The sequence below is a fragment of the Mytilus californianus genome, unplaced genomic scaffold (genome assembly GCF_021869535.1).
Source record: "Mytilus californianus isolate M0D057914Y unplaced genomic scaffold, xbMytCali1.0.p SCAF_4, whole genome shotgun sequence".
Lineage (NCBI taxonomy): Eukaryota > Metazoa > Mollusca > Bivalvia > Mytilida > Mytilidae > Mytilus > Mytilus californianus.
This window is the reverse complement of record NW_026262690.1, coordinates 19,829,089-19,901,177: the sequence shown is the minus strand read 5'-3', so window position 1 is coordinate 19,901,177 and position 72,089 is coordinate 19,829,089. Positions and strand designations below refer to the sequence as shown.

The 72,089-nt window shown below is 33.7% G+C and overlaps 2 protein-coding genes and 1 long non-coding RNA gene across 3 annotated transcripts in view; 1 reads left to right on the top strand and 2 right to left on the bottom strand.

The window, feature by feature from the left end:
* LOC127737636 (uncharacterized) overlaps positions 1–1,062 on the top strand; it is a 19,300-nt gene extending 18,238 nt beyond the window's left edge. Inside the window, exon 3 of the long non-coding RNA XR_007999726.1 lies at positions 775–1,062. This is a non-coding gene — a long non-coding RNA (uncharacterized LOC127737636). The remainder of the gene's footprint in view (positions 1–774) is intronic.
* A 14,612-nt stretch (positions 1,063–15,674) lies between these two features.
* On the bottom strand, positions 15,675–20,739 carry LOC127737635 (uncharacterized). The gene is made up of 4 exons (XM_052248489.1): positions 20,553–20,739; positions 18,636–18,753; positions 17,042–17,062; positions 15,675–16,787 (listed from the first exon to the last, which is right to left on the bottom strand). Exons 1-4 carry the CDS (start codon positions 20,614–20,616, stop codon positions 16,637–16,639), a joined length of 354 nt encoding a protein of 117 aa, XP_052104449.1. The 5' UTR covers positions 20,617–20,739; the 3' UTR covers positions 15,675–16,636.
* Positions 20,740–33,753: 13,014 nt separating this feature from the next.
* Positions 33,754–59,117, bottom strand: LOC127737634 (uncharacterized GMC-type oxidoreductase Mb1310-like). Its single transcript, XM_052248488.1, has 12 exons — positions 59,014–59,117; positions 55,740–55,874; positions 48,675–48,880; positions 47,417–47,606; positions 46,363–46,491; positions 44,416–44,537; positions 43,118–43,285; positions 41,400–41,550; positions 40,901–41,058; positions 39,591–39,765; positions 35,118–35,343; positions 33,754–34,230 (listed from the first exon to the last, which is right to left on the bottom strand). The coding sequence occupies exons 2-12, from the start codon at positions 55,858–55,860 to the stop codon at positions 33,975–33,977; spliced, it is 1,902 nt and encodes a 633-aa protein (XP_052104448.1). The 5' UTR covers positions 55,861–55,874; positions 59,014–59,117; the 3' UTR covers positions 33,754–33,974.
* Between the last annotated feature and the right edge of the window lie 12,972 nt (positions 59,118–72,089).

The following is a 72,089-nucleotide window of genomic DNA, read 5'->3' as shown; positions in this document are numbered from 1 at the left end:
ACCTGATTTTCTTTGAAAACAAAATGGTATAAGTGTACATATCCTTATTTCTGTGTTTAATGTATAATTATTGTATTCAATCAATTTTACTTTTTAGATCTACTACTAAAGTGTTTGAAACTCCTACATACATTGAAAATAAGCAAATGTAGCTCGTATTTTGACGTTTTATGTAGTACAAATACCGTTGCAAACTCCCCCGTTTTCAATCAATTCAATGCAGGAAATGGTATCATGTTCAAATTTATATAACATAATTACAAACTGTCTAAACACTTATTTAAAAAATCGGCCACCTACGTTTAAGAGATTTAATCGGTTTCTTAAAAAACGATCACTACGAACAAAGTGCGAATCGGACACACAATTGATTTCTTTAAACTGCGATATCGTGTTCCTTTTTTTCTGTGTCTTACAATCATCGTCGTTGATAAGCGAAGGTTTGTATCATATTCCTATACTTGCAAAAATATAAGTTTTTTAAACAAAAAACTTGCAAATCAACGCCGACACTTGAAAATTATAAAAACCGTTGTAGCCCCCTAGTTCATGAAGCAAGTTCTCGATTTGCACTTTGCACACAGGATGAGGTTTAGGTTGTCTAAGGAACAATCTGGCTTGCACATCAACACTTGGTCAAACATCTACTTCAGATGAACGATTTACTCCTAAATTAAGTTATTATAATACAATTATTTTACTTTTGGTCCTCGTATTGCGGCATGATCTATCAAGCTTTAGAAGCATTATTTTATTTTTTCATTTTCATTGTAGTTGAAAATGGTGTTAGGAAGAATGAGAGCAACGCCAGAGGTCAATTTTTATATCCAAAGACGAGGATATCAATCATTTTGTGAAAAAAGAAATACATTAAAGCACCAAAAACAACACTTACAACGAACATTGTCAACCAAATTGGTGCTAAAGGAGACAACCGAAAACATAAGAAAAATGGCTGTGAAATTAGTATTGACGCTGACAGTGTTAAAATTAATTTGAAAGTTTTTCTTTTAAGAAACCGTCTTAATATTAGAGCTTTCTTACAATTTGACGAAAGGTACGTACGCTTGACAAATCATACGTAAGACCCGTTTGCGGGATCCTTAATTTTGACTATTGAATTATTTTTATGTAATATTTATCAAGGCTTTTATGGGACTTAGATGGCGTTTCGCCTCACAGTTTGCACATCGCGGACCATTACTCTACAACATATGCCAAACTTGAATTTTCATGCGACATCGGAATTTTGTGACGTACGATGTGAAGTAGACAACTCAACGAAATTAGCTTAACATTGACTCGTCAGAAGAAAACAATTTTCTCAACCACACCCCTCCCCCACCCCGTCCCCCCAAAAAGCAAAAATAATGATAAAAAAAATTACTTATTTGCATTATTTATCCTAAAAAAAAATACCAATGCAAATATGAAATCCCACCGCCAATAAAATAATACAAAGGCGCTTTCTAAATTGTGAATTTTAAAACCCTCCAAAAATAGTAAAATTGAAAAAATGACATCCAAATTGTATTACGGGACTCTCTTAATCATTCAGATGTTCAAATGTGTAATAAATGTAAATAAACAAAACCAGATCCATAATTAGTTGATCTATTGATCTATAATTAGAGCCCAAAGTTTGCATTGATGTAAGTGATCATCAATTTCTATTTGTTGGTTAGTTATTGTCTCAGCTGTGTGTGTGTGTGTTACATTGTAATTATTCCCCTGGATCTCCAATATTTATTGTTTCCATATTATTTTCCATTCATTGCAGTTTCTTTGGCTGGCAAATTTCGATGATTCACGTTGACAATTTGTCCATGGCATACCCATTAATAAATTAAATAGTTAAAAAATAATTGTGAATTTTGTCTTTAATAAAGAGTATCATACTGCAAGAATTGCATTAGAATGGTAATGGTTTTAACATTTGAAAAAAAGTATGCTTGAAAAATTCCCGCGCAAAATGTTTGAAATCGTGGTTAACATAAGCAACGTATTTAACGTACGTGTACTTTAGAGATCTCATAAACATGTTTAACCCCGCCGCATTTTTGCGCCTGTCCCAAGTCAGGAGCCTCTAGCCTTTGTCAGTCTTGTATTATTTTTATTCTTAGTTTCTTGTGTACAATTTGGAGTTTAGTATGGCGTTCATTATCACTGAACTAGTATATATATTTGTTTAGGGGCCAGCTGAAGGACGCCTCCGGGTGCGGGAATCTCTCGCTGCATTGAAGACCTGTTGGTGACCTTCTGCTGTTGTCTGTTTTATGGTCGGGTTGTTGTCTCTATGACACATTCCCCATTTCCATTCTCAATTTTATTTAAACTATTTTTCTTTATTTTATGATGTTAGATGCGTAATTTAAGTGCGATTTACTTACATTTTTAAAGATTAATTTAATTCAGAAAAAAATGCCAGTTTTATCAGGTTAAAACAGTCTCTCGGTGTTATCATGGAAATGAAATACATGCTCCCTTTACGTTCGTTCGTACCTTTCGTCAAAATGTAAGAGAGCTCTAATGAGCGACGCAATTATTGTATTGGAAGGTGACCTTAATTCTCATTTGTTTTTTGGTTGTAATTTATTTTTTCAAAATGAAGAAACAAATTGTGTGAATTGAAGGATGTTTTTCAATCCTTGAACTATTATTTACTTGTAAGAATCAATAATATGCCACCTTCAGCTGTCCATTATTGTTAAGAAAGTAGAGAGTTATTCTTTAAAATATTGGACAGTTAAAGTTAACATAATGATCACTGAAATAAAGAACGGGTATAACAATATAATGACGCCACAACATTAATGTTTTAAGCAAAAACAGTATGATAAATTCAATAATGTTTTGATTTACAAATGTACCAATTAATTTTTGGAAAATAATATTGAAAAATAATCCCTAAATTATACGATAGCTATCGTTTAACATAATGTCAAAGCATCTTACACTATATAAGTATGAATCTCGCGGACAACCTGATTAGTATAACAAAACAGTTAGACCATGATATTGAATGGATTACTACAATGAATTTTATAGTAAAAAAACCAAATCAAGGAGCAGAGGAGAAAAAAACAAAGCCCCCAAAGGGATATTTTCATGTTGTGGCATAGATAGTTTCTCTAATAGTTTTTCGTGTGAAAATATGAGAATGCTGTGTTTATAGATGTTTGGTATCTATTTTTATCGGGCATAACTACTCATATTAAAATTAAACAATAAAATACATAACTAAACAGATAAAATGTATCAGTCAAAGGATAACTTCCGGTTAAAGGGATTTACTATTTCTTCCTCATTGGTGTACGGATGGCTTGTATTACCTTTTAGTCATTTGATTTATTATATATGTTGAATTATCTACATAATTATAAACACATTCGCTAATAACCTACTAGAACTGCTATCAATTGGTTCTTCAACGTTTGATGATACTGTATTGATATTAAAATCCTATTGAAATTCAGCAAGACAAGATGTTTTTCTTTTCAGTTTCTTTTTTGAATATAAAAATATATATATATCTGCTTTACTTTAGATGTTGTACTATTTGAATTGCATTTATTCATTGAAAGATGAGACTTTTAAAATCACATGTACATTTCATATTAAAAAAAAACACCAAAACAAAATAAAAACAAATGTTGAAAATTTTGTTTCCTTTATTATTTTATATATTGGTCTCGTTAACACTAATACTATATAGCATGTAAATTTGAGTAAGTACTTGTTTGCTATCTTAATTCTATAATTTGAGCTTTACTAGATAATCATATCAAAAGCTTCCATTATATGTTTCAATAAAGAATTATTGAATCAGATTTTCTAATTTTACCTATATTGTTTAGGAAAAAGAAGAAAAAATAAAAAAATAAAAATAGCACACAGAAATTTAGATTTTTGGCAATAACATATATCTTAATTAAAGCATTCAAGCATGTTTTTGGAGGTGATGGTTTTCTATTGTAGTATTTATATATATGCACAAATTATTATGAAAATATACTTGTGGGAATAAGCAAAGACGAATCCCCTTAAAAAAAACAAAAACAGAAACATACAACAATATTATATATGATATGTGGTGATGTGGATAATGCAAATGATACAAAGTAAGATTAAATACGTAAAAACTGAGATGTTTCATTAAATTCATTGGAAGGATGGTCATGTGATCTGATATGTTATGCTATATCCATAATGTGTGCTCAATATCTTCAACAGCTCCTTACAAAAAATACATTTATCGGTTTGTTTTATATTACTTTTGAAATTTAAAAAAAAACGTTGTGTCCGAGTTTTGCAGTTTTTATAGTTTAAATTACGCATTTAAAACATATCGTGCAATTTTTCTCAATAAAAATTTGTATTAAATTTTAAGGACCATTTGCCTTCTTAATTTAGAATAGTAATATTTTTTTATCAAATATCATACATATCTATTTATCCTTTGATTGATAACAAATATTTTTATTCTACTTGGAATAAGAGGTCTTTGAGTTCTATACAGATAGTCTATAGAGATATCAGGAACCTAGGTTAATAAAACGTCATATACTGCTATGTTTCTGTATCGACTACTAGCTTATTCAATTTTGAGTTGGTTTTTCTAAGTAGTGTTTTGTGGACTTGTTTTCTGTTTAAAGTGTTTCGTTTTTGTGTGCCATGGAGTTGTCAGTTTTACTACGACTTATGAGTTTTGAATGTCCCCTAGCATATCTTTCCCTGTTGGTATCTTTCTGGTCTCTTTTTTTTTCCCACTTTGTGTGTGTTTGAGATGTTCTTCGATTATTCATAACCTTTATTATCAATGTTCAATCACGTATTAAATTTTTAGATTTAAACGATGATTTCAAATCAATAAACAATATTGAATTATATTACAGCAGTTTATCAATATTAAAATTTCGTAGCTCGATTATCTGAGACAACATGGGGCCAAATGACATACATATATAAAGTAAGAAATATTTTATTTGGCAAATGTACAAAATTGTACGGCCACGGCTTGACAAAAAATGGGAATGCCGGGAAACATAATTGTCAAGTCCCTAGTATATATAATTAAACCTTATTGTCCATTCCTTTTTCCTTATTTCAAAATTATTGTCCATTCCTTATTCCTTATTTCCGCATTATTCCTATTCCTTATTTCCACATTATTGTTATTCCTTATAATGTCATTTCCTTATATCAACATAATATCCTTATTAACATAATTGCTTCCAAATATATCGGATGCTGGCCCTGGGAAACAGTCGCTCAGCGGATACATAATTCCATTATAAGAAGCATAATATATTTGTAGATGTTGTGTCGCTATTTTCGCCAATGGTCTAATTCAGTGGCTATGCCGAGGGTAATTGGACACTGAGTTCGACCACCGCCACAAATGCGGTAGCGACACAACACACTCGCCGTGACCGTACTTTTAAATGACTATATTTAGTAAATCAGCCTGTAAATGAAATAAGAAAAAAACAATTGCCCAAATCAGATAAGTGAACGCCGTCAGATGTGAACAATCCGGGATTATTATATGATATTTCAGGGTATTTCATGTAATCCCTCCCTATTGTATACATAGTCAAGCTGCAAATTTGTTCATTCTTGTGGCTACTATATTCATTGCTTGTTGGTTTTTACCTTATCTCCAATTATAACGCGGAAGAATCTGAGACCATACAATTTTTGTTTGTGGCAGCATTTCGTGCATTTTCAAAATATCAGACTTAAAGGTTTCTCTAAAATCAAAGAGTGATATACACCCTATACTATTACCACCACAATGGATAACTAAAATTTTAGGAGGAGATTCAATTTTGAGGAGAAATTTCATTCTTGGTACAAGCTCCCCCCATTTCATGCCACCTTTTCCTTGCCACCATACGCTGTAATTTTTTCTATGTAGTCCTAAGCTACAGCTATCGTATAATTGTTTAGCTTCTATAAACGCATTTTTCACAATCAAAGACCAAACAACACAAAACGACTTGAAGATTCATCTAGTAAGGATGGATTTGTAAAAATATTTAATTGAATATTTAAAAAAAATCGTGTACATTTGTATCAAATCAATGTGAAAGTTTTTTTTTTAGAGAAAAACAATATCAACTGTTATAATACTTTGAACTCATTAACGAATGTACCCCTTAAATGCATTTGACTTCCAGCGACCTAGTCTCTTTGTCTCTTCCTCAGAGGTGCCTTTTTCAAAGTGTCTTGAAGCAGTACCGATGCGGAAAGAATGTGTTCGAAATGAAACTTTACTTAGAACCCATGAAAACTGGTACCTTATCACTGGAATTCCTCCAAAGTGACAGAATAAGGGTCCTTATCCTTCGGTCATTGCATTAAGTAATTTTTTAACCAATACATTGAACAATCTTTTAGTTTAGTTTCTATTCTTTCTGTACCATGACCATATTGATCCGTTTTTGAGAATGGGATAACAATTTTAGCACTTTCAACGTGATCTCTCTTTGACTGCGTAACGTTCTCAATTGCTATTACTTGGCGCGCCTGCCACTTTTTACTGCGTACTATCTCATCTATCCCTAAAAAACCCATGATAAGCCAACGAAAAAGCAAATGAAAACAAATCTGCTTCAAATTTTGAAGAACAAACATTTGGTAATTAATCAATGATGCGTACTAATAGTTCCTTTGTAATTTGCAACCTTGTATCTGTAGATTTGTTTATATGTTTTAAACTCTCAAGCATATTTTGAACCAAAAAGTATTTTGAAAACCCAGAATGTGCCATTGACTTACAACAGATAACAGTTAACTGTCCTATAAGCCCTGTTGTTGAGTGACATATAAGCAATAAATGTAGTCACATGCGATAAAACTGCATGGTAGCCAAATGATATCATAATTATACAATTTATGGAACGCTTCGAAAGCCAATAAACCTGCACAATATGTCTCTTTAGTGGTCACTGATATTGATGAATCCACTAGTTTGTTAATTTCAACATCAATATCAGCCTTAGAAAATTTAGGGGTACTGTTGTTGGTAATGGATCTGCTGCTGGATCTATGCATCTGAATCTTTCCCACTGTTTACGAGAGACTGCATCTGCTATGTAGTTGAGCCGTCCTTCGATAAAGCATGCTTTAAATTGCATATTATACACCATTGTTTGCTATACAAGCGGTCGAACCAACTGCATAACTCGTTTCGATTTTGAAGACTTTTTATTCAAAATAGCAACCAAAGAACAGTTATCTGTGTGAAACATAATTTGGTCTCTCAATTCGATTGTAAATAAATATATGGCCAATAGTATTGGTACAAGTTCTAAAAAAGTGATATCTTTCATTATTTCTGTTTCGTGCAAGTCAACGGGCCATTTAAAATATGCTCATTGTCCAGAAAAGTATACTCCACATTCAAGTTTAGAATATCCTGTACTTTCAGTGTACAAATTTAAATGTTCATTTGTCAACAAGATATTTTTACCAAATTTACAACTTCCATTAAATAAATCTAGAAATGGTAACCACATATGTATATCCTCTTTCATGCTAACGGAAACTCGAATAAAATGTTCTGGTTTAACTACTCCACAAATTACGTCACAAAAGCGCCTATTGAAAGCTTTCACTGCAGGAGTTGCTCTTGCGCAGAAATTCAATAAACCAACTAGTGATTGTAGCGCTTTTAACCATTTTACTTTTTTAAAATGAAGAACAATTTTTTCCTTGTTTCTCTCAACTTTTGAAGCGGAATTCTTATAACCATTTTTTTTAGCAATTTCTAAACCCAGAAAATTTATTTTACTTCATGGTCATCCAGGTAATGCTCCACGGATTCCTGTCCCGATCTTAACTTTACCAACCATTCAACAAAAGTAGCAAATTTCTCAAACAAATTACCAGCGGCCGCTCAGCCCATTTGCAACACTTTTTGGAAAAAGTAATTATCATCAAATTTAAAACCAAATAAATCAAAATCATCGGGATGTAATGGTATCAATCTAAATGACGAGGACACGTCCATTCGTTCCATCAGCGATTTTGGCCCTATTTCACGTATAGTATTAAGAACCTTGTCAAAAAAAGTGCACTGTACCGAACAATTTTGAGGGTCAATAAAAGTATTTACACTTTTACCAAATGGATATGACAAGTGATGAATGAGACGCCATCCAGACGGTCTTTTTGGAACCAGACACATTGGAGATAATCGTAGATTTTCAAATGGTCTGTATGAAAATAGACCCGCAATTCGGTCCGACTCTAACTCTCTTAAAAGTTTAATTTCAATTTCTTTTTTGTTTTGAAATGCTGAAATTAAATTATGACAATTCGTAGGCAGCCTTAGTCCATCATAACCCACTTTAAAACCATAAATAAAACCATCAGATAAAATCTGTTTTTCCATCTGATTAGGATAATTTGTAACCAATTTTAATAAAACTTCGACTTTAATCGGAGTTTTTGACAGCCTATGTGTTTTGGATAAAGGGTATCTGTCTACCTGCATCTGTTCCACTTCCGGTTTGTCTGAAATTTGATCTTTTGAAGGGATGAAAATTACAATTTCGTGATCCAGCAACATTTTGAGGGACCCTACAATTTATGGCAGAATGGGGACCACTGCATCTCAAACATTTGTGAAGGTATCGACATTGTGGTAACATACATGTACCTTTGTTATTGAACTCGTAACATTTCCTGTTAGTGTTAACCATATATACACCAGGACTAGGTTATTTGACTACACTGAATAAATATATAGCAGCCAAAGTTCTTGGTCAACTGTAGCCCATGACATAGCTGGGTTTCTAGCTTTCTTTAGACGAAACTGTTGATCATAGTACTTCCAACCTAGTCCGATTGAACGACTTGCTCCCAACTTAACCGAATACATATATTTTAAAATATTTTGTGTATCTTCTAAATGCACACTAACACAAATACTTGTGTAAATAAGGAAATCATCTATCCATGTGTTAATATCAGTAATCTTTTTACTTGGTTTAGTTTGGATTACCAGCTGGCCATTTGTATCTAAATTTAAAGAATTTTGATTGCTCTGTGCTTGAATTTGTAAAATACCTAAATCAACATATTCACCATTACTTATTTTGTCATGTGTTTGTTGTGATACATTTAAACCCAGATTATCATTAACACTAATTACTGGCAAAACATTAGAACTTTGTTTTATACCTATATTCCATTGTTGCCTTTCATTGACTGAATCAGGAGATGTAACAGTAGCTACATGTAACAGTAGCTGGAGAGTTAATTAGTGCATTAACAGTCTATATAACTTCATTCCTAATTTCTGGAGTAATCTGAGATGAAACAGGCGTAGTAGGCTGTCCGACGACAATATTAGAACTGCTTCCCGTCTGTGGTGGTACGTCCCTCTGCTGTACTCTTTGGTAAATGACCTCGTCGGAATGATGACTAACACTAACAGATGCTGGCTTGCTGGGCTGTGCTGAAGACCGTAATCTTTTCTTCGCTGCATAAGGACTTTTAGAGGACCTCTGTGACATACGAACCGTTTTCCCCATTTCTGTAGAATGTTTTGTTTTTCAAACTGAAAAATACTACAATAATATTTGTGAAATGACCCTTGAAAAGTTATATTTTTAAAATTACCATTCATGCATGTTCAAAACTCGCATCATTTAAGTGTGGTGTGACTTCTTTATAAACTTCATAGATTTATTCATTATTGATTTAAATTAAATTGCTTGCCACGTTGATAATGAAAATATTTTTTACAAAGATAGTTTTCAAATCACAGACGACCATGCGACACGTGTCTTTAAAAACCATGTGCGTTTCCTTTTCATCCCAAAAATATACGTTTGTTAAAATTCCTACTTTCTGGGAACGAAATTCATTAATTCTGCTGAATTAAATCAACAAATTAAAAACTTCATTGAAATATCTCAGTAGTTCTCGTTAATCTTATCAGAATCATGACCACGTGCTTTTTCTATCTTCCAAACTTTCCAAATCTTTTCAATAAAATTTCGATTTTTCGAAAGTCATTTCATTCAATATACCAAATTAAACAAATAAAATTCAGTATTCTTCCAAATTTTTATCTTTCGAATATGTTTTGAAACAATATTTGTTAATTCATACGGGAACCCAATTTTTTACGTCTTCTTCTCTCTGCTGCAGCGTGGAAAAGAAAGAATAACGTCACAGTAATCAATGTTAAAATAATCAACGTCACTCATAAATACTTTAATTCCACCAAAGGCAAAAGCGGGATAACTCCCAAAAATTAAGCCCACTTTCCTCGGATAACCGGATTTATTCTTCATAGGAATAAATCTTATTAAGAAGAGACAAATCAAGGCATCAAGAACAATCTAAGGGAATTGCATGAACTAAAAGGGAGCAAGACCTGGACAGGGAAAGCGTCTCCTGCTATGCAAGCATCATCCGCAATGTGAATTCACACTCAGTCAAAATGTCACAATCTGAAATAGGACAAAACCAGTCAGGGAGGTAGCTAGGAATCCAATATACTGTAGGCACAATTTGCGGCAGGTGGTCTGGTGGTCGCTCAAGGTCCCAAGCAGGGTCCAGGGCAGAGCCCTGGAAGGGGGTTCAGGGGGGCGAAGCGAAGTTACTGAAAGCTAGCTGATTGGTTAATTGATTGCCAAACGTCCAGTGGCAAATAGTTCATGTATGTTCAGGACAAAAACAGATTTACAATAAATACAACAGTTAGGTCCTGTAATAGGGGTCGTCCAGGATGAAGGTCTGGAAATTTAGAAATTCAATTGGAAAATGAGGGTTTATTGGATATATAGGGACAGAAATTTTGTCTTTCAGCAGACTAACAACGGACCCCTCAATGAGTTGTTGCAAGTGTTCTTAACGTGCAGAGAGCGTGGCGTTCTCTCTACACTATAGGCATCAGATTTAACGTCCCCATTCTGACCAGACTTGACTGCGTATTTATACATCCCGCACAGCCAAACCGACGACCCACTTTGGCACAAGGGTTTTCATGACTTCAGAAGATTTTAGCTTAACAAAAGATTAAATATAATAATTCAAATATTTGAAAGGTTTACAAATTATATACATCACGCACTTATAAATTTACTGTTTTCACTTGCACTTCATTGCCAATAAAAATGTATGTCCTTTCTCAGGGAAACAACTTGCACAGAGCGATCTGAATTTTACAGCATCAAGTATGTAAAAAGACAAATAAACTATTCATCTATGGACAAATCTTTGTGTTATCAGACTAATTTTCTGAACATTTGTCAATAAACTATGAACTTAAAACTTTCTTTTTCAAGATACTTTGTTTCGATTTTTAACCTTGAATTAAGAATTCAATATTATATCTCGATTCTTAAATTTCAAAATTAAGACATTGAATAGAAAATGTTATTTACGTCGTCAAAGGTAATAAAATAAACATAGATGTTCAAAAATAATTTTCCGATTCATTTAAACTGCTGTTTTGGTACAGTGGGAAGAAAAATACCAATTCAGTACAAAATCTCATGAGGGAGTTTAACGTTATTGGTCAGCTGCTGTATGGCGATTTCCACATTGATATTTCCTTATCATGACTACTGACATTGTTTCATCATATTGTCTTATTTTGTTTTGACTGATTTGGTTCATCAAGATTTGAAATAAGTTACGAGTTTGATTTCTATAATAATGATTAATTAGTGATGTAAATTCCATTGAATTATGGATGTTATTACAACGATCTAAAATATCTCGTTGATAATATATATCAAATTATACCACCTTTCAAGGAATTGGTGGTATCAGAGTCTCTTATTTTATACCTTACCAGTTATACATAACGTCGACCAGGTTGGGAAATATATGAGTTAAACATATCAATTTTTTGTTTCAGGTCAAAAAATCTTGCAAGTGCAAGATTAACCAATATATTCCAAACTTTTGTACAAACCTTTTGTTTTTAAATTGCAGCTATATAAAAATCTGCAATATTATCCAGGAAAGCGGTGAAACAAGAATAAATATAATTTACATCCTTAAAACAGGGACGAAAGATATCAAGACATTCAAACTCATGAGTTGTAAATAAACAGACAACGCAATGAAATAATTATTTCGGAAGGATCATCTAATTTTTGAAAAACATAAAACAGCAAGTTTTCCAAATACACTACAAGTCTTTTTCTGTTATTATTGATGTATGCACTAGTAGAGTATGACTTTTACCATACAATGTTAAGTACTTAAATATTAAACTTTTCGGTCAAAACTCATTTGAACATTTCGAAGAGTTTTAAGGTCATAATTAACTGAAATGACGTCGTAGGGAATCGTTTAATTGTAGCATTTGTGGCATTGACCCGTTATTTTAAAAATGGTTGGTATATATTGATAAAACTGCTGAAGGAATAAGTCTCTCGGTGTCAATATTTTGGTTTCATATTTTTAAGGTCACTTACTTTTTTTTTATGTATTAGTTTTTATTCTTCAAAATTAGGTTTTGAGGAATATATTAATATATTTTAGCTCATCTGGTCATACTAATACGAGCTCGTATTATCACGTGGCGTCATTCATTCGTAATTTTGTTTAAAGATATTTTCAATGAACCGTTCAACTTATGCATACACAACTTTACATGATTGATTCTTATGGTATGTAGATTAAAGTTGTTTACTTTAATTCCGATCTCTCTAAATAATAAATGATTCAATGATATCTTGACAATCTAAACAGTTATAGATGCAGAAATGGTGACTGGTCAAACCATTTCAGAAAGTTGATATTCACCGTGTAGAGCTCTACATGCGACATTAGACACGGGTTAGCGACTTTGAAGCGAAGAAGAAAATATCACGTAAGTAAAATAACCAAATCTCTTTTATGAGAATTGTTAGCACCAAATAATTTATTGCACAGAAGGTACCGAAACATAATATATTTCCAGCAGGCAGAAAAAGACGCCCCCAGTGCTTTGTTTTCTAAAACACACATCCTCAGTTTTTCCGTATCGCAGATTTTGAGACTTCAAATGCAAGTTTCAGTGAAATACTACTTTTCAGCGACCTATTTCCGCTTCCGGTGCTCAACAACAGCAACAATAATAATAATAATAATAATAATAATAATATCTTTATTTAGAGAGAGTAACTCATTTTGATTACACCAATTTTCAATAAGGCTCTCTTAATACAATAATAATTACATTAAAATAAGCAATACATATTCAATAATAATGATAAAAAAAGATGTAAATCAATTTAAACACAATAAACAATTATTATATATGGCATTACAGTACAAATATCATGGTAATATAAAAAGTACATAGATTTGTAGTTATGTTTAAATTCTAATACTGTGTATGATTTTTTAATTGAATCAGGAAGAGCATTCCATACTTTTGGTCCATTGTACGAGAAACTAGACTTATACAACTCTGTATTTGGTTTTGGAATTATAAAATTATCTGAGGACGAAAATCTCGTATTGTATTTTTAGTTTGCAGAAGCTGATAAAATAAGACTGAACATATATTCTGGAGCTAAGCCATGTTTTGCCTTATACATTAGTAATGATTTATGATAATTTATTCTTTGTGTAATCGGCACAATGTTACATTCGTGAAATAATTCGCTTGAAGGTTTGGTGTAATCATGTTCGTCTAAAATTATTCTTGCTGCCCTCTTTTGCAGTTTAATCAACTATCTAATAGAAAGTTATAACAGTTTCCCCATATTGAACAACAATAATCTAAGTGAGGTTAAACGTAAGCGTTATAGAACATTTGTCAAGCTTTGTGATTTAAATATTTCTTTATCCTTTTTAGTAAAGCTAAAGAAGAGTTAACCCTTTTTATGATATAATCAATATGAGAAGACCAAGATAGAGATGCATCAAAAAAGTCAGAATTGAAAGATGTTTTGTGGAACACTTTGCAGACCCATTTATATAACAATGTATGTAAGGACTGAAATTGTCGGTGGGGAATATGCTCGGGGGTCTCTTCCTATATATTGAAAATATGTGAATAGGTGGGGAAAACTATCAAAAATATATGATAAGTTCAACAACGTTCCCATTACTTGTTATAAGAAAAGACCTGTATTTTTTTGTTAATTCTTCTTCGTCTGTCATCTTTCTTGGTGTTCCCGGCTGTATTTTTATCCACAAATGTTCCCTCTTTTGATACTTGGTATTCCAATTTTCCAATACACCACACGAAACCCAACCAATATATGAAAAGGTATACATTTTAAAAATCTAAATTATATGAAAAGGGTGGTGTAACAGAATTCCCTCTCAATTAAATATTGAAGTGCCCCCTCCACCCCACCCCGACACGAGGTAATATGTTGAAATTCAAAATAAATTGCCAACTCCTAACTCATTTCTCAACAATATCAAAATAAATTGCCAACTCCTAACTCATTTCTCAACAATAAATAAAATGTGCTTTACAAAAAAATATTGTTTTCTTCTTTGTCACCGGGGTCAACATCATATTTGTTATTTGAAAAGTTTCAGCCTGAAGCCGCAATAAATTAGTTAAAGTTGGTGCACATGTTCTGTAATATAATGAGAACGTCGACATGAGTCTTAGCGTTAATGCATAATATAAATATTACATATTGTGTATCATTCTTCTTTTTTCATTGGTTTTTACGATCACGTGATTCAAAGGGTATTTCAAGTACCTGAAGCCTTGTTTCTATTTTCAAGTATATGAACGCTATGTTTCTATATATATATATATATATATTTATTGACGGTCAATATTAGAAATCTTGCAAAATACAATGTAAAATACACAGAGAGAGCATTGAAGTCCATTTCTATGATACACTATTTCCATATGTAATATATAAATTAAGGACTTTCACTCAGTCAATACGTTATATGTCGACCTGTTAAATCATATTGAGACTCGGACTTCGTCCTCGGTCAATTTAATCTGATCAGCTTCATTTATAACGTATCGACCTAGTCCAAAGTGTCCATAATTGATAAATATATAACAGCGAGGAAAATCATGACTTTTTTGCATAATGCATCTTTCCGTTGTTAGGCTTTTATTGTGTTGGTCTGTTCTCTATGTTGATGGCGATCGGTTACCTGAAGATGACCACCTGCTATTTTTTGTATTTTTTTTTGTAATGTTTGTGTGATTTTTATCATATTATGTCTCCTTGTTTTATTTAAGAAAAATTAACTTAATAAGTGTCTTTTTTATGATATTGCAAACAGTTTATATAATTTTTTAAACGTCATGATATGAATGAAAGATACGATAGGAATAAAAATATATTCCATGTATGAATTCAAGCTAAACCTGATTTAAGTTTTACACAATTAACTTAAAGCATGTTATTAGATATGCAAGATTGAATGTTACATTACATCCTGTTATTAAAGTACATTTTATTATATATTTTACATATTAGTTAAATATTTACTTCCCTGTTTAGCTGCTTTAAAAAGTACGATAAGCTCAGTGAGACTTTATTATATAGCTATTTGTAAAATGTTTTTTTTTGTCAAAAATTAAGTCCTTTCATGAATTTCATTATGACGTAGACATTTTCCTTCTTACTTTCCTTGTCAATTTTAATACAATAGGCAAAAAAAGATCTATCACAAAACGATACACAAAAAAATCAAGAAAAATCGAGAAATACATATTCGTAGGATTTCATTTATTGCTGTAATGGTAAAACAAAGCGTCAATGAACAGGAGAAAGTAAATAAAAAAAGAACACTTTCCCTATATTAAAAATGATACACCAATCACTTTACAAATGAAAATTTTTGAGAAACAATAGACATGAGGAAAAATAGTATGTTCTTCTTATAACTGTACATATATAGGTGTGCAAACGAGTTTAAAGTTAATGTTTGAATATCGTTTCCTGTCAGTTAGTTTAAATTATAAGTTAATACTTCTACGAAGGAAGAGATTTTTGATTTTCGTTCAATAGCTCAAAGTTCTAATAAGATATATTGATATTTTCCAACGACATTTGTGAATTTGCTCATATTTTACCAAATACATGGTGATAAAGACGGCAAGAGACATTTAAGTCCTATAAACAAGTTGTTTTTGTGTTGTTTTTTGTTGTTGTTTATATTGTTTTTCGTTGATAAAGAGAGATATGTCAATCAATTATAATACTATAGTACATCGGCTTCATTTAACTTGATAAAAGTCTTTACCGTTCTAAACCAATCAAATCTCTTTAATTTACATTTGAAGTTTATGTTTTCAGTTAAAACTATTATTTAGTATAAATGCGTATATAACAATTAGTTTCAAATTAGACAAGTTTGTTGCTACGTGTTCCATCAAAGTTTAGTTATGATAAAAATTTAATTACGTTCATAGACTTTTTATTGAATTAGAAAATCGACTTCAAGTAGAGGTTTCTCAAAGGAATATATTAGTAAAACATCTCACATATATATACAATATTACTCATCGTTGAATATTCACATTTCAGATAACATGATTAAAAACTGATTTTTTCTTTCAAAATTGTGATAGAACAAACTTTTTTTGGAGGCAAAGGGATTTTTGTCAAAAAGTTTTGGCAACCATTGCTTGCCCATTGTTCTATCATTTGTTCTACCATCTACCGTTGATTTATTATGAGCGCACTTCCTGGTTAGCAAACCGTTCTTCGTCATCGCGTCTTGGTACTGCTCTACTATAGCGATTCATTCTTACACAGCAGCCGACAATTGCCATCAAGAAGGATAGACCACCAACTACAGTGAGAATGGTGTGCCATGTTTGCCTGAAATATATTTTAAAAATAACTTAGTAAAACACACAGATATAAAAGTACGTTATTCGATATAAAATTGCTGTTTATCCAGAAAAATTCAGTTAACTGCATATGTTTAAAGTTAAAAGACGTATATTTATGACAGAATGCTAAAAGCTAGATGTTTGTTGTTATTTTCTGAGTCTGAAATATTTTATTCTATTCGTTTTCGTTTTCTAAGACACAAATTATTTATCGTTTGTAACCAAAAAAAATGTACCTACCAACCAGATGTCTTACTAGTTCTGAAAATATAAACGGTTTGATTTGTTAAATCAATACTATATATATAAGTAATAAAGTGTAAGGATGGTACACAAAAAGTGTTCATACTCCATGCTTGAAAGAATATTTCAATTGAATGTTTGAAGAAAAGGACAAGATAGTCATATATTGAGTAGTATAGTAAAAATTTTTTTTTTGCCTTTTTGAGCCCAGTTAGTGCTTTGTTGCAATAATAAACATAAACATACATCTAAATTAAACACGCTTTTGGTCTAACAAACATGAAGCATCCATCCATTAAATATGTATCATCTCTCCCCAGCCCAATAAGGGCAAATGTTTTGTAAGTTTTGGTTTTTTAAATATTTTGGCCTTGATCATCACTGGAGAGACATTTATTGTCGAAATGCGCATCTGATGCAGTAAAATTGGTACAGTTAATGTTATAACAATGCAAGAAATGGGTCTTTAATAGAAATATCTTAAACAAAACAGATCATAAGTCATTTAGTTTCAATCAATTTATGTTTTGGAGTTATAATCTCAAAAATAAATTTTCGATCTTGCCGGTAGGTTTGTTTTTGTGTTACATAATTTGAACAGAACACTATATATGGTCATTATATAACATGAAAAACGTCAAGTTTATATCATATATAGTTTTGGAGCTCAACACATTGGGATATCAAGAAACAAAACAATATTACCTTTACAAACACTGACATATAATGTATGGAACTCCTCAATGTTTGGTACTTTCCGCATGGTAAATGATGATTATTTAATCACAAGAGAATGTTCTAGTCAATAACGCAGGCAAGTTCGAAAACAAAGTTGCGGAAAAGAAGTAGATTTCGAAAAAATGTATCACCCAAAGAACTACGTGGAACATTCTGCAAATAGTTGTTAGGAAAGAGCTTGTTCAGATAATTGTTTGCCGAATTTTTAATTATCCGTATGAGCAAAAATTGCATTTTGTTAATTTCAGTGTAGCAAGCTTCTAATGCATTCTTCTTTTTAAAGAATGAAAATAAAATAACAATTTGAAAATATGCAAATAGTGGTTTTGAAATAATACTGTTCAAACGTGGTACTAGATATAAAATGTCCATCCTTTACTGCTTTCTATAATATATGATATGAAGATAAATAATAACCTTGAAATATAAACAAGTTTATTGTTATGTGAAACTCTCATTCTCTTGAACTCTATAATGCAGTAAAATCTATTTTAGGAGTCCAGTAAAGAACATTGACTTGAGGTTCATCTGAAATGTTTTAATCTGGTTGTTCAAGGGGGCATCTACCCATTAATACCACATGAAACATTTTTGTAAAGAATTTTTTTTTTCGAATGCTAAACACATTAGCATAGCTATGAAATTTACTCATCTTTGTTTAAATTGTCAAGTTTTCTGTAACTACCAGACCTGTTTTGAATTGACCAGTAAAAATGACTCCAAAGAGAGGCGAAAGTAACCAAAGGGAAATTAAAACTCATAAGTCAAAAACAAACTGACAACACAAAATACGAAAGACTGAACAACACAAATCCAACAAAAAATCTAAACGCTTCAAATGAAATTCACTTACTCTTCACATTCAGAAGAATCCTTTTCGCCATAAATACATTCCCATATACCATTCTTTTTACAACAGGATCCCATATCACAAACATATTCACTGGCAGCATCTTCGTCGCAAATTTCACCTACAATTTGAAAGATTAAAACATGTACACCGATTTTTTTGTCAAATATTTCCTTTACATTGATGTTTCAAATGTTTTTGATATTTTGATTTGCCGACGACAATCGTAAGTCATTCCAAAATTTTATTTTTATCTTATATCTACGACTGCACGTGCGCGAATTGAATTCGGTTTCGTAAATTTGAGAAATAGTGATAACGAATTTTATCTGTTTTCACCAATAACACGAATTATAACAATCTGTCATAACAAATGTATTCCGTGACCAGAAACTACAATCAACGGTGACGATTTATTGCTCAGAATCGTTTTCACAACTTGTCTTTAAACCAAACAGAGTGGTTATCAAGTCCATCGCCTGGTCATGCATGATAAACTTCTTATTTGACAAAAATACGCGTTGCATCAAAAATTGCAATAAAAGTATTCTTCAAAAGCATAAATGTTATTGAAAAGTAGAAAATTCTCAATTTTAAAATTTTGACATTGAGAGTCAATTGAAATATTAATATCAATGTATGATAGCTGATTTTCAGGATAAATAATGCGATTCAAATGTTCATTTTGCACCAGGATGTGAATTTGATCAAGGATGATAATTCAGGATCTCCGTAAAACATAATTTGAATTTCAGATAAACAAAATAATAAATCGTTAAAACGAATTAAATTCGTTAATATGAACTTTGTATTTCGTTATTAAGATTGAATTCGTGTTCACGAAACTAAGAAATTAGTTCTTACAAATTTCATTTGTTATCATGAAATTGAGAAATCGTTATCACGAATTTTAGAATGCTTCACAATGGTCTCCGAAGTCACGAATTATATATTTATATTTTGTATCTTAAATCAGAGTCTCCAGGGGGATGAAAGCCCATTTAGGACCTGCCAAAAATATATAATTTAAATTCAAGATTACGAATATAAAAAGTCGGATTAAAATCGTTATTGTATGGTTCATGACAAAAAAATTAAGCATTAGTTACCACGATTTTAATGCGAAATAAAGGAACAAATTCGTTATCACAAATTTTAATTGTAAGTGATAACGATTTTTTTAGATTCGTAATCTCAAATAAAGATCATATATGTGGAAGGTCACTGGTACTTTTCCATTCATATATATAGAGAATATTTGAATGAGTATTTATCGAATTATCTATCAACATGATATGGAAATGTTTGGACGTGAAATAAAAACAGACAGGTTTTGGCAAACAAAAACAAAAAAGAGACACGTTCGTTACAGAAAAACTGGATATGTCTTCGGCGGCTGTTGATGAAAAAAATATTACATTTGAGAGTGTTACACAAAACCTCCAACACAATTCAAAAAGAGAAACGCCGATGACCTGAAGTGTTGACTCATTGATTGATATGAAAATAAGGAGATGTGGTATGATAGCAAATGAAACAACAATCCATAAAGACCTAAGGTCAAAGGTGTGAAAAATTATATGTGATCTTACTGCCTTCAACAACGGGCAAATCTCAAATCGTAACAATTCTCATGATGTTATGTCTTAGCCAATTTCGGCAAAAGTTAAACTCGTCTTTAGACATTGTATTCAATTCTAACAATTTGCCTGTAAAAGGGTCTTCTTAATTGTGTTATAGTCTTAAAAAAGCATTTGCATAGATGAGCTTAGAATTAAAGAATCAAATTTGGCCAATCAACATAAATAGTTTTAAACGCAGCATTTAAGATAACGCAAAACATTTTGATTGATATATTGAATGATATAATAAAGCTCGGGTATTAATAATTAGAAACAGTCATATTGATGATTTACATACCATTTATGAAATAGAAAGTAAATGCAACAAATAAAACAACAAAAGTAATTCCGGAAGTCATCATTTCAGGTTAATACAACCTTACACTCCTTTAAATATGTGAATCAAGATCAAGACAGGAAAACTGTGATTTAATATTAATCTAGAAACTTTAAGGAAGTCTTGAACACACCAGTGCATACACCAATCATTATAGAAAAGCCAAGTGTTATGCTATTTACCTGTTAAATAATTTTAAAAATCTATTTTTGGTAACGTATTTAAGCTGTTCGCTAGGTAATATATCTTTTTACACAAAATAATTTAGTACTAATGACTTTTCCAGCTACATTTATGCATTTAAACACCTGACATATTGACAAAATATTTGACTAAGAATTTAAGAAATTTCAGAATTCATTTTCAAAAAATAATTCTGAAAATGTTGGAACCTTCAATTTCAATGTTGTAATAGATGATTTGATGTTGGTGTCCGAATAGCTGTTCTTTTTTACTGTACACACGAATGCAACTTATCAACAATACGTAACTTATTTCTTTTGGGCATACAAAAGTTGATTTCACACATTTTTTACGAGTAACAAAATTATTTTCTGGGTTCTCAGTTTTTGATGGGGTTCATGTTGCTCAGTCTTTAGTTTTCTATGTTGTGTTTTGTGTACTATCAATTGTCTGTTTGTCTTTTTTTTTAGCCATGGCGTTGTCAGTTTATTTTCGACTTTTGAGTTTGAATGTCCCTTTGGTATCTTTTGCCTCTTTTTTTTCTCAGGAGGCCCTGGGTAAAACGGGTAACTAGGCAATTATTTTATCGGGAGAACGAATCATTTGTTGATCAATTTAAAAGTTCATTTTGTATACATGTTTTGTGTTCAAATGTTTTTTTTTCAATCAAAGTAAGCACACTATAAGGCTAGGATAGCTGTGTTAAACATGCCGATACATGAATAAATTAAAACGAAGGTATACTCGAGTTACATTCGTTTAACATGGGCTTGGCCAGGGCTCAACATGTCACGCATAGAGAGGTATTTTGAAGTAACGCAGTATTCTTCGAATTATGCCTCGAGCTCTTGTCAATGATTCAATTACATAGCAACGATCCCTATGCTACGCCAATTTTATTAATTTGTGTTGTGTTTATATTAAATTGTTGATATACTACATGTTAACTTAATAGAAGTCTTGATATTTGCATGTAATAAATATATTGCCGAATGTAATTTGATCACTGTCTTTATATAAGATGTCTTGTAGTTTATCTTAATTTGGTAACTCCATCAGTCATTCGGTAGGTACAGCCGATGTTTAATGCTGTATCCTAGTCTATTATCAGCTGAAGAGAGGTCATCGCTCGTTTAATTCTTTCTTTATACAAACACGGCACATAAAATTGTTTTTTTTCATCAACAATCAAAACCGGGCTTCAGAGTTATTGTGAATCTACATACTCTATGAATTGTGTGAATCCGATGTAGATACTACAAATCCCGAAGATCTGGTACATAAAACCCAAATTTCTTTCATCTTGCAATAGTATAAAAACATTGGACTTTAATTGCCTTTACACAAGTATTATTCATTCCAAAACTAAAGACAGATTGAAGGAATTGGTCCAATTATGTTTCATAAAAAAGAATGCCCTACGTAGATACAAATATCTTGTTTTAGGGAAGGATAAATCATACTTTGAAAAAAACCATAATCTAATGCAAATAATAAATTCTCTAAAACTGACAGTCTTCTTGCCGACGTGTTCCTTTTTTATACTTGTTTAAGGCCTTATTAGGAAGAATGCTGTGTTTACCATGAAGATTGAAATAAAGGATATCGATTTGAGACAAAACAAATCCGGGTTACAAACTAAAACCAATGGGAAACACATCAACTATAAGAGGAAAACAAAGAAACAACTCTGCTTCATATATTGAGTTTCATCTAAAAATTGTCAATGAGGGTCGGTTGAGAACAAATATTTACGACAAAAGTGATGCTTTCATCTTTAAAACGTGAACTTTCCATTTCTCTGTAGCAACATTCAAACAGCGCCTGCATATGTAGTATATTTGTCCCAGCTGATACGATATTCCAGAATTTGCATTTCCTATCACAATTTCCTTTATAGAGAGCTGCTGTTAACAAGTAAGCTTTAAACTAAGGGTTCCAAGGAAAAAAGTTGAAGTCATTACTTCGGCATTTGTACGACCACCATCACAAGTTGATTGACCAGTAAGGAAGTTTCACAGATGACGATGGTTATGTTCTAATTGTCTTCACCACACCCCCGTCCACTTTTCCCCGAATATGACTTATCTCTGAATTTGAAGTTACATGAGCAACACGACGGGTGCCATTGTATTGTTAGTTGATTGTCTTCGATTTATGAATATGAATATTCCTGTTGTTTCTTGTGCTTCTTTTCACTAGTACCGATATGACACTTTTTATCGTTTGGTTGTTATGTCTATGGTTTATATCATAAATCTTGTTGTTAGAAAACAACAAAAATTAGCATGCAGCTATGAATTGGAATTTTGAGTCATACAGAAAAAAAGTTATTTTTTTCTAGATTCAGTATCGTAACTATTTAACATGAAAACAACTTTACCCCGGTCCTCATCTGACTCCTTAAATTGTAATAAGTGGGCCAAATGGGCTTCTTGTTCACAAGAACTTGGGATTGGACTTCTCCTTTTTTTGTGTTTTATCAAATTATCGTGAGTATTTTAATTTACATTATGTGTAATTCTTCTTATTCACACAATTTTATATTAACGTTAAGCATACTTTATATGCGCTGTCCTATTTTAGCACTAACTAGTATTTGCTGTTATCGTTTGCTCGTATAGATAAAACAAGAACACATTGAATAAGTGTAAATAAGTTTAAATTTACAATTTACAATTTCAACAGTACAATTATCAACTAAAAAGATTTGTCAGCCATTATCAAATTAACTTAATTTATTAACCTACTAAAGTTTCTGGTGGTTAATTTTGAGAAGAATTAGAACGTTGGTTTATCTAGTTTGAATTCTTTCCATTTTTTCATTTGTAGCCTCTTTTAATTTGCTATACAGGTTGGGGTTTACTCAATGTTGAATGTCTAGAGTAAACTGTAGTTGTTAGATTGACATAAATTGGTCTCTGAGGGATAGGTCTCATCGGCAATCATACACACATCTCTTTATTTTTATATCAAATAAGTAAGGTGGGATTAAGTGCCAGAATATAGTTATACATCCGCTTTAGATTGTATCCTGGTTACTCATAAGATGGTCTGGTAAACACCGACTTATAATGTCATCTTGCGGAGTTTATTTGGATCATATCTATACAACATCTAAAAAAAAAAAAAAACAATTTAAAATCGTGTGTTTCATACACCTTTTTATCTTAAATTTTAAGTCGGTTGGTCTGTTTTATCTATAACATATACTATAACCAAGAATTGTCTTTGAATCAATTTATCATGAAATTTTTTATATTAAGGTAGATTAACTGTATACCGCCATTTTGGATTGCAAAATAGCAGTTCGCTATATGTCTAGTTCTTTGCTTAAATCTTCATTTTGAGGCAGATTGGCAATCAATGGGTTAGATTAGACTGTTTATTGGAACAAAACCAAAAGTGATTTGTTGCATTATCACAGACTGATTTATCAAATACCAAATATTTGTGTTTGTTAGAATCAAATTGTCAAATTAACCATTTAAGGGGAGATAACTCAAATAGTAACATTTTTATAAAGGAATGATAGCGAAATTTTTGCTTGTAGCAAGAAAACAAGTTCGGTGACACCATTTTTTATTTTTATTTTCTTAAAGCATATTTTAAAACCTATCTTCTCATATTTTATTTTAAGAGAGGCGAAAGATACCAGAGGGACATTCAAACTCACAAGTCAAAAACAAACTGAAAAAATAACTTTTTTTTTCTGTATGACTCAAAACTGACAAAATTCTATCTCATAGATTTCGTTTTATTCACAAAAATTTGTTTTTTCATGAACAATCTAAGGAAATTTGGGCAATTTTGCACGACTTGTAGCTTAAAAAATAGCACGGTGACCCATACTTTTTATTATATTTTTGAAAAAAGCATGGAAAATCTAAATTCTTGCAAGTATAAGAATTCTCTATCTGAGGAAATATATACCAATGATCCACATTAAGCATGTTAAGATGACTTTGAAATAAAAATGAAAATATTAATATTGTTCACATTGTAAATGACAAATTCGCAGTGTTAATTTTTATAATGCAAATCAAGTATACAATACAGTAAAGAATCATCCAATTGTGCATCTTTGGTTGAAATTTCAAAGGAAAATAGAACAGACCTATGATTATTCAGGATTTATTTTCCTCTTTGGTAAGTGTCGTGTATTTGTTGAGTTTCAAAGTGGATTGCCAAATCCGAATTCATTTATCAAGCAGTTTAGTACGTAATGTGATTTACACACAATATCGATCTTATTTTTGGCTTTATCTGCGGGAACAATAACATATTTGTTACGGGGGTAAGAACGTTGCTTAGCAACATTTGTGTTTTTAAAGAACGATGTAGCATAAGTGTTCAGAAATATACAAACAAACATTTCAATGTCAAACAGGACGCAAATACTGAGCTGTACAACCAGCAAGGGAAACCGAAATTATGCATCATATTTTTCAAAGAAATACAAATACACAATCTGGAAAAAATAATGACATATACATGCACATGTGTACATAATGCACATGTTTATGTCTTTGTGTTATTTATAAGTCTCTTATTTACAGAAATCAAAAGCAATGATCCTTGTGTTAACGTTTGCATGCATATGATTTTCGATATCTTAAAACATATATCCGTATACAACCTGTTAATACTTTTCTTTAAAACATACATGAAGTATGAGCTATTAAACAAGTAGGATGGAAACACAGTTTCATTTGCAAAAAATGTCAATTCAAGCACTAAATTTGTTTTTCTTCAGAATAATGTATCTGATAAGTCACACCTACTGACGTATAAAAAGTTTAAAAACATATTGATCGAATATCTCTAAGGATATGTGATTCGCTAGAACTTGATCACATATACATTTGTATCTACTCAGTTTGCTTGCCAATGCTTTTGTGTTTAGCTTTTCATAGGTCAAAAACAGCATACTGCTCAGGGCATACAGCATGGTACTAAAAATACATCCTAGAAATCCCCAATTTTACATTGTTCATGCAATAGTTGTTGATTAATAATATAACAATTGTAGCCTTTGGTTGAGATCAATACGATGTTATATCGACATAGAGAAGCATATCGACCTTGGACTTCGTCCTCAGTCAATATGCTTCTCTTAGGTCGATGTAACTTCATATCGACCTCATACAAAGGCTATAATTCTATAATATTGCGTCTAGACGTTAATGTTAATTTGTTTAGTCAACCATGTTCTTCGGAAAATGACTGTACTAAGTCAGGCATATGACAGTTGTTTTCCATTCGTTCTGTTTGTTGATACATTCGAACGTCTGGTTTTGTCAGTTTTTTATGGACTTCCACTTTTTGAATTTACCTTTGAGATCGGTATTTTAGTTTTAACATTATTTGATAAGATAAAAACAATATTAGTCTCACTTTTCTTTCTGCTCTCAAGCTCGTAAAAATAAATCTATGTACGAATATTTTATGCATATCATTGCTTCCGCGCCAATATTTCTGCATAAACTGAATAATTTAGCAAAGAGGGACGAAAGATACCAGAGGGACAGTCAAACTCATAGATCGAAAACAAACTGACAACGCCATGGCCAAAAATAAAAAGACAAACAGACAAATAATAGTACAGATGGCACAACATAGAAAACTAAAGACTAAGCAACACGAACCCCACCAAAAACTGGGGGTGATCTCAGGTGCTCCAGAAGGGTAAGCAGATCCTGCTCCACATGTGGCACCCTTCGTGTTGCTTATGTTATTACAAATCCAGTAAATAGTCTAATTCGGTAGGTCACATTCGTAAAAAGGGAAGGGTTAGCAAAAGTATAATTGAATTTAGGATATGTTGAATTGAATTTAGGATATCTTAAATTAAATTTAAGAAATCTTAAATAAGAATTTTGGATATTCAAAATAGTGATGATCGATACATGTTCTAAATCAGTTAAACTGGTGTCTTAGCAAAGGGGGATTAAAATATACCAAATAAAGTAAACTAACTCATTTGGAAATTGTATCGATATGAAATAGTTGCTTATTATATTACTAGAATAATCGTAATTTACACGGTACTGTTGCTCCAATTTGACTGTTTTGGTTCATACAGATTTCAAATTAGGTACGAGTTTGATTTAATACATATCTAATAAACATTACATTTTTGCTTTCGAGCGTCATTGATGAGTCTTTTTTAGACAAAACGCGCGTCTGGCGTACATAGTTGTTATCCTCGTATCTATACTTAGTTCATTTACAATCATATGCACAGTAAAACACAAACCAGCTATGTGGACTCCAACGACATTAAAGCAGCTTTCATAACATTAGATTTGAAGTCAAAAACATTTTTGGGTACTTTTTTCAAAAATAAATTGTGAAAATTCTTAACAAAATCAATATTTTGTAAATCAGTCAGGTGTTTGTAAGCAAATTTAAAGTTATTTTGGTTAAATGATATCATAGCCTTCAACTCAACTATGTTACAAAAATACATATGTAACAGGAACATTGTAATCCTCGTGTCTTTTCTGTAATGATTGGTGTGTGCACTGGTGTGTTCAAGACTTCCTTGAAGTTCAGAAAAACTACCGAAGAAATTTAAATAATAAAATAAAGATTCTCCTATTACGATCTTCAGAAAAAAGGAGTCTTTGGTTACATTAAATAAAAATAGTGACTTCGGGATTTATTCGTTGCATTGACCTTCCATTACATAAATAGTATGTAAATCAACAATAATAGATTTACTTACATTGATACTTGATATTGACCTTTTGTTTTGTTGTTTACATTACTTCATTCCATATACAGAGATAGTCTCTTTAGTAAAATCGATCGTAGAGGTTTTGCGTAATCTTAAATGTTGCGTTGGACAGTCTATTTATGATAATGAGTTTGATGTTGTTCTTTGATCTGAAGCACATTGATAAATCTGTCAGAAGAACGGCACCATGACTATACAATATAAGTGGCGGATCCAGGCGAGAGGGGGGGGGGGGAGTTGGTGGATTAAGGGGGTTGGAACCCCCCTTTTTTAACCCTTGGTTTACACTTTTATATACGTTTTATACGTTGTCGTAATGACTTCTACAACGTCTGAACACACTATATAGAGTATTTCAATTTTTTGATGGGATCTTGGCAACAGGCAATGCCATAGGTTGACCAACTCGCATATATATATATATGTTTAAACCGATACTCTATTTATTTAGAAATAGGATTCCATAATACAGATTTCAAATATTTTTATCCGGAATATATTCGTCTGACAACGTGTGTACTATGCTTGGCAAAGGTAAACTCGTTTTTTCTTATTTTTTCTATTTCTGTTTCTGCTGAAATGAATGAAATATAAAGTAAACAACTTGTAATTCTCAATTCTTTTATATTTGGTAACTGTCACCATGGTCACTTAATTTTCTTGATATATTGTAACTGATTACAGAAAATAATTGCTGCTGCAAGTTGCTCTCCATTCTGCAAACCACAAGCATCTATATATTCGACAGCGATCGACTTGTGATTGGTTGTTACTCTAAATTAGGCAGGGTCCACTGGCAAATGATCTCAGCATTTGCAATCATTTACAATATAATCTAAGTACAAAAATACCGTATTCGTGTTTCAACAATAAATTTACATCATACCGGTAACTATTTTTTATCCGCATGCAAGCAATTCATTTGTATTCAATAATTTAATCGATGGATGCCGCTTACGGAATCCGCCATTAATGAATATATAATGAGTGAGGTAATGGCCGAGTAACCCCCCCCTAATCCCGAACAAAACTCCTTGAAATTGCTTGAACATCACCGCGTGAAAACTATAAGGATTTAACACATTTTCTATAGAGATTATTGATGTGTTAAACTTAAGTTTGTGAGTTAATCGCTCCAGTTTACAAATCAATAACCTCTAGAAAAAATGTGTTTAATCTTATCATAACAATTTAAAACGTTGAGCACACTATATGACAAGTAACAACAATATCCCAGGAATTTTAGAATTTGATAAAATAATTTGTTTTTTAAAATCAAATGAATAAATACATAAAGTGATAGATAAAAAGAAAATTTAAAAATAAATATCAATAAATAACTTAAATAAATAAATGAAATAATAATGGTAAAAGAAACAAATAAATATCAATATGAATGAAAATGATAAATAAAACTGTCAGCATCTGTTCAAGGTTAGATCTGTCCAAAACTGTTCTAGATTCAAACTGTCCTACACTGTTGTTTACATATGCTACAATCACTTAAATCGATTCAGAAGAAACTAATCAAGATAACAAACAATTACTGTGGGAATTTGAAGACCTCCAGAAGAAGCGATACCGGGTGTGTCTCCTTCTTTGCATGCATCACACGCCATACTTATCCAAACTCAGTCAAAATGTCACAATCGGGATTTCGAAAAGAACACAATCGGTACAGATCAGACGACTTCATCGGTATTAAACAGCTTCTTGCAATAACTTTTCTTAAAGTGTCAGGAGAATTGTTCCAGAGACTGTTCAAACACAGTTTTACTAGGATTTCTTTAATATTGAAAGGAAGGTAAGAACTGATCTCACCAAGGACCATGTTTAGAAAATTAAAGAACTACACATTTTTACATTTAACCATATAACTATAAAGTTAAACATCCTTTTATATCTGTATTTTTTTACTTAGTCATTTTAAACAAATAATTTCAGGCAAACATGGCACGTCATTTTTGGCGTAGTTGGTGATGTATTTTTCTTGGTTACAATTGGCTTCTGCTATGTACGATAGTCCCGTTATTAGCTTCCTCTTCCAGCAGGATCGAGAAGTGAAGACGAAGAACGTTTTGCCAACCAAGAGTTGCGCTCATAACAAGCCAACTGTAGATTTTACAGGCAATGATGGGCTAATCTTCGGACCAAAATTTTTCATAATCCTTCTGACAAATTTTGTAACCTCCTCGCAAAAGTGTGTTCCACCTCCATTTCAAAATACTGTCATTTATACATTGTTATTTGATATCTAGGTATTTCTAACGATTACGTAACATTGCATATATAGAAAAGAGATTCTTCAGTAATGTATTGTGTTTATAAACTTTTTCTTGAACTCGACCATGTAGTTCCGAATTGTCTTCTAACTGATCTTTACCTTAGATTGCGAAAAAGTCTAAATGAGTGATTTACTTTTAATTACCTGTCAGCAAATTACAGAGAACTGACAGTATAAAAGAAGAAACCTTAGAATTGTTGTTCATAATGTGTATATACTTTACTACAGCAGGAAAAGAAGAAGTTGACCGGACTATACTATTGCAATTCATTCAATTCTCATAAAAAACATAAAATTTTCAGAACTGCCCCTGCTTTTTCACCGTGCATTCGTTAAAATAAACAAAACAATCGTCGGAAAATGTCTATATACTTGTAAGAGTTTGAGAAATAGGAAGAAAACTAAGGATCTGTCCTTTTTGCAGCTGTTCTAATCTATAATTCAAACGAAATGCCATAGGTAGATCTTCGAATTCGTCAAATGCATAATTTTGTATATTTTTACCTGCAAGAAGTTTTAAATACATGTCTGTAAGTCATCACAACGAAGAAATGACTCTTTCAATGTTCGGTCTTCCTGACTATAAACACCTTATCTAATATTAAAGCATAAAATGTAATCTTACGAAAAAAATTTATATCTATTCTAGCTATTTCATACTTTGTTTTGTAATATGAAACCACATTTTGCATTTGTATTACGTGACAAAGTTAGAAAACTGCATTGTAATATACAGAAAATAAAGCCTCATAGTTAAAATAAACAATGACTTAATCTTGTTTTCAAAAGCAGCTTAACAAGTAAGTGATTATTCTACTAATACATTCGTAATTTGATATGTAAAATCGTTTAAAAAACTGTAAATGTCGTAGCAGAATGTATTGTTACTATAGCTATCATTATCAAATATTAAAAGATAATAACAGAAAACTATGTAAGGTTTATAAAATTGAATTTATATATGTTTTTGTTAAAATGTCCTGTACCAAGTCAGGAAAATGGCCATTGTTATATTATAGTTCGTTTCTGTGTGTGTTACATGTTGTGTTTTTGTTGTGTCGTTGTTCTCCTCTTATTTTTGATGCGTTTCCCTCAGTTTTAGTTTGTAACCCGGATTTGTTTTTATCTCTATCGATTTATGAGTTTCGAACAGCGGTATACTACTGTTGTCTTTATTTATATAAATGTTGACCCTCATCGCATTGTTTAGGGATGTTATTATACAATGAAACTTATACCAATTTTGTAATATTATTTGTTAAAACCACTTATTTAATAGATTGTTCTTTAATAAAACAAGAAGATGTAACAAAATTACAAATCACACACCATTTCACAAAGGAAACAAACATGCGCAGGTGAATAGCTTGGGGTAAACCAGTCACCCTAAAAAAACTGATATATTACACAAAACTTGAAAAAACTTCTTTGACAGAGTTATTTTAAACAATATTGATTCAAATAAAACCATCACATAACGGTACGATACAATTAAATAGATATCTATGAACCAGCAAAGTTGCTTTTACAACCTTTTCTCCTAGGATACAAATTATGCAGGTATTGTTATTATTTGCATACTCTGCAACACATATATAAATACTAGAATTGATTTCGTGGCGGGTGATACATGCATAGCAGGAGATGCCTACCCTGTCAACGCATACGTTCTTGTTCCTTTTGGTGTTCTTTCATTTCCCTCAGTTTTTGTTTGCTACCTCGATTTATTTCTTTTTAATCGATTTACAAGATATGAACACTGGAAATCTACTGTTGCCTAAACAATAGATACACAACAATAGTAAGCTGTAAGAGGCCTACATCAAAAACAAACTAGAGGCTCTAACGAGGCTATGTTGCTCACCTAGGTTTATATGCATCTTCAGTAATGGACACTCTCCATCATTGTGGACAGGACATGACAACAACTGTTTTTGAGTTGATCTTGTATTGTTGATATTTTTTTTTACTCAGTTTGCCATTGTCTGCTTTAGTTTTTTTCACTAACCACAAAAAGGGCAAAAAAATCATTTGAGGGCAATCACTTCTTCATGAATCTTCAAACGATTTTGGCAAAGTTTGAATTATTTGTAGACTTGTCTTGTTGCTCATTTTTGTTATTTCAAGTGTCTATCTATCGTTTATAGCTTTCAAGATAAAAGGCAAAACTTAAAATATTGGTAAATATCTTCATTAAAGAGCAAGAACTCTAGATCTAATAAGGAGTCGACCAACGATTTCTGTCATGTTGACTTATTTGTAAATCTTTACTTGATGATTATTGTTTCTGTTTAAAGTGTCTATCTATCAATTATAATTTTCAAAACAATAGACAAAAACAGTAGAAATTCGTAAAAATCTCCAAATAGTAATAACTCCAATAAGTAGTAAACTGGTGAAATCGGGCATTATACTTATTTATAGATATCGTCTTGTTGATACTTTTGCTTTCAAAAGTTTCAGTCTATCTATAATAGTTTGTAAGATAGAACGCAAAAATTCAAAGAATTGGTTAAAATCGTCATTAAAGGGTAATAACTCCAATAAGGAGTCGTCTGGCGATTTCAGTTGTTTACATTTTTTGTAGATATTATCTTGCTGATCATTTTTGCAATCATAGTTTCTTTCTGTTAATTATACTTTTATATGCTATATGCTTTTGTTCCTTGTTGGTGACAAATACTAAGAAATTGAATTTTCAATGCTGCAGATTTGTTTACTTCAATTCTTAAATGGTTTGTTTTGCTGGATGCGTACGAGTATTAAAGTTCAATCTCTCTCAACCACCAATGGTTTAAAAGAGAGGCGAAAGATATAAAAGGGACATTCAAACTCATAAGTCGAAAACAACCTGACAACGCCATGACAAAAAAAGAAAAAACCCAAAAGACAAACAAATAGTACACAAAACTCAACTTAAAACTAAAGACTTGAGAACACGAACCTTACCAAATAAAGGCAACAGTAGTATACCGCTGTTCAATAGTCATAAATCGATATAACTGAAACAAATTCGGGTCACAAACCAAAACCGAGAGAAACGCATCAACTATAAGAGGAAAACAACGGAACAACATAAACACTGAACTGCTACTAAAACAAACGCCAACATAAATACCGGGATTGATAGGTGCTCCGGAAGGGTAAGTAGATATAAGTTATGGAAAGAGTAGTTCAATAATTTTGAAATCTCTAAGATCGGTACTTTTGATTTTATGTTAGTTGTATTTTTTGTGTTCAATTTTGATCTGATGAGTCAAGTCAATTTAAACTGCTTTTTTAAAGTGTGTTTTTATGCTCTGATGTACACCACTGTTCGAGCTCGGGTAACATTAAAAGGGGAGGGGCATCACCAAACTGTTTAACCCCGCAAAATTCAATATATGTGTCTGTGTAGTCTATTTTAGTGGTTGTCTTTAATATTTGTTTTTCGTTTATAGTTTCGTCATTAATCAGGCCATTGGTTTTTTTTCAGTAGTTTGAACTGTTTCAAATTGTGTAATGTAGGGGCATTTTATATCTCAATGGAATGTTTTGTAAATAATTCAGTGTTTTGAGTGTTGCAAAAAATGAAGGGATGGAAGTGAGTAAAATGATGGTTGGCGTGCTACGAATTCTTGATCAACATACAACTTTATGTTAGTACCAACACGAAGTCAGGAACATGTATGTTGATCGGCAAGGGGTCCAACGAATGTCGTTCGAAAGAACAGACATTGTTGTGTTTAAAAACTTGAAGTTGAACACATTTGTTTTACATTTTCTTCAAAAAACATTACTGTGTGACTATGCTTCTCTTTCTTAATGCTTTTCATCAAACAAGAATTTACTTAACATAGTAACTGTTTGTTATATATAAATCATATTGGTTAAGTTATATTTACAAAATTCATCAATCTGACTACTAACGGATCATTTATATGTTTTATGGAACAAGGAATATACACTAAGCAATTTTAAATTTGATTACGTCAGGTTAGATAATTAAAAATACAATTTAAAACTCTTTAAAACCATTATTTCATTCGAGACAAAACCAGCAAGCAAACATTAAAAAGCCAATTCACTTGTAAGTCCTTGTCTAAATACACTGTTTTTGTCATTTACCTGAATAATTTGAATGCGGATTTTAAATTATAAAATTTATTTGTTTTTTTCTAATTATTACGTCTTATCATATCAAATTCGTTGACAATAGCTTTTGTATTAACTGGGATGACCATGCAGATATATTGGAATTTTCAATGTCTTCAAGTTGAGTGAAAAACTTAGCATTTAGTTTGTGTCTTATGTTCAACACCGTATCTTTTCCCCTGATCATATCTGCAGCTTTCTCGGCTATCATAATTGTTGGGGTATTGGTATCTCCAGATATCAAATGTCTCATCACAGATGCATCAACAACTCGTAAACCATCTATACCTTTAACCCTTAAATAAGTAAACAAAAATAATTATAATGACACACTGGTAAAATTATAGTAGATGTTCTGAAAGATGAAGGTCTTATAAATTGTATAATCCTTTTGACATAATATTAGCTAAATGTGTATTCTCTCATCAGAACGAAATACGTGTAATTCACTGCCATTCTTGGTTTTAATGTTTTTTAATGAACTACCATATCGCAGCCCTGCTACTTAATATGTACAATAAATAAAGTATTATGAAAAATTAAACCTTACCTTCCTCAGAATCATGATTTTAAAGATATATTATCAAACCTTTTTGGTGTTTAAGTAATGCAATAACGTCCAGAGTGAATTATTTCATTAATCTGACGTCATTTAGTGCTTTTAAGGAATTGCCACCGGCAGACTTTGATTTGACGGCGTCAAGGCGGCAAACTATCAAAAGCAGTACTGTTTTTTCTTAATTTGATATCTTCGATAAATTGTATTACGTCAAATGTTTATTACTATAAATATCAGAAATCAATGAGTAGTACAATAATGAAAATTCTTATTTTTTGATTTTCGAGGGCTAAAAATATCCTACAATAATTCTTGTTTCTAAAATAGCGCCATGAAGAGTTATCAGATCATCTTCAAATTCGAATGAAGGTTTATATCCATCAATACCTCGAATAAGTTCAATAATAAAAAACTTTCTTCCATGAGGGACATATTTTTAGGGAGATAATTAAATCACATATTATTGATGCCAGGACAGCGAATGATGGTGACGGTGCTTATGAAGATGAAACGCGCGTCTGACGATCAAAATTATAAGCTTGGTATTTTTAATGAATTGTTCCCATACATTCATACAAAATTCATTTTTCTAAAGGTCAAAATCACACGTACAAAGCACGTTACCTCAGTAATGGATCCACTACCGATGATTGATCATTTATGTCACCCATTCTGCAAGTTCCCACTGGGTGAAATGCCGTTGTAGCAAATGAGCGAATATAACACGCCCAATATGAGTCGCTGTCGAATGGTATGTCATCGCAAAGTCCAGGATAATCCCGTCTTATCAACTTTGCCCCGATACTTTGCATAGGTTCAGTTAGCACAAGAGTCTGTATTAATCTGACACCTGCATAAAAAAATTGGTATCATTACACAGAAAACTGAATACTTTTAAGGACCTAACCTTTTCTCCTGTGATCTTGCTTAGTTTCAAATTTTTTATATTAATACAAAAAGGCAGCGTGTATTAAAGGGTAGCTGAATAATTAAAGGCAACAGTAGTATACGGCTGTTCAATAGTCATATTTCGATTAAGCAAAATCAAATTCTGGTGACAAACTAAAACCGAGGGAAACACATCAGTTAGAAGAGGAAAACAACGGAAGAACAGAAACACTGAACTACAACAAAAGCAAACGCAAACATACATAGAAATGGACTGTCTGATAACAACTGCCATATTCCTGACTTGGTACAGGACATTTTAAGAAAAAATGGTGGGTTAAACCAGGTTTTGTGGCTAGCCAAACCTCCCGCTTATATGGCAATGTTAAAAATACCGCTACAATGACAACACTACGTGACAGGAATACAGTACAAACAAAAGTAAAAAATACCGAACTCCAAGGAAAATTCAAAACGGAAAGTTCCTTATCAAATAGCAAAATTAAAAGCTCAAACACATCAAACGAATGGGAAACAAGTGTCATATTCCTGACTTGGTACAGGCATTTCCTTATGTAGAAAATGGTGGATTAAACCTGGTTTTATAGCTAGCGAATACTCTCACTTATATGACGCTCGGATAAAATTCCATTATATTGACAACAATGTGTGAACACAACAAACAGACATAGTAGGTAAAAATATAAAAAAATAGGGGTACAGCAGTCAACATTGTGTTGTAATCCTAATCATTATAAAAACAAACAAATATGTCAATAAAGAAAAACAAAATGGCATATGGACAAAGCACATAAGCAAAAATGAGAGAAAAATACAAAAAATGACGATAGCACAAAAACACAATGACAGGAGGTATAAGTACCGAGCCATGCCAAGAGAATATTACCAAAAATGGACTAAACAGTAAATAATTTACAAAGACAAATTAAAGAACACTATAACACGTAATTAAGATGATAAACAACGTCAGTACCTAGAATCTATACTTCAAGACCATCGTGTATTATTTGTGAAGTTGATACGGAATATTTATCAACAAGGTCTTGGTATCTTCCGATGAACTTTTTAGAAAAAGGACGAGACGTTCTTTAACATAACCCTGGTTCATCAACTTTCTGCTCAGACACTGGAGACGTTTTATGAACGCTGAGTAGCAGCTGCAAGCTCTGGTATACCGAATGAGTTGGGAAATGTATATCCCATATGCAGGTGAAGTTGAGATATTGCTACTAAAGTGGGGGAAATTGATAATTTCAACAATAAAATCGTCTCGTTTGTCATAGATTCTGGTCTTAAAATGACCGCTTATGTCAAATTCGAGGTATAAGTCTAAAAATGAGGCGGAGGAAGCCGTGTCTGTTGTTTCTTTAATATATAGATCTGGAGGATATATTAATGGAACCCAATCAGAAAAGTTTGGATTGTTAATGGAAAGAACATCATAAATATATCTGAATGGGAAAAATGATCTGGCTTCTTTGATCTTCTTGTTTTTGACAAGTGTCTGAAGGAACTCCTACTCATATGAAAATAAGAAGAGGTCGGCAAGGAGAGACGCATAGTTTGTTCCTATAGGAATGCCGACAATTTGTTGAAAAAGTCTACCTCCAAATTCAACAAATACTTGTTAATAAGAAACTCCACCATACTGATCACTTGTTCCTCTGTGTAGCATGTTTTACCTTTTTGGTCACTATTAACAAAATATGCCGTATGGTATCCCAAAGAAACAAATTTATAGCGTATGCTAACATTTTTATATTGAAAAGCATTGTGGATTATTTCTTTTAGACGATTTTTCAATTTCAAATAGGGAACACTCAGCACAGAGAAATACATGAATGAATAATATAAAAGTACATTACATCATGTTAACCGCAGAATAACAACAGACACCTTCCATGAATTTACGACAGCACACCTGGACACCACAAACGAAATATAAACTGCGCGTCACATGAATGGATCAATGACACAAAAAGTGACGTATTTTTTTGTGACATTTATATTATCACAGATAAATTTCTAAAAATAAAATAGATTTGTTTTATTTCTAGACACGTACAAGAATATTAAATTGGGATTGAGTTTGTTATGGTGTTCGTTTATGTATTTTCTAACCAAGACAAGAATATTAAAATGAAACTGTGTTTGAAATGTTGTACATGTACCACAAGTAACTCGACTATACTGACAAATAAGACAAATGTGAAATGTACCGAAAATACAGAATTCAAACCACAAACGAAATAAACAGACAACAACTCAGCACAAAATGACCCACCGGACCCACACGTAAGAAAGTAACAACAAAATGCCCGAAAGCGGGATATATAAATACCGAACCACGTCGTCTCCAACAGCGAAAATAAAACATAACAAATATCTAACAGGACTTACAAAAGAAACATCTTAACTAAATACATGAATGTTTGATATATAAAATATAAATATCGAGACACGTCGTATAGCAATGCGAATTCAAACTCGGCAAAACAGTCATATTCGGGAATTGGTCACGTTCGGTACTAAGCAGACCAGACGACGTAGATGGTTAACCACAATCTATGACGTGGTAAAACTGTCGTTAGATAGTTTAGACACAGACACATCGTATAGATCAACCAATTCGTGATGGTGTCCATAAAATTTAAGGAGTGTCATTTTTAATCTTTCCTCCTCATAAATCTGTTGGAGCAGTTTCTGCGTAAGGAGAAGACTCCTGTATATAAAGTCCGTATAGTGTGAACATGCACGAACATAACTTATCAATTGAGATATGTAAACACCATACGACGGGTCAGAGGGTATGTTACTGCTGAGAAATGGGAAAATTGATAATTGGGAAGTTGAAATAGATTTTAGTCTGAAGTCGTCCATCTGTGTCAATAGTGAGGAAAAGATCAAGGTATGAAGCCGTCCCTCTAGTATCAGTAGTATCTTTAATTTCAAGTTCACTGGGATATATGAGATGCAAGTACTGACTGAAATATGGGTTATTCAGTGATAGGACATCATCAATATATCTGAAAGTAAAATTAAAGAATTTCGCAAGGTGGTTTTTCTTTTTGTCTTTTAGACGGTTCTGAATGAATTCTGCTTCATACGAGTACAAAAACAAATCGGCCAGTAGGGGTGCACAATTAGTACCCATTGGAATACCGACTGTCTGATGAAATATCAATCCTCCAAACTCAACAAATATATTGTCAATCCAAAAGTCCAGCATTTTGATAATATCATCTTCAGTGTATTTTCTGAGAGAATCAGTGTGGTTCTTCACAAAAAAAGAATTATTATAACCCAAAACAAGAAATGAAATTTATATCTACGATAAACAAATATAGAAAAAGCTCTGTTTAATGAGATGGTGAAGTAAATCTTTCAATTGAGCATGGGGAATAATTGTGACATACCATTCGACAGCAAAATAAATGAGAAATGATAAGGTTTTGTCTTGTTTGATGTTATATTGTAATATAAAAAAATATGTTCATGTAAACATTTTAGTAAATAATACTATGTATTAATATTTCATCTGCTGTTTAAAACATGAAAAAAAAGATACCTGAAAGGGAAATAATTAGTCGAAGGAGAACCAGCTCAATGGCAAGAATAATAAGAACGAAACTCGAGATTGTATTGTATTGTCTTGAAAATAATCTATATATGTTAACACACATTTCTATAAGATAATAAACATAAATAGACAAAATTCCTCCTTCTGTTGCTCGTTAAATATGGAGGCAATATACTACCACTGTATCAAGTGAAGTGTGGTATTTCTCCACTCCAGACAGTTAAATTTTCAAATTTTAAATATCTAAAATTTGGCTGTCGAAAATGGAGAAATAAGGTATTGTACGATAATCGGAGGTGGTATCTGTTTTTTTAATGATTTTGAGACGATATGTAGACAACCATGTTCACTGATCTCCATAAAGATGTGTTCTATATACATATAACGTCATGGGGCATGGTCGGTTTTTCCAAGACGTCACAATAGAATTTTCAGAGGACAGCAAATTCATAGTTAAATTTTGGCCAATTGGCCTCACGTTGGTTGTAATCAAGCGATCGGGAAAAGTATAAATCGAGTAACAATTAGAGAAACAATATTTATAGAACAACCAAAAATCTCCCAATTTTAGTTTACAGGACGAATAATATACGAAACAATACATTTACCTCTGATAAAACCAGCTATATCATCGGGATGTGAAAGGTACTTCGGGTCAATCAATGGATATTCAAATGGATCTGTGCTGTTCAGCCGTATCGTTCCTCTACTATTTGGATGTAAATAACTTGGCATAATACTAATCCCTTCTGATGTAGCATTCGAAACCATGTGATCAAGCACCTAGTAGCAGTAGCATACAAAATATTACAACGACATACACTTTGCTTCTAACTTTAGAAGATAGAGGATTTTGATGGTTTATTGTGTCTTTTGGTTACTGATATACCTGTTTCATCAATACGAGGACTTAGTGTTTAAGAACTCTCTCATTTGTAATATCACTAAAAAATTGAATAAGTCATTCATTTTTTTTTTATTTGAACTTTCTCCTGATTAAAATGATTTGTTCTGGAGTGATTTTAGGCCATTATGTGAAAGAATGGTTCAGTTATGTGCAGACCATGTTAACTCCGTCACATGTTACGTTACAATTCCAAAGCCATGTAGTTTTGTATATTTATAAATTTGGTGTTTATCACAGATGATTGAAAGTTTCTATTGATTAAAATTAAACTCTGCAGACTCGGTCAATATGAGCTGTACATGCTGTATGGAAACTTAATGTGTTCGTATAAGTTACGACTGATAAATGAATTTCCTAATCCCAGGTATATGTCTTTGCCTTTTTTTCCTTACACAAACGTCCAAGTGCTGTTGATCTGTGTGTGTGTTTTTTTTTAATTCAATTATTCATTCAACTATTTTTAATTTTTATTTTTATTCTCGTTTAAACACAATCAGTTTCATATCTTTTAATCAGAATTTTATTGCTACTTTTTAAGTTGATATTGTTTTTGATAAATGGGAGATAATCCAATATTAAACCATGTTCCATCGTTATATACAAATGTGTCCGGATATTTTTGTTAGGTATAAATTGTGTGCTTGTTTACAATATTTTCCAGACACGACATCATGATTTGGAAGTAAAATGCTGATTATCTGTATCACATACATAAATACTCCAGAGTCAAGATCTTTCATCGGTCATACCTTTTCTGAATTTTTACCGAGTACGACCTATCAGCGGATTTTTACATGTCATTAAGAATATGACCCCTGAACTTATATGAGGTTCTGAATGCTTAATATTTAGCTGTCTTAAGCTTTGTATTTTAAGTGTTTCATTTGGACATGTCTTTGACTTTGATTTATTATTTTTATGGCTGCAAATTGCAAAACTCTTAAGACTTATCTCCAGTTGATTTGTTTTCAGCATACCTCATTTGAATGTGTAAATCAATCCTATAATTACCTTGTCTTTTATATTTTGCTTCCATCCACTTTGCAAAGCTTCGGTATCAGGTGCAATGTTTGAGAAATATATCTCTGTATCTGGGGAACCACTCATAACATCCTCTTGTCCAAGATTAGCAAATAAAACAGCGTTGATGCCTGTTTCTGTATAAATACCTAAAATGAACACACAACATATTATGTTTAATTGGACCTACAAACAAAAAATTACGAAAACAAAGACAAGTTCAAAAAACAATATACAGAAAACTAATGATTGAGCAACACGAACCTCGCCAAAACCGTAAATAAATGCAGGTTCTATGGAAGGATTAGCAGTTTCTGCTCTACTAGTGAGATCCGGAAAATGCAATGCAGTAGATGTACACTGGAGTAAATGACAAATTCCAAGTTTCATTGTCAGCTGATTGCTTTATTGATTGTTGTTTTCTTAACTTCAATGGTAATGCTAAACTCAACGTATTAACTTCAGTATTATTTGTTTAAGTTTTTGTTACCTTTTTTGTCTATTATATATTTAAGGAATTCTCCAGGATCTGACAGTTTTTGTGCATTTATCATCCAGTCTGCATTGACTCTGTAAGACATGAAAAACAGTAAATGATCCTGAAGATTATTTCCAACAGGCAGATCAGCATGCAATGGTATCTGAAATGAACATTATCGTTTAGTGTGATGAGATATGAAATTAGTATTAGCAAAAAGTATCGTTGAAACATCGAAAAAAAAAACCATTACATCGATAGAATTGTAAAAGACAGATGAAAAACTAAAAATAAAACAAATTTGAAAGGCAACAATGGGAGATTTCTCCCATTTTTTTTACTAGTGAACAGAAACATATTTAGAATTATATTGAATATCATCTTGAATGAAATTCATTTCGACAATATCTACGACTATTGTAAAAGATACTCGAAGTGTTTTGATGGGATATTAGTATACCAAGTCTACTGTCCTAAGAAAAAGGCAGAGGTGAGACATTATGATTGTCGAAATTAAACCAAAATGTTCTTGAAGAGAATTTTAAATTTGTAGTTATGTGCAAAAATAACACTCGTTTTTTTTTATATAGAATGATTTAATCTATGGAAATATATACCAAACGAATAACAGGACATGCATACGTATTCACACCTTATTCACATTATGTGTAAACATTATTTTCATCTAACAGACAAACACATACAAACTATCACATTTGTTTCAGGGCTGTACACTATCGGAGTTTAAATGTAAACCACGAAATTATCCGGATATTTTTAATACAGGAAGAGCACGTTTATATAACTCCCGCTTGGTAAGTACCACAGCTGGAGAACTATGAGTTGGTATCAGCACATTGTTGAAATGATTTATTATGAAATTGTACTTGTAGTACTTGTAATTTTAACCCAGGTAGCAACTACTGCAGAAACAGCTGACCTAAGAGGGTTTCCTCATCTTTTAAGGCCCTTTGATTTTGTTTGTAGTTTTGGTTTTCAGTCTGGACTTTCCCACTTTGTTTGATTTTCAGAGTTTATGATTTTTTTCATATTTATTGTGAATTATCTTGATACATTTTATCAGTTTTATTTGTGAAATAAATACGCATAAATATAACAAAATCTTGCAAACATTTGTACGGAGTATTTTCTTTTAAATGCGCGTAAATGTATAAGATTTAAGATTCTTCTCAACACTAAGGATTAATGTAAGTTTTCTGTTCAATCTAACATGTTATGTATCACCAATTTGTAAAGTGAATAATTTACGTCAGTATCAATACAAAGGCTTACTTTGGTCAATTTCATCTCACACTAAACATGAAACAGCTGACATACATGTGTGGCTGTATTTAATATGAACTTCATTTTACAAGTATAATGTATCTGGAGTCATTTAAGTATCTGTTTTACCTTTTGAAAAATATAAATGTTCTAGACATTGGATCCTAAGTTATAAGTTACGTTATCTCAAGAATGGAAAGCTGATTGTTAGTACCTTGTCACAAATTCATCTGAATTTGTATCGTTATTCATACAATACTAAAAAATTTCGCTTTTCCCATCAACAATTTGTTTAGAACTTAATAACACTTATTCGATTGTATTTGTTGAAGTTGTCCGAAATTTCTCTTCTGTCCTTCAAATAATTATAGTTCATGTATTGTGAAAGTACAAATGTAGTTACGAGCAAATATTTTACAGCTTCCAAAAATGACAAATATATTTACGTTAAACTCTTCAAGATGTTCTTTGGGTCCAATACCAGAAAGCATCAATATTTGGGGAGATCTTACAACTCCTGCTGACAGGATAACTTCTTTTCGCGCCATCACCATCATTCGACGACTATGTTTCTTATATTCAACTCCAACAGCTTTTCCTTTATGAATGATGACCTTCATAAAATAGCAATATACATTTTACTCTTGTGTCAACTCTCATTTCACGGTTTTGATTGGTACCATTTTTTCAGATATCTCTTCGTTAAATTATTTAGGTTAGTGGTTGTGCAGTCATTAATAAGTAATGAAGAAGAAGACATCTTTCAATTATTTTTAACCAGGTATACACGTATCTTATGCTTTTACAATTAAGCTGCTTGCACACAAATAAAGTTATGTGGTATGATTGCCAATATGACAGCTGTCTACCAGAAACCAAAGGATTTTTGAATTATTTCAACTTCATTTCCAACATCATTTCGTTTATTCTATTAATTATGCATAGTGACTCTTCCAAACCTTAATGTTTTTATATTTCTCTCGACTTATGGAAGGTGTATATATTTATATGAGTAATTAACGAATATAAAATACTTGATACATATGCCTTTAACATGTAACTTTTAGAGAGCTTTTATAACCGGTGTTTTTACTACAAACGTATAGCTATCAAGTATGCATGTTCAGGAAGACAGATACATAACAATAATTAATAAAATCTAGTAGGTTCTGCAAACTTGAAGAATATGACAAAGAGCGGGATTGTTTGCTGCCATTGGAAAACGAGTGCATGTTTGATAGTGATAGAAGTATTCTTTGGAGGGCAGAGAGTGTGTTACTTTCCCTACACGAGGCATTGGATTTAACGTCCCCATTTTGATCAGACGTTGCTGCTGCGTACTTCCACATCCCGTACATACCCTTTCTATAGCACGGGTTTTACTGCCAGACAACCCTTTAATTCGTTTAAAACATCGTGTGCAATGTGATATTGTAGATATCTTTTCTTATTGATAAGTTCATATGTAGAGTAAGCATTATAAGTTTCTTATCGTACAATTTCAAAGTGTTTTAATAAAAAAAAAAAAACTAAAAAAAAAAATAGTAAAACATGTCTGAATAACGAAATCAATATAAAAGTAAATGAATTCGTAATAAACTAAACACTGAATCGATCATCTGTAAAATAATTGATCATAACTTTTATTGTTGAATAACAGATAGTTGTTTGAAATACTTTGGACATAAATGTTATACCCAATCAGCTTTCGAACATTGGAAGGAGGCTCATACACTATATGTACCTTTGTAACATGACTTTGTAAACTGACTTGAAGGTTTGGTCTTCCTAACACTGGCCTGATGTAACATTTAGCAGTACTGCATCTTTCCGAATTTCTTATATCATTTTGAACCGGACAGTGCCCTGAAATAAAATTGGAGAATTTTGACATTATCTATAACTGCACAAGAACACATTACGTAAAATGTAATAGTGTGTATCATAATAGCGCTCAGATCATTGCATTGTAAAATGTCGACATTCACCTCAAAAGCTAACCAAACCTTTAAATAGACTTATTCGGAAAGGATATAGTTACGATACTGTTGTCAAGTCATTAAGGATTGCATATTTTGGTATTAATATTGATTCACTCATAGGGTCTTTGAATCGGAAATAAACACATTTATTCTAAAACCAGTTGTTGGCATGATACGGGTTATGTTCTTCTCATATAAATTTTATGATGGTATGATACTAAACCCCTAACGGGAGGGATTGTACTTGATTTTCATATGATGAAGACATAATCTTTCAATCAGTTTAATTGAGGTTTGGAGCTGGCATGTCAGTAACTGCTAGTAGTCCTTTGTTCATTTATGTATCATTGTCATTTTGCTTAGTTTCTTTTGTTACCTATTCTGACATTGGACTCGGACTTCTTTTAAACTGATTTTTACTGTGCGTATTGCTATGTGTTTCTTTTTTCTACATTGACTAGAGGTATAGGGGGAGGGTTGAGATCTCACAAAACATGTTTAACCCCGCCGCATTTTTTCGCCTGTCCCAAGTCAGGAGCCTCTGGCCTTTGTTAGTCTTGTATGTTTTTTCATTTTAGTTCATTTATATGTTTTGGAGTTTAGTGTGACGTCCATTTTCACTGAACTAGCACACAATTTTATTTAGGGGCCAGCTGAGGACCACCTCCGGGTGCGGGATTTTCTCGCTGCATTGAACACCCATTGGTTGCCTTCGGCTGTTGTCTGCTCTTTGGTCGAGTTGTTGTCTTTTTGACATATTTCCCATTTCCATTCTCAATTTTATTAAAAAGAAACATATACACAGATAAAACAAACAAAAAACATCTAAAGAAACCAACACACAGACAAAAATGTACATAATAGTAGTAATAATGATAATAGCCAAAACACAATGCAACAGTATAAAATGGATCGGCATATAGATAAAACTTCAAGCAAATAGATGTTGATATTCTCCTCCAATCATCTTTAAAATTAAGTGTACGTTTTTGGTTTCTGTTTTTGAAAAATGTTAAAATATTTTCAGTTTGAAAGCAATATCTGTACCATTCTATAAACAATATGACATTGTTGAAAAAAACAAAATGATGAAATAATGCTTGTATGTCTTCGCTATCAAAATTTCGGAACATTAGTTCCTTAGAAAATGAACACCAGTATGATTAATCTAAATCTTAATAACTGCAAACACAGGTAACTATGAAACCACTGTCTTTCAAACCAAATAACATACGACTGATTAATTAGTTTGACAAACAACAATTTATTTTATTTCATATTGGGTAGATGATATCGGTCATACATTTTAAAAATATGAGACCAGTAAGTATCATTACAAGTAAATTGTAGTTCATCAATTATCTAGAATACTGAATAAGAAAACTATTTTTTTGGATCAACAACTAGTGTGACTATCATTCAGGAAACACGGGCAGTGTTGTAATTATTCTCACTTTAAGTTATTTCCCTTGAATTATTTGACGGGAAAGTTCGTAAAAGAAAAAGAGTTTCGTCATCCGATTCGGTTTTTTTTTGTGTAAACTAATGCTATTGCATAGAGATATAAGATGTGGTAACTAACTCTCGTGAGAAAAGAGTATGCTTTGACTTTACTTTTATTATTCAAAAACTAACTAATTCACAGTGGAATATGGGCATTGAAGTCCCCGTGATAATAAAAGGTGGATTTTGTTTTATCCCAGACTAACCTATCATATCAGGACTATTGCAGTCATGTGTCTGGAAACCAAGTTCAGCTGACGCTTTTTTGAAAATCTCAGTCGAAGGATTGCCAGGCTGTATGGAAACTGTCATTGGACCACCAACTGACCGGTACACTGACAAAAATTGAAAGATTCATTACTTTAAAGATTTGTTTGTGTAACATATTTGAAAAACTGATCAATGTTTCAAAATGAAATATCGTTATATTCATTCACAAGTTTAGTTATTCAAGATCTGGACTACTTAATAGCAAATTAACGAATTAGACTATTTACCGGATTTGTAATAACATAAGCAACACGACGGGTGCAACATGTGGAGCAGGATCTGCTTACCCTTCCGGAGCACCTGAGATCACCCCCAGTTTTTCGTGTTGCTTAGTCTTTAGTTTTCTATGTTGTGTCTTGTGTACTATTATTTGTCTGTTTGTCTTTTTATTTTTTAGCCATGGCGTTGTCAGTTTATTTCCGATCTATGAGTTTGACTGTCCCTCTGGTATCTTTCGCCCCTCTTTTTTAACAGTAATATCTGGGTCACTGTTTTGACCAGTGACCCGACTGATAAATATATGCAAATAACTACTTAGAGAAGAATAGACACAAACAAGTGACTTGGTCAATTTTATTCTAAGCGGATCGGTTTCACGATTTTAAAACAATCTTAAGACAAGTCTTATTAGTGTCTAAAATGATGTGCGGTGACTTATCTATTACGATGCTATAGCAATACATTTGTAGATTTAAAACAAAATTAATGTTTTAAATAAGTATATTACTTTCTGATTCATATATAACATAGAATCGATCATTTTTAACCTGAAACTACGACACAATTCATTATTACGATTAATTCCATTACACGACAATGATAAACAATTTACTTTCATATGGCATCTTTTTATACAGCTTGAGCGTCTTGATTTTATGTCAAAATATGATTGTTTTTGCTCCGTTGCACCCATTGCACCCGGGAAAAGACGTTATGGTAGCGTTCAATAATAACCCATTATCTGATACTTATCCCTAATTATGTTCGAACCTTCTTTTTTAAGTTCAGGTATCTGTACATCTTCAGATTTCATGAAGTAAGGAAGAACGTCCCTGTAACTCCACCCTGTACAGCCTTCTGCTTCCCATCTTTCGTAGTCGGGCGGACTTCCACGGACATGTGTCATGTGATGAAGAATGCTTGTACCTCCAAGGGCTTTTCCAGCCGGCCAGTAGTTCCGCTTAAATGGTTAAAAAAATGAAAATACTGTATGAGTATCGATACAAACCAACTTCTTTAACAAATCTACCAATACAACGTCAAAAATACTTGTCAAATCATTGTTACCAATTAGCCACATGTATTCCATTAAAAAATGTGTCATGTTAGGCAAGTCGAATAGTAAAACTATTCTAAGGGTATAAACAGTATCAACTATATGAGTTCTAATTGCAAAATTAGTATTTCTGGGATAACCTTCATCTTGTCCAATCGGGAATTTTGGATGGTTATTAATACAAAATGTTGGAGAGCATAAGAATGAAAAGTGTCCAACATGAACAACAAAAAAACATTGACGCTCAATTTTGCACGAGTGCCTGAAAGCGTTGCAACTTTACATGTAGTTGTGTATATACATACTAGATGCATACTTTAATGAATATGAAAAAGTAAAAAAAAAAAAATACCGAAATCCAAGGAGAATTCAAAACGGAAAGTCCATTATCAAATGGCAAAATCAAAAGCTCAAACACATCAAACGAATGGAAACCAACTGTCAGATTTCTGACTTGGTACAGGCATTTCCTTATGTTCCTGGTCTTATAGCTAGCTAAACCTCTCACTTGTATGACAGTCGCATAAAATTCCATTATATTGACAACAATGTGTGAGCAAAACAAACAGACATAATTTGATAGGCATATAATTAAATCGTGCCAATACTATAGAACTCGATGAATGTAAGTCTGAAAGCAGCAGTTCCGACAAATAGGTATTCCGTATGCGCAAAACGTGTTACTTGGATAACATAATTCACACACGTTCGTGAAAGCTATGAAAGCTAATTTATAAAAAAATATAAGAGCATAAAACCCCAAGGGCCTTAAAAGAAAAGCAATATCCGTCTAATTTGTGAAAATTGTATCTAACGAGAGCATTCGATGTATTTCTATATTTTGTGGTTTCAAATGATTGACATACATTTGATGTTAATCACAAATGATTTACATAAAAAAATTATAATAAATATGCACATTTAACATAGTTCTAAACCTTGATCAGTATTATGTTTAACACGATAATTTACCCTTCCACCAAGAGCATATCCTGAACTTTCTTGTTTGACAGTGAAATATTGCCAGTCTTGTTCTGAGAATTGAAGATTTTTCGACAGAAGTGGTATATCAATATATTTATTTTCCAAGTCTGAACTTCCAGCCTCTAATACTAATACTGTCACTGGATCCTCGGTCAACCTCGTGGCAAGAACTGATCCCGCTGTTCCACCGCCGACTGAATGATAAACAGTTTATATATTTTAATATGACATGTTAACAACCGTTTCAGATGTAACAGAACTAGTTAACTTTTTATCAGTCCTCTTTAATTAAAACGCAGATGCACTTAAATCTGATATTTGATTTTTCGTTCACACAGAAAATGTTGTTGATGCGAAATGCATTTCAATAGAAAACAATAGGAAAAAATGAAACAAACATAACAAAAAAGAAAAGATAAATATACTACAAAATACAGTGATCAGAAATAAATCAGAACAAGCGAATGCATTATATTGTTTAGCCATCCTGTCTATTGTTGAAGACTGTATTTTATCCTCTAGATGTCTTGGGTTAATTTTTTCATTGACGTATATCTCACGTAGTCTATTATTCATAAAACCAAAATAGAAAGAAAGAAAAACAAAATATTTCCTTTGCATGTAAAGGGGAAGAATTACGGATAAAGATTGCATATGTTGCTCATAAATACTTTTGTACAAGAGAAGTACTCCTAAAGCAGTACCAACTGATTTGACAATTTCAAACCACCTTATTAACCCATAAGGGTATAGAACCACTAATGCGGGCCCGATCAGGAAGAATATAGAAGAAAGTAATACATATTTAAAAAAACTAGTTCCTACAAAAAGATTTAAGTTTCATAATTTGTAAAATTGTATTTGGGTAATTTTGGTATGAAATGAAAGCTCAAGGACCTATGATCACTGTTGACCCCTTGTTGAAGTTTGTTCCGGATGATATATTTTTATGAAATTTAAAAATAGAAGGGTATAATAAGATCAGAAGTACCAGTTTTGCACTTCCTAACTTCTGGGAACCAATGCACTCTTATATGCAATTAAAGTTACATTGATTTTTTTTGCACAAGCCAGGGTAAGATATTGCTTTGACATGAAATGCTTGTCAATATAAATAAGGAACTTCCCCTTTTGGATTTTACTTGGAGTTCGGTTTTAAACTTAAGACGAATGGCTATGAATGCTAGAATGTGTTAATTCAACAAAGAAAGCAATAGGGCCATCAAAGTGTGGTTTTATTTCTACGGCAATTGGCATTAGAAATACGAAAGTGCAAATTGGTTCCTAATAGTTAAATTCAGGCAACAGTAGTTAATTACCAATGTAACAAATGAAAACTCATGGAATTACATGAATTCCCAATGTAAGCGTATGCACTATGCAACATCTGTTGACATGCATCAAAGCTTTTTGTCGTGAATTTCACTTCCTTTAATGATGCTATGCAAAACTGAAACCAAGTTCAGGAGCACCTGTTTCTGAATATCAGAAGTTGTCAATCGAATAATGACACGTTTTGTGTGAGACGTATGACATAAACTGAAATCCAAGTACTGATGTCTCAACATCAGAAATTCCGATGTCTGTTCTATGAAACCCTAATGTACATCTATTGTCATGGTCCGTTTCACAAATTAGAATTCCTAACAAATCAACACTCGCTGCGTAATGTTTTTTTGTTTCTTCATGAAATTTTAGGATAAACTAATTAAATCGTGCGATTTATCTCCAATAATCTTTGCACAACTTCAGCATTATAATAACGATATGGAATGTTGTTATTGACAAATATGATCGTAAATACTATTGCACGAACCTGCAGATTACCAAAAGCGAGAAAATGTTAGTGCCTTCAGGTTGCACTTTGTAAATACAGCTGTTTCACAAACCATGCCTCTTTTGGGGAGATATATAATATTCATAGATATTTTGTTTTGTTTACCTACTGGTTCCCGGATATGATCTCTATGTTTCATCTCGTAGAGACATGACTTGGGAATGTTACCAGTATAAATACACATGGATAGCAGCTAAATTGAATTATTGAATTCTGAGGAAGACCAAAAGTGAAGGGAGGGGTAGTACAGAATTTTAGTATAAGTTTAAACTCTTAGAAGTTCGAGGCATATAAATGTTGAAAATATGCCGCACAGCCCTATATTCTGACCTTTGAAAAAAATAGTAGCGCATATGAACTTTCAATTCTAGAAATATTTTTTTACGAAACTTCATAATAAAAGTGGCACAGTTTTAGCCTTAAAAGGAGTTCCTATGAGAAATTGCATTGTCTATATTTACAGAAGTGCAACCTTCGCGTATAATGCACTATGTTTGCGTTTTACATTGAAATTGAAATGTATTCATTTTTGTGACTTCGAATATATTATATGATTAAATATTGTGACGAAATTATTAAACTAAAGTGCGTGTTCGTGTTATGGTGTTTGTGCTGTGTTGTTGGGTGTATAATTTTCAGGTCGTGCCTTTCACTCGTACATGGACGACAAATCCCAATTATACACTTTACAGCTAGGGTTACCCTATAAATCTACTGGTAATGTGATTAAGGGAATCCTGGTCACATAAATAAATAAATGGATCCTGGTGTAGTCTGAACGAAGTCTCGTAAGTGGACATAAACAGAAGTCGATTAAAAGTTCAATATTGTATTATTCAAAATCTAATGTGTTAACAAAGTAACAGTAATAAAGTTTTCAACATCTAAACTACAAGCTCAACAATACGTTTTGCATAATTCTAAATCTCCTACGTACACTTCTCTCGTACACTTCTCTCGTACACTTCTCTCGTACACTTCTCTCGTACACTTCTCTCGTACACTTCTCTCGTTCACAAAATCCCCTCTCTACAACTATTTCTCTATTTGCCCTCGTAGCCCGATTACAAATATGGTTAAATGACTTTACAACTGTAAATGAGAATAAGTAATCTTATACAATGATAATACAACCGACTGACGTAACATATAAAAACGTTACAATATATATTAACTGCCTACGAGTATGTTTATCCCAAAAAAAGCTATAAGTGTCATAAAATACATTTGTACATTTTTCATAAATTCACTTCGCTAAACAAACTAGCTTCATCAGGCGTGCGTGCAGGCGTGATTACCTTGGGTTGATATACAACATTTGCAGCTAATTTCACAATTTTATCGGGCTAGTAGTTCTTATTATATATGCTTCGTTCATTTTAGTAATACTTCATCAATTTTACTTTATCAATCACATCAGTTTGTTTTCAAACTTCTCCATGCCTATACATTATAACGACTAAGTCACAGCTGTTGGTAAAATGTTTTGAAAGTACGTAAAATATCAATATCCATGTTACTTTAAACATCATTCTGTAAAATACATTTGTCTTTCGACCGTAAGAAAGGCCATGCATATTTAAGTATCAATATTTGAAAATTGAGGATAAAATATAGTTGATAGTAAAATCCATCAATGCCTATTGACCTATAGGCCAAATAATGGTTAAGATAGCTTATGCATGTTCTAAATCTAGATTGTCAAGTAGACAAAATTACAAAAAATATCAAATAGTTTGCAAAACAACTGATAACATATGATGCAGGTGCTCTCCGTGAAAGAGGACGAAATCCGTATAACTCCTTGTGGAGTATTGTCATTATTCTTTCAATAATCAGAAAATCGAAACGGGTACTTTTTAGCTAACCATCTATTTCTGAGAAATTTTATGCATGTTAAATTATAAAAATTACTTAAATTATAGTATGGAGGTTCGAGATTTTTGTAAACTTTTAAATTTTCACAAACAGTTGATTGTGGTAATTGCAAATACACGTGGATCTTTTTTGTGCATTAGCATAAATTCCGTAGAAAAAAATTCCACAGAAATATAAAACATTGGTCTTTTTTAAGCCTTAATTTGCATCTCTGCCCCACGTGACAGTTTTTTTGGAAAAAATCCTACAAATTGGCAATAATTCAATCGAAAAAAGGAAGTCGAGTACACCTGTTTATGTGCAGGCGTGTTTTAGTTGACTATTCTATCTTGAAAACAACAACATTCAAAATTCACAGTACTAATAAATGAAATATATGGGTCAAGTGAAATACATTTCTAGTGAGTCATAATAAGAGAAGGTGTGTTTGAATAATAAATTTTTACCAAAAGTACATAACGACAGACTTTACAAGTGGATCTTGAAAATGTATAACTTTAAAAAAACTTCCTTTTTTATGTGTTATCTATGGTAATTAGTCTTCAACCCATGAACATTTTTAGTCTGCCCTTCTACGAAATATATAGTTAGAATTTTAAAATGTTTTTTGAACTTTCGAAAATTCCCCTGACAGCCGATCAGACAATAGATTTAAGTTGAATAAAGGCATAACAGTACATTAAATGATGCTCAATAGCTAGTAGATACATTTGTCTTTTAAGATACAGCTGGCATATAAGGATCGTAATGATGCTATCATGTGAATAAATTTATCGGTTTAAAGAACTAAAATGACAGCACGTCATCCCTAAATGGCTTCCATTTTACGATTCTAAAGTTAGGTTGCGTAATAGGTAGATAATTTTGACGATGTAGAAACCGGACTGTATAAGCGATACGGTGTTGTTATGTATGTAGCAACTAAATGGATGTTTCCATCGAAAACCGGAAAGTATTACTGTACTGTCATGTATATGCGAAAGAGAGAAACTAAAAAGTTGACGATTTTGGATTCACCAGTATATTAACTTTTCTACTATTATTTAGACTTCTTCCTCTATAACAAATATAAATTGACATCTGAAATTTCTGTTAGATAAATGGCACATTCAAAAGGCTTTTATGGCGCCAATAAATCATTTGTATAGCATACTTCAACGACTCTATCAACTGTATGTTTAGACACAAAACATCATATGTACTACTTAACACAAATCAACGCGATATCACAAACCCTTTTAATCGCTCCACAGTTTACTTAACCTAGTTAATATGATTGGATAAAACTTTCCTTATGACAGAAAATGGGCACATATTTTTTAAAAAGTTTATAACTGGGTAACTAAACTGTTATGAATTTTCCACCCACTGGTTCGATGCCACTGCTGATGGACGTTTCGTCCCCGGTGATCTCATGCACTTCTGTGTTGAAATATCAATGAAACGGTCATTTCTGTTTTTTTTTTCTGTTTTTCAAAATAAATTCACTTATGTTTTTCTTCTACCGTGTACAGATGAACTAAGTCGTATTTGGCACAAATTTTCCGAATTTTTGTTTTTCAATTCTTACTGACTTTGTATTTGGTTTGACCTTCAAACGTTTTTATTTGAGCGCAACTGATGAGTCTTATATAGACGAGACTCCCGTCTGGCAAATTAGAAGCTTAGTATCTTTGGTTACTTTATCTAAGAGGCTCAATTTTGACCATTACATACAGGATTTCAACCAGCAATGCTTGTGCAACTGTACCATGAGTCAAATATTGTCATAAGGAGGGAACAGTGTTGGTAAAATTGTAAATACAAGCGAACACATATGTCACAGGCATATTTAAATCTTGAAATTCGAAATTGATTTATATGATAGAGCACGATAAAATAGCTTCCCAACACACACTTGAATGAATACCAAAATAAAAGGTAAACATTATAACCACATTGATTGCATAAATTGTAGGACCAAGGGAAGCAGAGTTACCACGAGTACTTATGTTAAAAATGAGAATAAAGAGTTGATAAAAAAGGATGAATTTTCCGATAGCTTATACTTAGAATCAGTTAAAGATGCATTGTGTATGGGATCAACATATATCTAAGACTTTCTTATCGAAAAAAAAATAAATCAAAAATTATAACTGATCGAGATTTAAATAAAAATAGTTAAACCACGCCGCATGTTCATCTGCGTGTCTCAAGTCGTATACCTCGTGACTTGTTATCTTTTGTTACATGATAATCATTTTGTTATTTTGGAAAATATGATTTTGATGAAAAGATCTTTTATAGTGACTGGTAAATAATATTATGTGTCCCATATCTATTTTTTTTTCATAAATACATGTATAAAAGGTCAAGTTTCCATGACCCCAAGGTTTGACTGAGGTTTAACAGGAAATATTGCTGATCTTTTCCAACAACGCAGCAAAGAGAGATTTGGGATGTATAAATACGCATTCGCATCCGGTTGGAATGGGAGCATGAAATCCGATCCCTCGTGTAATGAAAGTACAACGCTCTATGCGCGATAAAAACCGTGGGTCCATAGGTGACTTGTTGCAAGGCAAAATATCTACTCTTCATCCCGGTCGATTCACTAAACAGAACCTACACTTTGGATTTATGTTAATATGATCTCATTTTTGCATTTCTAGGAATATGATTGGTTAAAAGCAACCGCGTGGAGACCGTGTATATTCCATATTTGGTTAGTAGGCGGTGCTTATTTCAATACACGGTTAGTAGTGGTGTTTCGTCCCTTTATAAAAACAACACGGTGTTGAGGAAAAATCTTAAAGGTTTCAACCAAAAATTCTTGTTTCAACAGACGAAGAAATTGATGATGAACGATTGAAATAAATTCATAAAACATATTTAAAGCTAACAAGTTGTTATTGTTGGCATTTGTTTTTGTATAGACCAATGGAAGTAGGTTCCTAATACTAACGGTATTGAAGACTTGCTCACTTTGATATTCGCCATTAGTCTAAATACCACATGTTAAGATAGTCGGTAAGATAAATTCGTTACATAGTGTGCTAGTGATCTAATACGATATATATGGGGTCAGTAAATTCCATATGGGGATTCGGGCTTTGCTCTCACCCATATGGAATTTACTATTCGAGCTTCGCTCTCACCCCATATGGAATTTACTGACCCCATATATATCGCATTAGGTCACTAGCACACAATGTAACTAATAATATACGAAGAGTATGAATAGCGTATTTTCATATACTACATGTTAGTACATGTACTACGGAATATTAATTATCTAAGCTCGTCTCTCAAAGTGATTAACTATAATACTAATAATGCAGAGATTAATGTGTCCTTACCAATAATATAATCATAGACACCAGTAAGCGGCTTTTCAAATATTGTATCTACTTTGAATCTTTTAATATATCCAGTAAACACTAACTGCATGGCTAATATTAAGGCTGGCATCAAACCCATTTTGATTTAATGCTCTGAAAATAAAAACTCTTGTAGCACAAGTACATAATATATGCAGTGTAAATTTACAGTCAAATGAAAAAATGTGCCAACCAGCAGTGATACAGATTCGGTGGTTGTAAAAATGTATGATATCGAAGATATAAATTCATCCGTACGCATGTGTAAAAAATACACATATTGCAAATCTTATGTAATGTTAAGGAGAAACCTTACATTCAATTCATTGATGTAATCATTTTTAGGGTTGATTGATTGTTGGTAGCTAAACGTCCAGTGGCAAATATTTCATGCATGTTCAGGACGATACATTTTTAGGGTAGTAACCAGATGAGACGTCATGTATAACATCAGGCCATGTGACCGGCAGTACCGTCATTCTTGGTGTTGTCTAGCACGTGACATAATAGGTACTGCTCTTGTGTGACCTAAACAAAGCAAATTGAACAAAATCGAGAACAGCCTTAAGCAAGACGAACATATCAGAAAAATATCAACCCTGAGGAACTCATGAAAGAACTTCGCGTAAACCTCGAAGAAACCTGAAAGTGAAAAAAATAAAGAAAATAAAAATTTGAATAGTTCTTAATTTTAAGCTAGAAAGATTGTGTCAAAATTAATTGAAGATCGGTTATTTGATAAAAAGTTATTAAAAAAAGAACAGAGTCTAAATTCTAGTTATAGAACAATTGTATTTAAGATTAGAAAGATTGTGTTTAAATTAGATGAGGATAGACCAGTTCGATGAAACACTATAAAAAAAAATAACATAGCATAAATCCAATTTATTGATAAGGTTAATTGCAGCTACCTTGATCTCTAAATATACTGCTAAAATCTACCCCAGGGTACTGACATTAAATACATCTAATAAGAACAGCAATAATGTTTCTTTCTAGATTTGGATATAACAGTTACAAACAGAAAAGTCGGTAACAAATACGACAAAAAGGAACGGTTCATTTGGCTTCTGCTTACGGTATGTCTATTTCAAAACTCGTTCGCTATGCCCGTTTTTGTAGAGATGTTTTGAATTTCAATGAACGTACGTTATCTATGTATAAAGTCAGGAATTTCGTTACCACAAGTTACTTGAAATCTTCACTAAATTCGTCCTTAGATACAAAAAATAGTTTCGAGCTTTTGCTGTACCTGTAGAACAAAATTGAGAATGGAAATGGGGAATATGTCAAAGAGACAACAACTGACCAAAGAGCAGATAACAGCCGAAGGCCACCAATGGGTCTTCAATTAATTTTGACACCATCTTTCTAGCTTGAAATTAAGAACTATTCAAATTTTTTTTTCTTAAATTTTCCACTTTCAGATTTCTTTGAGGTTTACACGAAGTTCTTTCATGAGTTCCTCAGGGTAGATAGTTTTCTGATTTTGTTCGTCTTGCTTAAGGCTATTCTCGATTTTGTTCAATTTGCTTTGTTTAGGTCACACAAGAGCAGTACCTATTATGTGCTAGAAACCTTATCACATCCTAATAGTTACGGTGATGTTGTTTATAAAGCCCGTTAATATCGATACGATCCATGTAAGTTTTTTTTTCAAAATAAACTTATTCTTTAAGGTTATCAATTTAACACAGCAGTAAAATCCTTTCGTGTTGTCATTTTAAATTCTAACATTGATTTTGTTAACTAAATATGTATTGATATGAAGTTACATTTGGTCTTACATCCTGTCGATACTTATGCTTTCAGATTTTCTCAGACTGTTTATGACGTCTTTACAATAAATCCGTTAAATGTGTACTGATTGATATTATAGATTGGTTGAAATTGACTCTAAGATCGGTACTTTGTGCTTTTGTGTTGCCGATCTGATGATTCAAACCCTTCCCAACTGACTTTCATTTTACTGATTATTGTAATTATGGACTGTTACACCACTGTCCCAGGTTATGGGAGGTGTGCGCTCACAAACATGGTTAACCCTGTAACATTCGATATGTTCCTGTACATCTCCCAAGCTAGGATTCTATAAGTATACTGAGTTTTCATTTATTGTTTTAACTCAAATCAGGCCGTTGGTTTTCACTTTTGTATTGTTTCACATTTAGCCACTTTTGGCCTTTTATTGCTTGTTATGAGGTATGGGATTTGCTCATTATTAAACCATAAATTGACCTGTAGTTGTTTACACCCTCGTTTTATTGGTCCCTAGTTGATAGTTTGATCATTGGAAATCATACAGCATTTCCTTATTTTTATATATTGCCTCCGACGGATTACACAATACCAACGTCGACGACACACATACATATATATTATGCATCATGAAATACGAAATATTACAGTGGTGATTTATATTCTTAGCATTAAGTAACCCTACAATAGTAAGCTGTACTTTGGATGTTTGTATCAGTATAGTTTGTCTTTAATCCTATTTTCAAAACTGTAAATATTAGATGTACAAAAGATTATATATATGAGATGTTTATGATCTTTTTGAATTATCGAGGAACGACGAACATTGGATACTAGGTTTACCAAAAAGAGCAAATCGAAGCGTAATGTCAAAAAATGAGAACAAAGTATTTAATTGTCGCATTGTGTGGTTGCGTCTGTCTAATTATTTGCAGAACCACTGTTTTTCAACTGATCAAGATTTATGTAACAACATTTTCAAACGACTGTTCAAAGTCGGCAACATGAAGTGGTTGTTGCAGTCACGTTGCACATTTATATTTTTATTTCAAAACCTGGTCAACTCTGTTGCGATAAATACCCTATGTAATTGAATGAGAGCATTTTATTGATTGAATACCTGCTTATTGTTGATGCTGACAAATGATGTTATTTCGTCCGCGCCTGATTTAAATGTGGGAAGTGCTACGGTGGATGTACATGTCCACAATCAATCAATCAATCAATCTAAATGCATACTAAATATGTTGATAATTATTAATATCCTCTTTTGTTTTGTGTCATTGAGTCATAAAACCGTGACTATCCTCCTCTAGATATTTATCAATAATTTATCTAGACAAAATCCTTGTTCGTTAACTAACTATTTTTTTATCGAAAATAAAGGATTTCTATAACGTATATAAAATGCAAATGACGGAAGTTAAACCTTACTATGTTTGATACTACATTGGTTATCTAAAGTAAAGTACATACAAGTTGTCAATAATCTTACCGGGTTCACTTGTTGCTTACATCCAGAATACAGTATGGATAGGAAACGTTAATGAAAGAAAGCATAAACATTTATCACAGTTATATTTTGGTTTTAAACGATATACTTATACTGGATTAAACCCGGAATTTCCTCTCAATATTTGAAAATAATAACATGTAATCTCCTACAATGTGTTTTCAACATTAATGGTTAATGTACGCATTAGTAAATTCGAGATTATTATAATGGCTTCATTTTCAATCAATATCTGATAACGGTTTATAGTTTTTGCATATTTAATGTATTCGTTATTTTGAAAAGAATCGACGAATACGACTTACTTATGAAAAAAAAAAGATTTCTTTTGGTTCGAACGAAATTCGTTCCCGCTTGTAGATCGAAACTGGACCATTTTATTTTTAAAAGGAAGTGGCGATTAAACAAACTGTAAAAAGGTTAGCTATGAAAACTTAGCCTCTTTTAGGAAAAAAGTACTTTTTATCCTATTTTGATTTGGATCTAATAACTCACCCGGGCATGAATTATATCATTTAAGACATAATAGCGATACCAAAAAAAAAAAAAACTCAAGACAAACCAAAAAAAAAAAAAAAAGGTGCAGTTCTTTGTAATAAATGTAACTTTTTATAAATGAAAGTGTAGACATTGAGATTAAAGTTCCAAAGCTTGCAAAAGGAATAGCTAAATTGTGTTAATAAAAACCGTTCAAATTATATCATTCTGCTCCTTTAAACAGATTTTGCACATCATAAAGGTATCGAACTTTCTTTCAGTTTTTACCAATATAGATCTAAGTTACGCCGCTTTGTACGACGAATATCACTTAAAGCAGATTAAATTGACGAAAAATGAAAATTCACAAAATTTTGAATTTTTGTGGCCTCAATCTGCCTCAACATATCTTTATACAACTTAAAAGACTAATAGCAGATGATACAATATTCATTCTGAAGGATACTTCTCTTTGCGAGCAGCAAAGGAAAATTTATAAAACTTAAACCAAACACATGTGCATCGTTAAAAAAACTTTGATACAAATTCTTACTGGAATGCATATAAGAGTTTCTTTTCAACTGAGTTTTACTGTGCGTATTGCTATGTGTTTCTTTTTTCTACATTGACTAGAGGTATAGGGGGAGGGTTGAGATCTCACAAAACACGTTTAACCCCGCCGCATTTTTGCGCCTGTCCCAAGTCAGGAGCCTCTGGCCTTTGTTAGTCTTGTATGATTTTTATTTTTAGTTAATTTATATGTTTTGGAGTTTAGTGTGACGTCCATTTTCACTGAACTAGCACACAATTTTATTTAGGGGCCAGCTGAGGACCACCTCCGGGTGCGGGATTTTCTCGTTGCATTGAAGACCCATTGGTGGCCTTCGGCTGTTGTCTGCTCTTTGGTCGGGTTGTTGTCTCTTTGACATATTCCCCATTTCCATTCTCAATTTTATATAGTGATGTAGAATTGTTGGTTGGTGCTCAACGCTCCTATTGCCATCAGACAGCAAAACATTGAACTAATTCAACTGAGGTACTCATCTAGTATTATTCAGTTATAATATGAGACAGGTGCTACCTGATGAGCTCCAGAAGGTACAGCTGCATGTTTGTCCTACTTGTTACCATATTTGTCGATAATCAGATATACAAATGATGCTCCTCAGAAAACCTTTCTGGCATTTTCAAAAGTTTATCGTCACCAAGTTATTGAAGCTTTTATTTAGAGGTACACCTCTGGTAAAATTGACCCTTTGCCATTAATATAATATTATATTCACTTGCCGTTTTGGTTTTTTTTAAAGATCGTTTCCTATAATATTATTGAAACAGTTTGAGTTGTTTTGTCCATTTTTATCGTACTTTCTTTAAACAAACTCTTTCACAGGTCGAGAGAAAAAAATGGAAGAATTCTTTTCTCATAAAACAATACCAGCGTCATGTATTAATGAATATGTCTGAAGTCAGAAAGATTTCTGTCAGATGTAACCTTTGTTTATACGTATCATAGTTCTGTTATTTAAACATTTTGTGTTGATTGCAAAACTTAGATAAACTTTTGCACAGTTTTGACAGACTAATGGATTTAAATTAAAAATTATAACTTGAATATAAAGTAGCGTATTTTTTTTTTAATTTCATATGTATAAGAGTCTTTATTGAGTTAACGCAATACATATACATTAGAATTTCGATTATCTGTTGGAAGAACACATTTCGTTCCCTTACGTATAGATTATATTCTAATTGACTTCTGAAGTATACTGTATATTCTTAAATGCATGAACATGTATGTCCATTGTGTGTTTCTTTATATGTAATATGTATTAATAAGTGTACGTAAAGAGTTGATGAATGAAATATGAAAATAGCAAATAGCAAAACGTAAAATAGCAAAAATACCGAACTCCAAGGAAATTTCAAAACGGAAAGTCCTTTATCAAATGGCAAAATCAAAAGCTCAAACACATCAAATGAATGAAAAACAACTGTCATATTCCTGTCTTGGTACAGACATTTCCTTATGTAGAAAATGGTGGATTAAACCTGGTTTTATAGCTAGTTAAACCTCTCACTTGCATGACAGTCGCATAGAATTTCATTATATTGACAACAATGTGTGAGCAAAACAAACAAACAGAATAGACATAATAGGTAAAGTTGTAAAAAAATGGGGTACAGCAGTCAACATTGTGTTATAACTTATAATCTTAATCACTATAAAACAAAATAAATGATCTCTTGAAACCATAATCTCTAGTTGTATAGTCGTGTCTGGCATAGACTGGACTTAATAAGGAGCATTGGAATAAATTATAATACTTTCATTAGGTCTTTCCACTTTTCCGTGGAAAGATCTATTAGTTTTGTTCTGATTTTTTTTTTTTTTCTTCCGCTAAATTTTTGTCTTGCGCTGTATTTTTGTTTCAAAAGATATCGCTTAGTTTTTTTGTATATAATATCATACAGTCTATACGCTTTTGAAACTGACCCTGTTTCACCGAACACTTTTCTGTGTAAGAGTTATCTCCCCAACACTGTTTTTCTTGTTATGAGATCTCCTTCGCAACCGTAAAAGAAAGCAACAAATTTTTTTTTCCAAAATGCTCATTATATCCTCAGGATGTTACGTTTTATTTAGACCGAAGCTATCCGGAGACTCCATATGAGAGTTATTCCCCCTTATTCATTTGATATAAGTGATATGCACTTCTAACTGGTAAACCATAAGTGATAGAGACCTGAGGTCTTTTGATTTGAGGTCCTTGGTCCAAAAAAAAAGAAACTGAGGTCAAGGTCAGAGGTCAAGGTCATATTCTAAATCTAGATTTTGGCTTAATATTACTTCTTTTCAAAAACCGTTTAAGATACCGACAACTTATTTTTACTAAATTGTTAGTTGCAACATGTCGTAACACATACATTTTGGTTGAAAAGGTACGCTAACATTAAATTGGAGTTTTCTCCCCTCTTAGATTTAAAATTACGCGTAGGGTGATATAACTCATTCACCATATATAATAAAGACCTAGTGTCTTTTGATTTTAGGTCCTTGATTTATGACCTTCAAAATGAGCTTAATACATTTTAAAGCCATGGGACTTTATGCATTAGGTTGTAAGCCATATGACCTTGGAAAAGCCAACCAGAAGTGACCTTGTATAAACAGGAAGTAGCTATTTTTTGTACTTGTGTAATGTACAAGTATATAGAACCATATATAAAACTATCAAATAATACCGGAAGTGACATTTTTCAAACCGGAAGTAACAAATTATCTTCCTTATTTATAAAAAATGTCTAGAAACCATATATTTTTTTTAAACCAGCGTACAATAAGCTATCATTTGACGCTGGAAATAACATTTAAACCGAATTTTAAAATTTTTGTATCAAAATAGATTTTTTCGGGTGGAAAGACCTTCAGTTGTTCTCTGAACAGTTGGTTTTTAATTGTATTAAAGTCTGATTTGTGTCTTATTTTTTATTTTATTTTAAAGAATGTTTTCAATTGTCCTTATTTTTTTGTTTTGCTTTAAATTTTTACAAAAACAATTCCTCGGGATAAAAACCTTGAATTACGACCATTAACTGCTAAAAATATGGCGGGGGGGGGGGGGGGGGGGGGGGGGGGAGTGGGAGGAATCAACTAAGCATAATCTTTTTTAGTTTTTAAAAGTAAAAACTGTAAATATTCTACACCAGACTCAAGCTAGCGAACACTAAGCCAGCGAACAATAAGATGCATCAAGCTAGCGAACAATAAGCCAGCGAACAATAAGAAAACGCGCCAACATGATCATGCCTAAAAACCGAAGACTTGCAATAACACAAAACGTCCTTTTAATTCTAATGAAACTAATTTCCAGTAGGAGAACGAAATGCAATTCCATTTTAACACAGACAAAGTTAATTAGTTATTCGTGTATCTAATACAACTGTTTTTTAACCGGACATCTAAAATTCCTATTAGGTAATCCTTTCTCTTTTTAGTGCTGTCTGATTAGAGATGGGTTTGTTGTTTTTATAATAATGAAACTAAACTAGTGTACATGTAACGATACAAATAAATCTTCTACTTTACATATGCGTTTGAAAAGAAAAGAAAAATAAATCATCTGATTTTGGAACGTCCAGTATTTTTTGTTAGATTTTCTTTAGAAATAAAAGCATTATACGCAGTTTACTTCTTTTGTCAAAGAACTAGTTCATTTTTCTAATTATTCAAAAGTATGTCGTCACTCTGGTAATGTATTTACTATATTTCGAAAGGAAGAGTGATAAGTGTGAGAGAGGCACCCAAATAGAACGAAAAAAGAATTGACATAAAGATTTTGGTCCAAAGTTGGGGTAGGGTGACCCTACCACCATCCAATTTTAATTCATAAAAAAGTCCCTACGGCAAAGCTTTTGTCCACACTAGGTACAAATGATAGGCAATTGCCTAAGGTTGCCTGGACCCAAAGACCCAGGTGGGTAAAGTTACGGAACTTTTTAAATTGAGTTATTGAGGTCCAAAGTTGGGGTAGGGTGACCTTACCACCACCAAATTTTAATTCATAAAAAAGTCCCTACGGCAAAGCTTTTGTCCACACTAGGTACAAATGATAGGCAATTGCCTAAGGTTGCCTGGAACCAAAGACCCAGGTGGGTAAAAATACAGAACTTTTTAAATTGAGGTCCAAAGTTGGGGTAGGGTGACCCTACCACCACCAAATTTTAATTCATAAAAAAGTCCCTACGGCAAAGCTTTTGTCCACACTAGGTACAAATGATAGGCAATTGCCTAAGGTTGCCTGGACCCAAAGACCCGGATGGGTAAAGTTAGGGAACTTTTTAGATTGAGGTCCAAAGTTGGGGTAGGGAGACCCAACCCCCACCCAATTTTAATTCATAAAAAAGTCCCTATGGCAAAGCTTTTGTCCACACTAGGTACAAATGATAAGCAATTGCCTAAGGTTCCCTGGACCCAAAGACAAAGGTGGGTAAAGTTACGGAACTTTTTTAATTGAGGTCCAAAGTTGGGGTAGGGTGACCTAACCCCCACCCAATTTTAATTCATAAAAAAGTCCCTACGGCAAAGCTTTTGTCCACACTAGGTACAAATGATAGGCAATTGCCTAAGATTGCCTGGACCTAAGGACCCAGGTGGGTAAAGTTACGGAACTTTTTTAATTGAGGTGCAAAGTTGGGGTAGGGTGACCCAACCCCCTCCCTTCTTTAATTCATAAAAAATACCCTACGACAAAGCTTTTGTCCACACTAGGTACAAATGATAAGCAATTGCCTAACGTTGCCTGGACCTAAAGACCCAGGTGGGTAAAGTTACGGAACTTTTTTAATTGAGGTCCAAAGTTGGGGTAGGGTGACCTAACCCCCACCCAATTTTAATTCATAAAAAAGTCCCTACGGCAAAGCTTTTGTCCACACTAGGTACAAATGATAGGCAATTGCCTAAGGTTGCCTGGACCCAAAGACCCAGGTGGGTAAAGTTACGGAACTTTTTAGATTGAGGTCCAAAGTTGGGGTAGGGAGACCCAACCCCCACCCAATTTTAATTCATAAAAAAGTCCCTACGGCAAAGCTTTTGTCCACACTAGGTATAAATGATAGGCAATTTCCTAAGGTTCCCTGGACCCAAAGACCCAGGTGGGTAAAGTGACGGAACGTTTATAATTGAGGTCCAAAGTTGGGATATGGTGACCCAACACCCTCCTTTCTTTAATTCATTAAAAATTTCCTACGGCAAAGCTTTTGTCTACACTAGGCACAAATGATAGGCAATTGCCTTAGGTTGCCTGGACCTAAAGACCCAGGTTGGTAAAGTTACGGAACTTTTTAAATTGAGGTCCAAAGTTGGGGTAGGGTGACCCTACCACCACCAAACTTTAATTCATAAAAAAGTCCCTACGGCAAAGCTTTTGTCCACATTAGGTACAAATGATAGGCAATTGCCTAAGGTTGCCTTGACCCAAAGACCCAGGTGAGTAAAGTTACGAAACTTTTTAAATTGAGGTCCAATGTTGCGGTAGGGTGACCATACCACCACCAAATTTTAATTCATAAAAAAGTCCCTACGGCAAAGCTTTTGTCAACACTAGGTATAAATGATAGGCAATTGCCTAAGGTTCCCTGGACCCAAATACCCAGGCGGGTAAAGTTACGGAACTTTTATAATTGAGGTTCAAAGTTGGGATAGGGTGACCCAACCCCCTCCCTTCTTTTATTCATAAATTACCTACGGCAAAGCTTTTGTCCACGCTAGGTACAAATGATAGGCAATTGCCTAAGGTTGCCTGAACCCAAAGACATAGATGGGTAAAGTTACGGAACTATTGTAATTGAGGTCCAAAGTTGGGGTAGGGTGACCCAACCCCCACCCAATTTTAATTCATAAAAAAGTCCCTACGGCAAAGCTTTTGTTCACACTAGGAACAAATGATAGGCAATTACTTAAGGTTACCTGGTGCCAAAGGCCTAGGTGGGTAAAGTAACGGAACTTTTATAATTGAGGTCCAAAGTTGGGATATGGTGACACAACCCCCTCCCTTCTTTTATTCATTAAAAATTTCCTACGGCAAAGCTTTTCTCCACACTAGGCACAAATGATAGGCAATTGCCTAAGGTTGCCTGGACCTAAAGACCCAGGTGGGTAAAGTTACGGAACTTTTTTAATTGAGGTCCAAAGTTGGGGTAGGGTGACCTAACCCCCACCCAATTTTAATTCACAAAAAAGTCCCTACGGCAAAGCTTTTGTCCACACTAGGTACAAATTATATGCAATTGCCTAAGGTTGCCTGAACCCAAAGACCTAGGTGGGTAAAGTTACGGAACTTTTATTATTGAGGTCCAAAGTTGGGGTAGGGTGACCCAACCCCCTCCCTTCTTTAATTCATAAAAAAATTCCTACGGCAAAGCTTTTGTCCACGTTAGGTACAAATGATAGGCAATTGCCTAAGGTTGCCTGGACCCAAAGATCCAGGTTGGTAAAGTTACAGAACTTTTTAGATTGAGGTCAAAAGTTGGGGTAGGGAGACCCAACCCCACCCAATTTTAATTCATAAAAAAGTCCCTACGGCAAAGCTTTTGTCCACACTGGGTATAAAGGATAGGCAATTGACTTAGGTTGCCTGGACCCAAAGACCCAGGCGGGTAAAGTTACGGAACTTTTATAATTGAGGTCCAAAGTTGGGATATGGTGACCCAACCCCCTCCCTTCTTTAATTCATAAAAAATTTTCTACGGCAAAGCTTTTGTCCACGCTAGGTACAAATGGTAGGCAATTGCCTAAGGTTGCCTGAACCCAAAGACCAAGGTGGGTAAAGTTACGGAACTCCTACAACTTAGGTCCAAAGTTTGTAGACCGTATCTCCCAGCTTGAATTCTTAAAAAATTTCTCACGGCAAAGCATTTGTCCACTCTAGTAACAAATGATATTAATTGCCTAAGGATGCCTGGACTCGAAGAACCCGCAGGTGGGTAAAGTTCCTGAACTTCTACAACTGATTTCACATTTGGTGTTTGCACACCCTATCACATCCCAAGTTTAATTTTGTCAAAAAATCATTCCGGCTAAGCGTTTTTCTCACTAGGTACAAATGATAGGCAATTCCCTACGTGTTACCTGTAACAGATGGGCCGGGTGGATAAATTCTTGGAACGTTTGCAACTGAGGTCCAAAGTTGGGAAATGGAGACCTTTTCCCCTCAAAACTTTAATTCGTTAAAACAATTCTCTACGCGGCAAAGCTTTGACCACATAAGGTACAGATGAAATTCAATGGCATAAAGTTGCCCGGATTAGATGAACCTGGTGAGTTAATTCACGGAACTACTGCAACTGAGGTTGAAAGTTGGGATAAGGAGATCATTCCGTCCAAACTTTAATTGTTATAAAATTTCCTACGACAAGCTTTGATTTTGTCCATACTATGAACAAACGATAGGTTAGGCCTTGAAGTTGCCCGGACCAGATAGCGGTAAATTCACCGAATTTCTTCAAATGAGATTCAAAATTAGGGTATGGAGACCCCCACCCTCCCAATTTTACATGTAGCCCTTAACAAATTCCTATGGCAAAGCTTTTGTCTTTTGCCCAGACAGTAGTGTGAAAAGGCCGATTCTGCCGCACTCCCCCATTTTAAGGTGAAATCCTGCATAGGACCCCTAACCCCGAGGCTAAGATGCAATCCGACAGCGTCCCTTCTTAGCGTATAATAAATCATGACTTTTGTACAGAATGGTTTCGTCGACACAGATGACTTCATCAGCGAAGACACCTTTCAGGAAAAGGTGCAGAACCAGAATCAGGAAGCCATCAAATGGAAAGACTTGCCCACCGAGGTGATCTATAAGATCTTGGAGGTGGCTGAAGTGGATGGTAAGTTTGGAAAAAGCAAAATCCTCACCCTGAAGGACCGTCAAGGAGAGACCAGTAGAGTATGGGCTTGCCCCACGCTTAATAAGGAGAAATATTCTTTGCAAGGAGCCTTCGTACGAAGCACTGGGTTCAAGCTCAGCAAAAAAGTCCAAGCAGGAGTATCTCTCATACGATCTGTTGAGGAAGTAAAAAAAAAAAAAAAAAAAAAAAAAAAATAACCGAGGGCTAGGGGTAAGGACGCAAAATTTCCCAATCCAAAGCGGATTGGGAAATTTTTTTGGTCACTTAACACTTTGATCTGGAGGGTTCGGGAATGAGCGGGGAGCGATGCGTAGCCGAGCGAGGCGCGATTGGAAGAACCCTCCCTACGGCGCATGCGCATTCAATTCTTCACTAATTGGGGTAGAAGGTTGACGAAGCTGATCCTTTTCATCATAGCAGTTCTTCAGGCAGACTGCAGGAGCACCGTCTTCACCTGCCAGCTGGAACTTGTAGGTTTTGGCTAATCGCACGGTGTCTCGATGCTTCTTTTTCTTCTTGGCGACTCGGCGTGAGATCAAGGACAGAACCATTATCCCCGTGACACATACACAGGCGAGGGAACCTAGGGGAATGGATGCCACGGCACCCACACCGGTCAGAGCAGACCCCATGGTACCACTGGTCAGCAATAGACTGCCTACGCAGCACCCACCCAGGGCAATGGAGATGACCTTATCCAATCGGTTGTAGATCTTCAACGCATGCTCATATTTTCGGATTTCTGCGGTGAGCTCCTCTTCCATGCATGCGATATGACTGGCATCTACTTGATCCATTTATTTATAGGAGCATACCGAGGAGGGGAATATTTTTGAAGGGACTGTTAGCACCTAAGATCAGACCGGCTCCGTCGTGGAATTGCTGACCACGCTTCAAGTAAAGTCCATCACCATAGGTGATCCGGGCGTTTGAGGGTTTGAGGTAGAGACCGTTGCCACTAGGTTTCACGGTGCAAACGCATCCACCACGTTTCAGGTACAATCCAGACCCTAAGGCCTTGTTGACGGCTACACCACCCAGACCACCCAAGGCTCCAACACCTAAGGCGGGTAGAATGCTTTTTGCTAACATGGGAAGTGCCCTCATTGCCAGCCCCGCCAACATGGGTAGGAAGCCACCTACCTTCTGCATGTTTTCCTTCAATTGGGTCGCACTTAACTTTAGGACCATGCCACCAGTACCCTTCTGTAGAAGCTTGGCGATCTTTTGAACCTGGCGGGTGGTGAGTCACATCTTGTGTTCGCCTTGCAGATTTGCGTGGGACAAACGAATGGAGACCGGACAACCTTTCTTGGCAGCCCGTTGTAGTTTATCAGCTTGACCTTTTGTCAAGTTTAAACCATGTTCGTGATTTATTTATACCTCACGAAGATGAAAGCGGATGGTGAGATGTTCACCCCTGAAATCGATGGGCCTACCGTCTTAATCGGTGAGATACGTTTGCATGCGATTGATGGTTCGCAAGGTCACTGGCAAGTATACTAGATTCTTAGGGGTTTGAATGATCTTCATACCAAGACCGTCTGCGGGAAAGAAGCTGTAGATGGTAGACTGTTGTGTACCATTCACATAACTTCCATGGATGATATCACTATTCACCAGAATGCTGTTGATGCTGATGATATGTACAATGTGTTCCCCTTCAGTATAGCCGTTTGTGATCATATCGAACATGTAAATCTGCCGCTCGAATCCGAAGACGGTGCTGATGCTATTGACAACGTTGAAGTCTACTTGATAGTGTCTGGCGAGGGTCAGCGTTGCTCTTAGGGTCGCCCGGTTGGCATCGATGATGATCTTCGTTTTGTGTTTGTTGAGCCGTAGCCGCCGCTGGATCTCATTGTTGATGTCTTCGATGTCATAGGAACCTGTGCTCAGTGCGATGGGAAACCAGTTGGCACCATCGTCGGGGGAGTAACGGAAGGAATTGTTACCTGTATGAATGTTGGGGATGGATTTATAGGTTTCCAGGTTCACCAATGCCATTTCGTAGGTCTTGGATTCCTTGACATGTAGTGGGGGGTTGAACCGGGTAAGGATTTGGCTATCGTTTCCAGAGACGATGAAGGAAAACCCATGCTTTGGGTCGGTATTATCAACAATTTGTTGCAACAATGTGTTGTCCATTTATTTATGGTAGACCATTGTCACATATTTTTGCGTCCACTTTTCGATACCGCCATACTGCTCCTTGAGTTGTTTACCAGCCTTCACTACGATCGCATAGACTTCGGCGGGGCGACTGGTAAAGAGGAGTTGTAGGTGAATTTTATCCATTTACTTTTTAGTACACGACGTTCATCTTCTGACTATCGGATTCAAACTGTAGGATTCTGTCGGAAATAACAAGTGCAAACGCCTCGGTGTTGGCTGGAACATTGCGTGCGATTTCGGCCCGGATCTGAATGTCTACCGTAGATGTCAATCCGAATGTATGGTCAGCCTCCGGAGTCGTACCGAGTTTGAAGTATTGCTGAGCTAAGGGTCCAAGTACGGTGTCTGTGGTAAATGCAATGGATAGCGGATCAGCAAACTCGGCTGGTGGGGGAGGAAGGGCTGGCACCGCTGCAGGAACATCTTCAATCGTCTTGGTAATCTTTGAAGCCGCTTCCCGCTGAGCCTCAACCACAGACTTAAACACCTTGGAAAGGTCTCGGCTGAGTCCAATCTTGTCGAGACGATGCTGCATATTACTGGCTTGAATCTTCCGCTTGGTGTCTTGCAACTCCCTGGCAAGTGCCTCACGCTACTTAGGGTCGGTAATCTTGATAAACGTCATTTATTTATAGGATCGAATGCTGTTGAACGCCCATAAGCGTTGGATTGAACGCCCCTAAGTGTTGGTTTGAACGCCCCTAAGCGTTGGTGTGAACGTCCCATAGCGTTGGTTCGATCACCCCTAAGCGTTGGGTCGATCGCCCTTAAGCGTTAGGAGAAACGCTCCCAAGCGCCTGGGGGAAGGTTCAGACGCCTTTCCCAATCGCTAGGGGTATCGACCGTATCCACTACGCCCCCCTTTTTCTTTGCAAGATTAAAGTGTCTACCACATAGGTCTTTACCAGGGCGGCATGGGTATGTGCACTGATGGCATCGAATCGTCTTGGTAGGGCATTGGGGTTGAGGAAAGCGCTCCACCTTAACATACAGACGGCCAGAGTTCCATGCGTCGAAATCACCTCCACTGCTATCGATCGGGCGGATGATTGTTACACCGCATTTCGAACACATACTTGTCATATCGACTGAGTCCCAATCGTGCTTGCATTCAGAGGGTGGTCGTGAGGGCTTGGGAGCATTCTCAAACTCCCGATCCAAGTCCCGTTGATTCTCCAGGAAAAATTCCTGCAAGTGATCCATTTTTTTTTTTATTTTATAACTCATAGAACTCATCTAATTTGCATCGGTATTTCCCTGCTGACTTGGGGCTTGTGAGATCGATGGTTACAAATCCATACGGTTGGGACCAGCAATGCTTACACAGAGCGTCAAATTGTTCCTTGGTAAGATCGTTGCAGTGATCGCACCGAATATGGTCGAGATTCTTTGCGTCCTGCTGGAAGAGGCAGAGGAAGTTTGCATTTTCTCGGATCGATTGTCGGGGTAGTTTGAAGTAGTTCTGACACAGGTAGAAACAATCGACGTTGTTGTGGCGACCGCGCACGTAGTTGTCTTCACACGTGTTCTGTTTGCTCAGCATCAAGTCGTCAAACACCATGAGGTTTTTGCGGCTGGGATCGAGTTCCCGGGGGTCTGGTACATCGCTCCTTGCTCGAAGAAAAAAGTGTCGATACCACTCGGGTGTCGTGGTGGTGGTAAGGCGTCGACCACATCGATCAACGAGTAGGGTGACTTGCTCTTGCACTGTAGGAGGTCTCAAATCTCTTCCTTAGGGAAGCCTTTTCCCAGCGCTTGCTGCAACAGCTGGTAGATGGGCTGGTGAAGTGATTTTCCGAAGACGTACAATCGATCGTAGTCGAGCCATCCATCGCGCAGGAGTAGGTTGTTCAACAGCGTTGTTTTACCACAGTCCGACTTCCCAATGCAATGATCAACCCTCTGATCGACCGCTGCGGAAGGAAGTAGTGATTGCTCCTCTTGGGGGCGTTGGCACTGTAGGAAATGTCTTCGACGTTCATTTATTTAAATAAAATAACGAT

Bases quoted from the DNA above. Each gene is read 5' to 3' on its own strand.
- LOC127737634 (XM_052248488.1), bottom strand. From the start codon at position 55,860: ATGGGTTTGATGCCAGCCTTAATATTAGCCATGCAGTTAGTGTTTACT. The intron at 46,492-47,416 runs GTTCGAACATAA...AATTTTTGTCAG, and splicing joins ACCTGAACTTAAAAAAGAAG to TGTACCGGTCAGTTGGTGGT. The intron at 35,344-39,590 runs GTAAATGTATTG...TTTTTTATGCAG, and splicing joins TATAGCTGGTTTTATCAGAG to GTGTCAGATTAATACAGACT.
- LOC127737635 (XM_052248489.1), bottom strand. From the start codon at position 20,616: ATGATGACTTCCGGAATTACTTTTGTTGTTTTATTTGTTGCATTTACT. The intron at 18,754-20,552 runs GTATGTAAATCA...TTCAAATTGTAG, and splicing joins TACTTTCTATTTCATAAATG to GTGAAATTTGCGACGAAGAT. The intron at 17,063-18,635 runs GTAAGTGAATTT...TTATATTTTCAG, and splicing joins GATTCTTCTGAATGTGAAGA to AACTAGTAAGACATCTGGTT.